Source organism: Aythya marila (assembly GCF_965140915.1).
Source record: "Aythya marila genome assembly, contig: HAP1_HAP1_SCAFFOLD_172, whole genome shotgun sequence".
Lineage (NCBI taxonomy): Eukaryota > Metazoa > Chordata > Aves > Anseriformes > Anatidae > Aythya > Aythya marila.
In genome coordinates, this window is record NW_028136938.1 from 597,598 (window position 1) to 666,741 (window position 69,144).

The 69,144-nt window shown below is 44.9% G+C and overlaps 1 long non-coding RNA gene across 1 annotated transcript; it reads left to right on the forward strand.

Moving 5' to 3' along the window:
* The first annotated feature begins 49,515 nt into the window (after nt 1-49,515).
* On the forward strand, nt 49,516-51,109 carry LOC309891284. Its single transcript, XR_014319488.1, has 3 exons — nt 49,516-49,651; nt 49,875-49,951; nt 50,661-51,109. It is a non-coding gene; the product is annotated as an uncharacterized lncRNA (long non-coding RNA).
* Nucleotides 51,110-69,144: the final 18,035 nt, after the last annotated feature.

A 69,144-nucleotide genomic window follows, 5' to 3' on the forward strand; every position in this document is an offset into this window, starting at 1 on the left:
ACCTAAGGAGAGGAATTTAATCCAGAAGGCAGGAAAGAAGAGCAATGCCCCGAAAGAAGAAGCAAGTCTTGTCTCTCAGCCCTTTGGTGTCCCAAGCAGCAGTTGCCATGGCCAAGCTTTCCCAGCCCAGCTGCTGCCAGCATCTCCCCAGCTTGCCATTGCCACCTTCCTGGGTGAGGCGCGCGCGCATTTGCCATTGGCGCTGTTGCCATCCCTGTGAGTGGCAAGCCCATCCCCTAGCTCCAGCACGAGAGAGGGGAGAGGGCAAGCGAGAGGGGCAAGGGCTGAGGAGCGTGGCTGAAGCTGGAGCAGGTGCCTGCAGAGGTCTCTGTGCCTGCCTGGGTGCTGCGGGGGCCGTCGAGGAGAAGCCCGAGGTCGGTCACGGGTAGCTGGAGCCTGGCACTGTCGGCGGGGCGCTGGGCATGCTGCTGGGGCTGCTGGAGGTGGGCTGCGGCTGCACACAGGCCAGCTGGCACGCTGGCCCCAGCGCCTTGGCCCTGGCCCCCAGCGGCTGCAAAGTCTCGCTGGGGGTCTTTGTCCCCGGCTGCTGGCGCTGCAGCGTCCTGGCCCCGCTGGCCTGGGGACAGAGCCTGTCCTGGGGCCGCACGGCACGGGGCTCCCCACTCGGAGTCTCCGGCAGCAGCCGCGCTCTGCGGGGAGGTGGCGCCGCTGCTCCTTGCCCCCCTGCAGCCCCCGGGCTTCGCGCTCTCTTGCTGGGTGCCGTGGTGCTGTTGATCGCCAGCTGCTGCCCGCTGCTGCCTGCTTCCCTGCTGCTGCCAGCCACCGTGCTGCTGCCACCCGTCTTCCCCTGGCACGGTCTCTTGCGGCCTTGGCCAGCCTGGCCCAGCAGCGTCTTCCTCTCCTTGCCGGGGGGGTTCTCTGTCGTCGGCCTCCTGTGCTGGCAGCTCTGCGCTGTCCCGGGGGTGCTGCTGGGCGCAGGGCGCTTGGCCCCCCGCTTGGTGCCGGTGGACGCAGGGGCAGGCGGGGGGCTCTTGAGGGGACCCAGGGGGCGCATGGTCAGTGCGGCCCTTGGGGTTGGGGCGTTTCTTGGGGGAACTCGGGGGGGATTTGGGCTGGGGTCTACTAAGGGCACTGCGACCCTTGGGGTTGGGGCGTTTCTTGGGAGAACTCGGGGGGGATTTGGGCTGGGGTTTACTAAGGGCACTGGGGACCTTGGGGTTGGGGCGGGTCTTGAGGGAACGCTGGGGGGTTGGGGCAGGGGTCTACTAAGGGCACTGAGGAGCTGGGTGTCAGGGAGGCTCCTGGGGGGACTCAGGGGTGGACTGTGTAGGGGGCTCCTAAGTGCACTGGGCAGGGGACTGGCTGCAGGGCTGAGCGGGGGGCTCACTGCTGGCACGACGGGGGACTGCAGCGACAGCCCACCCTCAAGCTTCTCGGGGCGCAGCCCAGGGGTTGAGGGGACCTCACCGAGGGCTCCTGTGGCTTCCAGTCCCTGCGTGCTCGGCTCCTCGATGTCCTCGCAGAGGTCGGGCAGCTGCGAGAGGAAGCGGCTGAGGGCAGGACTGCTGGGCAAATCGGGGAAGGCGTCCTGGGGCTCCACGGCATCGAGCCAGCTGAGCAGCTCCTCCATGCCGGGGATGGGGATGTCCAGGTCGGCCAGGAGCTCGTCCTGCATGTGCTGCAGCTGCTGGCTGTCCCCTGCCAGCTCTGGAAAGGCCTCGGCAAAGGCATCAGGGCCCAGCTCGGGCAGCTGCGGGGGCTCCTCAGGCACCTGCGGGGCTGTCGCCGCTGAGGACGAAGCAAGAAAATCCCCCAAGACGGGCGATGTCAGCTTTCCCATGGCCCCTGGGTGTGGGGCGCCCAGCGGCCGGCTGTGCCAGCCCCAAACTCACCGTCAGGCGTCGCCGTCTGGGTGCTGGCGGTCCTTGGAGCCTGGGCAGGCTTGGGGGCAGTGGGGCCGGGCAGCGGGGGCCCCTGGTCCTCGCTGAGCCCCACGGCGTGCAAGCAGGGCTCCGGCAGCTGCCCCCGGCTGCTGCTCAGGGTGCGGGGCGTGGGGAGCGCCTGCCCCCGCAGCGGAGGCCCCGGGACGAGGGGTGGCGGGGGGTTGCGCTGGGCGGGGGCCTGCAACAGGCAGGTGCCTGCGGGGTGCAGGAGCTCCCCATGGAGCACGGCCCTGGGCCCCAGCCCCAGCGCATGGTGGGGTACCAGTGTCCCCGTCACCATGGGCTGTCCCCACTGATGGACGGGGGCACAGGGAGGAGCGGTGTGGGGGAGCTGCCCCCCGGCGGGGAGCTGCACCAGCTGCAGCTGGTGCCCCACGGCGGGGAGCTGCCCCACAGCAGGGAGCTGCCCCCCGGCGGGGAGCTGCCCAAGCTGCAGGTGGTGCCCCTGGGCTGGGAGGTGCCCCCCAGGTGGCAGCTGCACCCCGGCGCGGAGCTGCAGCACCTGCCCCTGGACCCCCGGCACCACGTGCCAGACGGTGGCCTGGGGCAGCGCGGAGGGGAGGGTGGGTACCTGCGGGGGCTGCAAGGGCAGCGCCGTCGCTCCGGGGAGGGAGGGCAGCAGCCAGGCAGCCACCGTTGGCGGCACTGCTGGGACGACGAAGGGGGAGTTTTGCGTCTGCGCAAGCCGCGGAAGCCGTCTGGGGAAACCCTCTGTGGGAAAAAGGCCGCTGGGCTGAGCTCTGGGGCGCTGGGCTCGCCAGCAGGGCCGCAGCCCCGGGAGGAGCGGGAGCCGGCTGCTGGACCTGCCATGGTGGCTGGAGAGTGGGGCGGTTGCTTGGGGAACCCGGGCAACGGGGGTTCCGTCCCAGCGGCTCACCAGCCCCTCGCCGACATCTTGGGGAGGACTGCAGGCTTTGGACCCAAGCAGGCTGCCCAGCGCAAGACTTGGCCATGTTCATTAGAACATTACTAGCCTCTAAGCCTCATGGCATCACCTTCCATCTTGACTGCTGAACCTCCTTGCTCCCTACTATCTTCTTTGCCAAGATACAGCTGTCCGTCCACATTTACTTTTCCTACTTGGCTGGACTGAATTTAAGAAGGGAGCTTGCAACTCTTCCTCTTGTTTGCCACTTCATCATCAAACCAAATGAAAACCATTTGCCTTTAACCTCTTTATTTCAGGCCTTCTTTCCTAGTGGCCATTCAAAACTGGGAAAAAAATAGTCTACCAAGTGGGTTTTTTTTTTGATTTGATAATAAATCTGCAGACTGTTAAGTCATCAAGCACTTCAAGACTGTTTGAAATAATCTCGAGATTAATATAAAAGGAATTCCTCACACACGCTGCGGCCGCTTACCTTTAGTATAGTCGTTGGATGCGATGGAGCAGTATTTCTTGCTTTCGCCTGCACTGGAAGTCTTCCCTTCCTTGTAAGGTTGTTTACTGCTCTCACTTCTGCATTACTGACATGAAGAGCCATCTGGAGGATGGCATTCTTCCTTCTTCTCCCGCGTTATCTTCTGGAAACGAGGATCTAAGTGTTCCAAGGAGCCTTTCGCTTTCCTGGTGTTTCTCCTTTTTCTTCTTTTTCTTCTCCTTTTTCTTCTTTTTCTTACGCTTGCGATTGGCATTGTCAAAGCGGAGCGCACAGAAACACAAATCATGAAGTCTGAAAGAAACATGCAAGTTAAAAAGGGAAAAAAAGATGTGGCACTTGTTGCCTATATGAAACCTGATTTATTTTACCACAGGTGATGATTTGCAGCATGTCAGCTATTTTGTGGTGCTTTGTGCACACGCAACTTACTTTAGATGCAGCAAACTTAAGCCGTCAGATTGAAGGACCATAGGTCCTGGTTTGTACACAGATCATTAACAACGGCTAGCTCTGGAATACGTGCAAGCAGAAAAAATCTTTTAACCTAATCTGGAATGGTGTACGGATGTGATTCGAACTATGTGGTCCAAAGCTAGTGCTCTGACACAATTCAGCAAGAGCTTTCCTGTCTTCACTGATCAACCTAACAACATGATCCCCAGCCAGCTGGTGCTATCTAAATAACTTAGAAACCACCAGGAAAAAAAAAAAAAAAAAAAAAAAAAAAAAAAAAAAAAAAAAAAGGAAGACATGAGAAGCACCCAGAAAAGAATTAGGATAAAAAATGCGGAGTATGCTGGAATCCTTGCTTACTTGGAATCCTTCTCTCCATCTTTATCCTTAGACTTCTTTTTCTTCCAGAACTTGTGATATTTTTGCATTTTTTTCACCACCTACAAGCTCCTTTTCTATCTTTCTGTCTTTCCTTTCTATTTCACTTTCACTACCTTCTGCACGGGTATATTTTCTTTTTCTGTTTCCTTCTGTTTCAGTTTTCTGGCGACAGTTCTCCAAATGAGCTGACACAGGTGGAAGCGCATGTCTTTCACGAGAATGTCTTCTGGAATGTTGCTGAGGTACCGAGCAACGATGCAAGTCTGCTCGGGGTGTGCCAAAGCGACGTACATCTTCCTCTCTCAAGAGGGAACCGTGAGGCCATCCGCTTTTGTAATGATAATGCTTATGTGACCTGCTGTAGTAAGTTGCAGTCAATCTGTCAAAGGCTGAATCGCCGTGAGAGAACTTTCTCTCTCTACTGTCTCCTGTCGCATGAGGTGAATAGTAATCCTTGTAATAGCCACATCTTTCCCATCTCCGTGCTTCGTCTCGATAGTATCTTTCTCTGCTCCAACTTCTTTCCCCTTTGGATCGGTAGTACCTATTGCTACCTTGTTCTGATCTTCCTCCGCTGCCAGATCTGTACTTTGAATATTTGACTGCTCTTCTGCCATTCTCAGGGCTGTTTCTTTCACGAGGGAAAGATCTGTACCTGCTTCCCTCCCAGTACTCCTGCTTGTGACTCTTTTGCTCAACAAATTCCACGCTCTGAGAACACCTCCTCTTGCTGGAAGGACCTGCTTTTTGACTCTCCTTCTCTTCACTAGGAGCATGTTCCCTCTTGCTTCGGTAATGCTCTTTCTCAGTGGTTTTAGTCTTGTCCTTTGTATCTTGGCGTCTATCTGCAATAGCTAAGGAAGAAAGATTGTTAGAGCTACATTCAGTGTCAGACTTGAGAGAGGAAGTTTGCCGCAATTTCTCACCAGGCTCACAAGACTCTTTGCCGGACAAAACATTTTCTTTTGAAATGAGGTCACGTTCTTTTGATCTTCTTGGTTTCTCCTTGTCTCCATGGTCATCACATTGGTACTGGGCGAGGTATTCATCATTCCCAGGAGATTTCGGAGGTTCCGCAACACTGCATAAAATAAAAACCCATTTCTCACTTCTGCTGAAGGACGTGAATATTAAGAGTAAAACCTTCCAAAGGCAAACAAACAAACAAAAACCTCCGGACTACAGGAACGCTCGCAAAGATATGCCATTTAGAAACCTCTCCTGTGATTAGGACACCTTCTTCAGCTCCCAGAGAAAGTGCTTTTTCCCCTCTTGCTTCTGAAGCCATTGCACTAAAAAAGCAAACGCATCTGTCTCCTTCCACCTGCTGCTCTGAGGAAAAAGGCATAGGGGCGAGCGGGGAACAGCCAGTGTTTCTCCAGACAGTGGAGAAAAATGGAAAAACATTCTATAAAGGAACACAAGTTCTCCTTGAGGCACCAACCTGCATCAGAGTGATATGCTCAGTGCTGATCATTAGTTCTGTTCGTGACACTGGACACACAGTATGGAATTGTACTAATTTAAATCCTTCCATTAAATACTATTAGTAGACAGATAAAACTGTAACGAACTTCCATAAAGTCTTGTCTTAATCAGACTGTGCTCATTTTACCTCATTTCCTCTGACAAGCTGTTCAGCTGGCTGGCTCTGAAGGACTCCGTGATGACTTCTCGATTGACTGAAGGCATAGCTCCAGGCATCTGCAATTAAAACGCACAAGTCAGCAGACAAAAAAATACTATTTGTAGTAGTACTGAGGACTAGTCTTGTCAGAATGTCTCCATTAAATGGTAAGCAAGACCGCTGTCAGTTGTATGCATTATCTACACTTCAAAGATAACCCCAACTCACCCCCCAAAATCTACTTTATGAAACTTAGGAATTTTTATCTCAGCTGAGCTTAAGTTGACAAGTTCTAATGTAAGCTCAGGTCTGCAAATTCTAAGGGGATAATACCACAAAGTCTTACGATCACATGTGTGCTGTGTTTTCTCAGTATTTCACCTGAATTAGGAACACAATAAACACTCCCGAATACATCGTAGGTGAGAAATTCTCGATGGAGCAAATCTATGTTTCAAGCAATCCATTTGTTTTAGAAAAGAACATCTCAGAAGGTTTAACAGGTTCAACTCGGCAAGTGGAATCATCAAGTTTCAGTCCGTTTTCTTTAGATTCAGTAACTAACCTAATAGCACCATTTAGTGAATCTGTTTTTGGCAGCTCATGCTGGGATCTTCCTTTGTCAGCATTCTGACAGGAAGAATTGGAATGCTGCAATGTACGGACTACCTTTCCAACCAAAATTCCATTAGAGGACATTGCATTGCATTTCAAATTCCTTTGAAATAAGCCCTTTGACTCCTCCTCAGATTTTCCTGAAGATTCTGCACCATAAGGGACTGTGTTATCAGAGCTGAGTTTAGGATTTTCATTCACTGTTGGCTCCACAAAAATTTCATCAGAAACTTTTTTGTTTGTTTGCATTTGCTTCATTTGCATTACCGAATTTGTAATTGTGGATGAAGGAACAGCCTGGTAGAGATCTTCATCCTCCACAGCACTGCTAAGACAGTCAGGCTGTGACACAGTCTGACGAGCAGGCAATTTATTGTGAATACTGATGGTGATCTTCTGTTTTCTTGACGTATCAGTCATTGAAGGCCTGGTAATTGCCTGGTTTTGAACACAGGCCATTGGTGGTGCTGAAGATGGCCTTTTTAGGGTGACACCAGTGGTCTTTGTGTCCTCTTTTATGGATCCATTTCCATTTAAACGGCTTGAATTCTGTATTTAAAAAGAAGAAATTGCAAGATGGATTAACGCAAACACTGCATGTAACATTTTGAAACACAAAACTCTCCTACTGAGTGTTTCTACAAATGGTCTTAACACCTAAAAAGAAAAACACACTGCCCTTTAAGGATAAATGCAAGTCCAATAAGCGTATTCAATTCCTGCTTTTGGTTTACTGCAGATTGGTATCAAATTAACATCATCTTTGAAAAACAGCCAAGCAACTTAACATTACCTGCTGCTATTCCCAAATATATTTATTTTCCCCTTTAAACATACCCTGAAAAGCCTGAAGTAATCGTTCTGGTGCTCAGGAATAAGACATTTAGTTTTCCCTGTCTTAGCTAAAGTGACGAGGATAGGAAAAACAAGTCCTCTTTTAAATGATTTGAGGATTAGTACACTCTGCTTAAATAGTCAAAGAGCGTAGCTCTCTGTGCTTTAGAAAGCTGTCTTGGAGGTATAAAGTAATGGAGTCGCATGGCTGCACAATTTAGCAGTAACCACTGTTTGAATGACTCTGGCTGTAGCATGAGGGCTGTGAAGAAAGCTGCAGCGTGGGAAGGAAAACAAAACTAAGATGCCGAAAACCAAACAAAAAACCCCACACCAAACCCCAAACCCACTAGCAGTTTGGTGCCGTTATCTGCCCTCCCGCTTCCCTGAATTACCTTAATCATATGAGGAAGAAGTCGTGGTCCCAGAAATCCAGCCTGCTTACTATTAGCCCCCTGCTGACCAGGAGGGAATGAACAGGGATAAGATGGTGCTGGCAAGTAAAACGCACGTTCTCCAAGTGTCAAATCATAGCGCCTTCAGAAAAGAGCAGTGATCGTAGTTTAGTTTTTCTTTCAGCCTACTCTTGGATTAAATCCCATCCTATCATTTTAGAGGAACAGCTCATATGATATGGAAGCCTTCTCTACAGAAGGCTTCGCCAAGACTACAGACTGAAAAGTAGAGAACAGTCTTCCTACTAAGACTATCACTTGCACAGCAATAATTCATTCTTACACCACAGATGACCTTCATTTCTCTCCTTCTCTAAAGTAGCCAGCTACAGATAACACATAGATAGCAATTTACACAAGTGCTGCAGTTTAAGGCCAAGCAACAAAAGATAATAAACGACACAGAGAATTTCAGGTTAGACAGAACTGAATTAGACAAATAATAATCTTCTCCCGGGATAGCAAGAAAAACACTTGCAAAACAGAAAAATATCAATAACAGGAAAGTAAATCTCTTCTGAACACATTTTAAGATTTGTTATTACCTGATATAAAAAAGTATGTAAGCTTGCTGACCAAGAACTCTTTTAATGTCAGTACGCACTACTTTAGCATCATTCATCTGGTACCAAAGTCCATTACCAGCCTGCAAATAAAGACAATGATTTCTTTAGGTGAATTGCACGTTTTCCAATTGAAATCACGGATAGGAACAAAATACACACATGTCAAATAAAAATATAATGAAATCTTTTTCCCTAGAAACAGTAGCTGCTAGTCATGCTTTAATTGGTTTGCCAGCACAACCTTTACCCGGTTAGAAATGCTGTTGACTTCTACCTTTACATAGCATATATAGTGTCCTGAGTGACAGCTGACACCGTGATGTACCAGCACCGCGTATAAGGCATAGAGCAGTGGTTCTCCCATTGACTGCGACATGTAGGCTCTCAGGTCCAAATACTCCGGATATTTCACCTCCTAAAGAGACATCAAGAAGATAGAAAAATTATCCCAGAGTACTTCGTGGACTAGCCAGAGAAAAACACTTCCAAAAAACACAGACTAGAATTGATTTCTAGAATATATTTCTCGAATATATTTCTTGATTCACTACAAATAAGTCTTCCCATAAACAACGGTTAAGACTAGAAGTTGCAGAGAACTGTTTCCTGATGAATCAGCCTTCTCAGAGGAAAGCATATGCTTCTTGTCAAGCGGGAACTTTATTGATATTAAGAGAAAGAATAAGCCATAGTCGTTAGTCTACAATTATTGTCTGAAAATATTAACAACTTTCAGCTTTGGGGGATGTCCCATTACACAATGATATAGTTGCATTACAGTGGTAAATATACCTTGTTGATCTTTCCACCTGTGAAATCTGCAAATCTTTTCAGTGATATTGTGAGAACCTTGGAAGAACGGTGTATGGTAAATCTCTTGGACGCAGGAACCATCTTTTTACACCTTAAAAACAAGCAGAGGTAAGTGTTTGAAGGCATCTTCTTTTTTCGCCCCCAAAACAAACTCCTTTTAATGTCTCACGCATGCCTATGCTATTTGAATGATATTTACTTGCATAACAGGTTGGTCTTTTTTCTTTTCATAAACCCATGCACTGCGTGTCAGGTTTGTTAATACACAGAAGAAGGTAAATTTTCCCAACAACTCAGAGCATAGCGGGAACTGGAATCTCTCACAAAAGGGTATGACCAGGTTGGATGGCAAGGTACCATTTCTTGGTCTACAAAAGTGGCCATTTGAACTCCAATCCTGGATACATTCTTTCAGCTTTCAAGGGAAATACAAATACTGAAAGCGGAACGAGAGAGCCTTGGTCCCCAGGGCTAGAAATTGCAAATAATCTCCAACATAGGTCGACTATCAACATCAAGAATACAACAGAAACACATGGTCATTCTACAGGAGGGAGACATTTAACAGTAGGAAGTCTTCATGTACTGAGCTTGTCTGGAAAGACACTGAAACCATCTGCCATCCTTTGAAACAAAATAGTTCAGTTTGACACATTGCCCGCTCCAAGGTAGGACCTACGGCGTAAGCAGTGAAAATTAGCCACTAGCCCAGAGAACAACGGAAACTGGGCAGTTTACATCAAGAAAAGTACTGTCGAGAGCTAATAAATAGAAAGAACAAAAGTAGCTCTTTTTGAATTCTGATGGCAAAATACAAGCCAGAGAATTGCAAACCCATAGGGAATGCCTATGAACAAGACTTCCCCCCTCCAAAGAAACAAAAATCCAAGTCTTTTATAAACTTCCACAAAACTTGTAAGTAGATCCAAAGTTTAGAGGTAGTCCAACAGAGTCATGCAACATAGAAAACTGACATCTAGGATTAAGACCTAATTCGTCAAAATCTTACTCGCTACATTTATAGTAATTCTCTCCATCCAGCTCTTCAGGTTTCACAAAGAGTTCCAGAGCTCTGCTAACAGACGAAACCGCCTAGAGCAGCGAGAAAGAAGAGCGTAAAGTCACCGTAATTCAGAATTCCAGAGACATACTAGTAGTTTATAAGAGAATCTTACTAACATACTCAAGCGATCTACTAGGAGCACTGTGAAGAAGGAGGCAGAAAGAGCATGCTCAGCATTGACCTCACCTGGAAGGCATTTGACTTTGGAACAAATACTTTTCCAGTAGCCTAGACAGCATCTATAGTGTGCTTTGTCATCAATACTGGGGACAAATTCATCAGTCTAACAATTAGATGTATATTGAGGTAGAACAACAAAGAAGTAGGACAGCATTATAATTTTTGCAGAAAGAGAATTCTTTCCCCTTAAACCCAATGCAAATGTGGAGACTATTTACATGGGTTCCACGGAAGGACAAAGTCCAATCCACTTCCTTAGCACCACCAAGCTCTTACGTTTTAACATTATATGTGGTTTGGTTTTTTAAGTTAAACAAGTTTAATTTAGCAAGTTATGCATGTACTTAAACATCATGAATTATATTTAGAAAACACCTTACCTTTATATCCAAAGTGATATCAAGAAATGCCTCATACGTATCCGAAACTGCTTTGCAATTCAAGCACTTCACTGGAAACAAAATATAAATGCTTAACATTATGTGAAGGAGACTAACTGTCCAAATTCAAGTTGTTGACAGATACTACTTTAGACAAACTACAGACTGCTTTACTACCGACAAAAGACACAGATCAGTTCTAAGGACAGGAGTATTTTTTCAAGTACCTCTCGATCTTAGAAATCCTCCAAATATTTGATGAATGATGGTGGTAGCTTGAGAAGATCTGTCCAATCTGGAAATAAATTATAATCAGACCTCAGAAGATTTAAGGCACAGAGTTAACTCTTCAGAGTTTGATGAAAACCAAGGATGATGTAGACTTTTGTTGCTGATAGTAAATAAGGCACTAAAAGGTGCTAGAGATCATTTCTGAGAGTAAATAAAGGACTAGAAGGTGCTAGAGAATGTATGAAAGTGAACTTGTTTATGCTTACTCGGTGCTTCCGTTCAAGCACGCTTCCTGCATAGCATCAACAGTATAGCGCAAGAACTCGTGTGCGTCTTCTTGACTGCCAAAACGGAAATGTTGTCCTATTCCTAAATAAGAAGATGATAGTATTGACCTCATTTAAAAATGAAATCATTCTTGTATTTCTAAAATCTCTCTTCATTGGAGTGTTAAAACCACTTAGACACATCAAATAATTATTTGAAGATTACAAGCTATCGAAAAGAAACACATCTGAAGCCACTTACGACTGAGATTACTGATAACATGCGTAGGCTCGATGGCATCAACAGTGCAACGCAGGGCCTGGTTAATGTGAGTCTCCATCGTGCACATCATGCAAAAATCTTGTTCACGACCTGAAGAGTGAAAGAACAAAGCATCCCAGTCCAGCGAAATATCCAGAACTACAAACATCTAAGTACAATTTAAACTATAGATACAATATCCACTCTCCTTGCTACATTCTATTCTCCCAAGATGCCAATGTCCCAACAGTCTTGTAACATTTCATTTCACACAACTTGACAGAAGAAAAATATCCACTAAGCCTGTATTCAAATGCATTTTGTGAAGAGAAATCTAAAAGACTACTGCAAAGTCGCAGTTGTAAAGGCTGACAGGAATGTGAACTCCACAGGCTGCAAAATGTATTACTCTCTAAAATTACTACCAAATGCATTACTGTCCAATGCACTTCATTATTCCCATGAAGCAATAAATGATCCTTTAATAAACAAACAAACAAACAAACAAACAACTAACTAACTAAATAAATAAAACATGGTGCATTAATTGCACTCCATATGCTATTCGGAGCCCACTGCTAATACAGTGCTCAAAGCCAGCTGCTACAGGTAAAATCAGGCAAATAAGCTTATCTCACAGAATCACTGCTGTTCTTTCACCTTCAGAGCTATCCAACAGATTCAAAATACTGTTAGGAAGTACTCACATGACTGGCTGTGCTCAAGAGAAAGCATGTAATTGGCAAGTGGGGGTGTGTAGGTCAAACACTGCAGAGTAGCATTAAGAAAACGTGTTGCCAAGATTGTACAGGCCAACTCCAACACTTTGTGTTTCTCGCCAATCCATACAAATCTTCTCAGGTGGAAAAAGAATGCTCTGTGGCGGAGCAATTCCATCATTAACGACTGCAAGAAAGTTAAATTTAAAAAGAGATCTTGTTTGTTTGTTTCGAAGAAAGGTATTTAAAAAAATACTATTCTGCAGGAGCACCTAGAGGAGCTAGCTACAATCCAAACCAGAAAAACTTATTGCAGACAGCTTTAATACCACCAAATTCAAATTGGCTGGTCAACACAATGTTTTGGGGAAAAAAAAAAAAAACAAAAACAACTTTAGTCAACCATTTTAATTTTTCTAAGGCAAGGCTAACTGCCATTCTGTTTGTAGCACCTAATGCCAAGTTCCTCTCCATCTATAATCTTTAACCTGATTAACTCAACTACTGTTTTTTTCCTTATTATAACTTAAACCACAAACTTAGACTTGAAATTATACGGTAAAAACGTAAAAACTAGGAACTAGGAATGACGGTACCCCTACAGATACCAGATCTTTTCCTGAGCAATGTTATCCTTCAAAAAACCTGTGAAAAATGGAAGCTGTGAATAGCAACAATCAAACACTTTTCTCTGCAAAACAGAAAAGACATGGAGGAATCTGTGCATTACAAAAAGCTCCCCGTATTTCTCTGTTGACTGTAAATATATCAAAATTAATTTCTGTAACATCAGTCACTTCAGTTGCCTTAGGGGATTCGCTTTTGAAGTCTTTCTTCACAGTAGTCCCCTTCTCTATCAGTGCAACAAGTAAGAACTGCATTTTCTACTTTTGCTTTGAAGACAATGGAGGCAGGATAGAACGCACACTTACTTAGATCTCTTGGGGCAAAAGCCTTAGATTTTTCAGATGATCTACAGTAAATAGCACCTCCACGTCCTTGGGCCACAGAGACTTGGCTTGAATCTTCTGCAGGCACTATCCGGCCCCAGTTGGCGGTGCGTGACATCAGTATTTTAGGACTTGGTTTCTTGGATTTGCCAGACCGCCTTGAAGAGGGCTTTTTAGGCTTTGAAGATTTGGGCTTCTTAGCTACGGTCATTGTTCACATCTGCGACAGAGACAGAAGTTCTGGTTGACGTAAGACTATCAAGAAGCACTCCAAGAAGAAAAGAGTAACAGAAGTCCTGTCACTTAATCTCAAAGAAACAGCCTTAAGAACTAAATCGCTGGTATGAATGATTTAAAAAGAATCCCCAAACTAAACACACAAAGTGAAAATTTCCATCTAAACTCTATCAGTATTACTTTTCGCTTCTGCAGAACTAGTGGCTGATGCCATTTCTTTCCCTTCCGTAGGATTTTAATCCATTACAACTCTGGAGTCTTTTTAATATAAAAATGTAGAAGACATTCTCTGAGGGGAATCAGTTATTTATTGATTTCCGGAGTTGCGCAATTATCTGTTAATTAGTACCTATGATCTAATAGATAATTGTTGCAATTATCTATTGCTGGCATTAGTAACGGAACACTATTACTTCACTGCCTGCGTTTTTCTGTTTCGTCTGCACAAAGGTACCCAGAACTCACTGCTACTTTTCTTCTGTCTTTCCAGGGCTCGCCCTCTACCTCACTGTCTACTGCACCAGTCATGAGGGGTTTGTTGTGATTCTATAATGAGCCTAGCTTTTAAATACACCTTTCATGGGCGTCACTTGGTGATAGCAAGTTAATCTGTGAGGGCTCCTCAGTCTACATCATGCGGTCGCTTTTTCCAGGTGAAAAAGCGGAGCTGTAAGTGGCAGTACACCAAAGCCCTGGCATGCTGAGATCCAAGAGGAGAGATGTTTGGCCCTCCTTTTCACTCCTGGGAACCATATACCTCAAAACCCACAGAGGATGGGCTATATCTCAGAGAAATCTTCGGAAAGGAGAGCATGAAGAGCATGTTTGCAAATTTATTTCTCCCTGGGCTTCTTCTGCTTCTCCAAGAAAGACGAGTTTGAATATAACTTTGGCAGCAGTACTTCTGGTGTTTTACTCCTACCACATTTAAAACTCCTACGACAAACTGAAAAGTTAGACTAAAAAGCAGCTCTTTCCGTTCTCCTTTCTAAAGTTGCACGCTTTCCTCATGCAAAACAACAGGGGAATGTAAGCTAGAAACGGAAATGCTGAATGTAAAACAAAACAAAACAAACCTCAGCCCTCCAGGACAAAAGCCAATAACTGCTACAAAGTCCTTTTTAAAATGCTGATTAGGTTTCAAGGTGATACCGCTTTAAATAAGCGTAGTTGTGTGTCCATAGGCAGAAGCTGAATAATGACAGGATGAACTTCTATACTTCATGTTTTGTTACTGTCTTACTGTAGCACACAGGGACTTGTTACCTTTAGGGAAACCACTAACCTCATGGAGGGTTTAAAACATAAGCTAGTTTGTTATACCAAAATGACGGAGAGAACAAAGCATAAAGTGCTTTCAGATTTCTAGCACGCCTTGATTGCTGTCCATTAAACTTCAGACACGTTAAACAAAACACAGTAAATAAGAAAACTCCTAGTCCCACAGCTGGCAAATTGTGTGCAGAGGTTGTAATTAGAACTTTTTTGCCTTGACGTTTTACATTTAAAATTGATTTTAAATCCATTCTATACACACTTTCCATTCCTGAAAAAACAATACGCAAACCTGACAAATGCATTTACATGAGAAATGAAGTCGTCCTTGTCCGATTGGAAGACTAAGGTGACAGCTCCTGGGCTCAGGGATAAGCTCCGATCTTCACCAGTGACAGCTCCTTTTTTAGGATTGAAAGGGAAAATGTTTCAGCAACACATTGGAAACATACTTAAGGGACAAGAACAAAATCAAGACTGCAGTGAGAAGGAGAACAGAAAAACAATACTGGGGGGAAAGGAAAGGAAAGGAAAGGAAAGGAAAGGAAAGGAAAGGAAAGGAAAGGAAAGGAAAGGAAAGGAAAGGAAAGGAAAGGAAAGGAAAGGAAAGGAAAGGAAAGGAAAGGAAAGGAAAGGAAAGGAAAGGAAAAAAGAAAAAAAGGGAAGGGAAGGGAAGGGAAGGGAAGGGAAGGGAAGGGAAGGGAAGGGAAGGGAAGGGAAGGGAAGGGAAAAATAAAAAAAGAAAAAAGAAAAAAAGAAAAAAAGAAAAAAGAAAAAAAGAAAAAAAAGAAAAAAAAGAAAAAAAGGGAAGGGAAGGGAAGCAAAGCGAAGCGAAGACCTTGATCTTTATACTGACCAATGAGATAAGCCTTACACATTTTTAAGTTTATTTTTGACAACTGATTGAGGTGTTACCAGGTATTAAGTACGATTCAAGAGCAAATATTAACACTAGAAAGAAGAAATCCGATCCACCACCACTGTTTCAAAATACATCCATTTCTCATTTGGAGATGACGTCTCTCTGGCAAGATAGTAGAAAAACTGTAAATACCGATAGAGCTTCCTCTCCCGATGTTCCATATACATACCGATGCTGTTCCTACACCTACGCTCTGAGCATAAATTTATGTTGACATGAGTGACAAGAGAGGGTGTTACTCCTCTCTTTGTTTGCCTTGAGAGACACACCTCTTGTCCATTGAAAAGTAAATTCAAGATTCCAGATCACTTAAGACAGTTGCTAACCCCCCATTCAGAGTTCTGCAGCAGCACTCTTCAGATGTGTTTAGCAGTCTCTTTAGAAAATGTTATCACTTAGGACCTGCTTCTCAGTAGGTCCACGTTTGGCCTCCGCTTAGCAGAGAGTCAATCCCAGCTTAAGCTTTCGTACAAGAGCCCCTTCACGAAACGGAGTTGAACCCTGACATAACTGAGTTGAACATTTAACCTTGAAGCTTCCTTAAAGAAGAAAGCAGCACCCAGGCCAGGAAATAGAAATTAATCGTCACTTTACCCTGAAACGCAGTGGGCTATTCTGTGCTGGCAGGATTGCTGCCGGGCTGGCCGACAAGGCGGCGGGCAGCTCCCCGGGGCCACAGGGCCTGGCACAGGGAGCCGCCGGGGGTCTCCAAGGTCCGGGAACAGCGGCAACAGCGGCAACAGCAGGGACAGAGGGGACAGCAGCGACAGCAGCAGCCACCTCAGCCGGGGCCGTCTCCACAACCGCCACAACGGCCTCGGAACGCCGCCGAACTCGGAGCTCCAGCGTGACGCCTTTTGAACCTGGCCGCGCTGCTCATGGCTAAAACCAGAGCGTTTCCTCCGGCGTGTGTTTACTGTCGGTGCCGGATCGGCCCTCACCCCGAGCTCTCCCTGCCGGGAGGGCTTTGGGGTTGGGGTTTCCCTCCCGCCGCACCGCGCGCAAGGGGTCCGCGCTGGGGAGCAGCATCACACCCACGGTGAGAGACCGAGGGCACGACATGAAAAAGCCCCGACACGAAAAAGCCCCGACACGAAAAAGCCACGACACGCGGCCGAGGCGGCAGGGAGACGGCTCTGAGGGAGCTGCCACTTCGCCCCGCTGTCCTCCCCTCCCGGGCCGCCCCGCCGAGCCCCGTGCGCCTCAGGTGCTGCGCTGAGGGGGTGGCTGGCTACTGAGACAGCTGCCCAGGGCACTGCTCATGGCACCGAGCCTGACGGAGGTCAACAAGTGTTGAACAATGCTCTCAGACATCGGGTCTCACTTTGGGGTGGTCCTGTGTGGAGCCACGAGTTGGACTTGGTGATTATTGGGAGTCCTTTCCACCTTGGGATGTTCTCTGATTCTAGGTCAGCAATCCAGTAGCTGATGAGAAGTGTGGAGTCATTCAAAGGGAAGAGAGAGCACAACACTTCTCGTTTGCAGAAGCGGCTATTTGGTAACCAAACCGACGATTCCTTTGCTTCTAGAGCAACTAACAGCAGGGATCCGCTTTACAATAGAGGGAAAAGAGTCGTTGGCATGTCATGTGAAGTAAGCTTCAAATCCCAGAGGATGATTTTGTTGGAACTTTATTCAGCTGAAAACACAGAAGCCTTGCTTCTGCTTGTGTTAGTTACAGCTCCAGTTTACTTTGGTTGGGAGGGAAGGCATTCCAGGCTAATGTGCTGTACCTGTTCCTTCAGCTCATTGTCCATAAACGGAGGAGCAAACGAAATCAGTTTAATCTCCATAAAATGCAGCAGACAAAGCGGAGTAGAGGGCGATCTAGCACTTAATTTTTCCTGTAAGCAGGAAACCCAGAACTCAACAACACTTTTCAAATCTTGTCCTGCAGTAAATGACCAGCTGAGTGAAGCTTGCATTTAGAGGATGTGCTCCTACAGTAGACGGAAATAGCTTTTCCTCTTCACAAGTGCAACTGAGTGGTGGACTGGCAGCTACGTGGTTAACTAGTTGTGCCAAAGGGGTTGTGTTGAATGCACAGAAAAATATGCAGGAATAAATAAACAGCAGAGGGTTGTCTGTAGGCATGACACCGAGTACAGATGTTGTCTGCAGGTTCGTGCAGAGTGCACCGCGCCAATAAGCACCCAGAGTCGGAATGCACACGAAGGTCTTTTAATTATATAATTACTTATAGAACTCTGCAGAGTCAGGTACTTGGCCATCTTTCGCAAAGCAAGCACACCTCTGACTCGAATCACCGTCATTTATACACAGGAAACTTGTGAAAACTCTCTCTTTGGCTCCTTTGGATTGGTTATTACAGCTCACCTAACTTATCTCCACTGAGCTTGTGCATTACAGAGGAATACCGGGGGGGAGGGGGAACAGGAGAGGGGGGACACACACCGAATCCCACATTAGCATAGATTAGCATTTTGACAGGTGTGATTTTTAATGTGCTAATGACCCTTAATGAGAAAAGGGTTACTATAGGTCAGTCTGGAGCTGGTGTTCTCCTTCCTGTTTTTTCCCTTTTAGCCCTTCTCTTCCTTGCTTCTGCTAGCTCAAGGCTACCTGTCTCTCTCCTTCTTTATTTTCTCAGCTAAAAGACTGCACAAGCTACAGGCCTCCCTATTTGCTTCAACATTTCCTTGGTTTTGTTTTTTTTTTTTTTTTTTTTCCCATCTCTGGGACGACACAGGTGTGGTTTGATATTTGCCAGTATAGCTAAAACTCACGCCAGTCTGCTCACGCACAATAAGTAGTAAGATTTAAGGACTGGTTTCATCGGCTTCTTCCATACTAACATCCTTCTTATGTTTTAGATATGCTGTAGTTAAATCAACACTAAGTTACTACTTGTGGAGTAATCGCCTTAAGCGACTAGGCATCATAAGCACACCTCCATCCCAAAAGCTACCCGCCTCCAAGGTGCAACCACCCCTCACTGAGCACGCCCTCGGAATTTCTCAGAGCCTGTACCTTTAAACGCAAGTGAGATCATTTCTACCAAGCACAACCAAGATATGCATGACTAGAGTCACTCAAGCTCCACCTTAAAGATAGAAAATAATATCAATTGCTTTAAGAGAAAGGGGATGTTAGGGAAGATACTATCAGGAAGGATTCCTTCTGACATCACTCGACAGGCTGAGCCTCTCACTCCCCCACCCCCACTCCATTGGGACGCCGTGGGGTAAGATCTGAACGCTTGCTTATACCAGGCGTCTCTGTGGAATCTGAGAAATCTCTAGAGTTTTGATGCTTTTTAATGTCTTAATACCTAGGCTGTGTACCTGTGCATTTCATGCATGCTAGCTTGCTTTTGCAGACAGTGAATTTATCACTGACAATCCAAAGAACCTGTGTACCTGTCGCCGTAAGAAATTGCACTTAATTGCATTCTTCCTAGCTGTGAGAGTTCTCCTTGAATGCGACTAGAGCGAGGCCGTACTGCGTTGTTGGTGAATCCGTGACCGTGATAGTTCAGCACCCTGAATCCGACGGGACCCATGACGGTCAATCGGCTACACCCCTTAACGCGACACTACTAGACGAAGAAGATGACAGGGCTTGCATGCACTGCATTAGGCTTTGCATGTGAAAACACCCCCAAATAATTTCACATGCGTTTAACGTTTTTAAAGGGAAAAAAACAGGAAGGTGTAGTCTCTCTGTAAGCTACAGCCCTACATAGTTAAGGCATCAGCATTCATTCCTTTGCTTGATAGCAAAGTATGAACATACAGAAGAGTTAAATATTTTCTTTGCATTCTTAAAGGCGATTTTTCAGACTTGGGCTTCAGTTGTTGGAATTGAAGAAATCAGTAGACATCCTTACTTTTACGTTAAGACCAAAATCTTTATCTAAGATTGTGTTATCTAACGCAACTAAACTCCCACCCCCACATGGTTTTTTTGTAACTTCGCAATGATCTTGCTGCAGTCCCACTCTGATGGTCTTTCAGTAACATGCAAACTGCCGTGGCAGATTCTGTTACAGTGCTTTTCTATTGACAGTGTGCATAACACTCAAGGTAAAGCCCCTCATTTCGCAGTGGGGACATAAAGTGTTTCTTTGGACCCTGCTGCTTCTGTTAGTACTCATTTTTTCACAAACTTGTTGAACCTGAGCCGTGCCTACTGAGCCAACGAATGCTTTGATGACACAGTATTTTGTCAAAGCAGTTTTGCTTCTTGGAGCTACAGAAGCAGCTCTGGCTACGTGATAGCGAATTGTGCTGCATTGGCAAAACCAGACTTAGCTACAGACTTACAACACTTGCTAACTCGATCTATTTCAAATCTCATTTTAACTTTAAAGGACAATCAGTTTTGTGGCTCCTGTCTTACTAATTTGCCTTGTTTTGCATGGAAGGGCAGCCTGTGAATGTTTTGCTTTATTGCATGCTTCAAAAAAAGGCTGAGGAAGAGACTGGAGGAACCTTTTCTATTCTATGGACTTTCCCCCGAGAGTGTGGAATTGCAGGCTACTTGGATGAATGTTCGAATATGAGTAAGGGAGCAGACCTCAGCCAAAGGAGGTGGAATCCTTGCTTAATAGTAAGTATCAGTGTGGGGACATCTTTGCTTAACGGGAGCCATTTAAACTCTTCATAGAAACAAAATAAGCTGGACATCTTATGTTTGGAAAGCAGTATGGTTACACAGCGGCTAACATAATGACTTGAGTCTTCTGCTCTGCAACTTCAGGTTTTGTTTTCAAGCAGTGCATACATCAGTTTAAGCTTTGGACAAGGAGATTTGCAATGCAAACAGTGATAAACCAGAATCAGCGGCGCTGACGAGTGTAATGGTGAAATGCAGCAAATCAAGTATTCCTGGAGAAGAGTGAGATTACAAAACTAGTAAGCCATGAAGCACTTTTGTTGTTGTTGTTGTTGTTGTTTTTTAAATCAATTCTTATATGCTGAAATAGCACCTTCAAGAAAATCTGTTTATCTAGCCAGGTAACGGTGTCTCCCTGTAAACAGGAAGGAAATGCCAGGAGCAGCCATACCTCTTTGCTGTCAAAATAAAGAGCAAGTCGAGGCCAACATCATGCCATAGTGCAAAGGCTTGCTAAGAAAGATCATTCTAAGAGGTCTGCAAGAAAAGATGACTTACTTTGTCATAAGTTTGTCAAATAGAATGGACGAGTTAGTAGTCGAGTACCGACTGTGTCCGACTCTACAGCTGCGGCGCAGCTCCAAGTCCCTGTTTTCTCCGTGGACTCGTCTCACAGTTTTTGCACCAGCCCTACTCCTCAGTGTTCTGGTGACTGAAACGCAGAAACAAAGGATTTTGAAACAGTGAAGATGGGATTCTCCTTATTTCACCGTTGCTCTTGTAAAATGGAAACAGACAAACAAAAAAGGCACCCTGAAGTGGATTGAGTTTTCTTTACATTTCAGGTCAGAAGTTGGTGTCACAACCACTGCATTCCACTTCTTTATCGCTCTGCACGTTTAAACTGTCTACTTAAAACTGGGACCTGTAGGGAAATTTTTAAAGAGACTGAAAGCTAGGCAGACAAAAACAAACGTGCAACTTTTGTTCCATGCAGGAGGGAAATCTACTCCACTTATTTCTGTCTTGGAAAAGTGAGAACAATCAACACCTTTCTCTAAGGTGTTTTCACTCCATTCATGTCAAACTGTATCTAACAGTGCTCAAAACAAACACTAGGACATTGCAAGCCTCTTCCTAAGAGGTGTATGTTTGATTACTCTGTTTATGCATGCAGCACTTCCATTTCCTGCATTAGGATCTAACAGCTCAAGGAGGGAAGAATCGTTTCAAGAGAAACACCCAAACACCACATAACTCAAACTCGTGCTTTTTAGAAAAAAGCCTGCCCATTGTTTGCCATACAGCACCCTTTGGCACAGGTTGGTTGCTTGCACTGTCATTAAAAGAGCCAAGAGGACAAGGGGAAGGGAAGAGCTACACCACTGTGCTGCTAGGATCACAGCTAAGGTTTACTTTTGTGCTTGCCAGCTATAAAACTAAGTTTGAACTTATCAAGTATCGATTTACTTTGCACAATTAGAACAGTTTGCTTTGTGCCTACCAAGCTGCAATTCACACTGCTCCCTCCCCAAGGAATTCATAAAATCTCCTATTTGCACCTACCTCTCTTCACAGAAAAGTCACTGAGGAGTGAATTCAGCTGACTACAGAAGGCTTTGGGGCCAAATGAAAGCCATGGAGTGACCAAGTGCCATCCTCTTCAGTAACCAGCGTAAATAGGTATCCCGGGGACTTACAGCCACTTACCTGTGCTATATTCTTTTTTTCGTTCCAATTTTGGCTTTCTCAACTGCCTACATTAAGAGAGAGGACAGGGCAGAGAAGGGAGAAAAGACTTGTTGTATTAGACCCATCAAGGATGGGAAATTTCACCATGTTTACAAGCCAGTGCTCCATGGTATACAAAGAGAAGCCTGTAGGCCTCACGCAGGATCCACATCCCAAGTCTGTTGCGTGCCATATACACGCGGTTCTGTATGTACCCACATTTCCTAGCTTGCTCATGTTGAATTCTCAAAATTATGAGCAATAGCACCCAAGTGGAAAAGATACATGTCCTGGTTTCAGTTAGGACAGAGTTAGTTCTCCTCCTAGTAGCAGGTAGGTTGCTATGTTTTGGCTGAGGATGTGTGAAAGGATGTTTAGAAGAGTGCTGATACCACCCCGATGTTTCAATTGCTGCAGAGCAGTACTTACAACAAGCCAAGGACCTTTCGGTGTCTCACTGTCCTACTGGCGATCAGAATCGGCGCACAGCAACAGCTGCGAGGGGACAGACTCAGGATGGCCGACCCCAACTGGCCAAAGAATTCTATGCCTTATGGCAACACGCTGCACCATGGATAGGGCGGGGCAGCCGGGCTGCTAGGGGTTACGCTGGGCACTGGTCAGCGGGTAGTGAGCAACTGCATTGTACATCACTTGTTTTGTACACATTACTAGTAGCAGTACTATCATCATCATCATCATCATTATTATTTTCCTGTCTTAATAAACTGCCTTTATCTCAACTCGCGGGCTTCACTGTCCCGTTTCTCTCCCCCATCCCAGAGAGGGAGGTGGGAGGGTTGCAGAAGGGCTGTGTGGTGTTTAGCTGCCGGCCGGGTTAAACCACAACAACACCTCAAAGGGGTTGGGGAAAAAAACAGGTTTGTTTTAGAAAAGCAGAAGACTTTCACTGAGAAGAGGGATTCTAGTTTTAAGGTACTGGTACGCCATCAGCATGCTCATAGGCCTCTGCTGATTTTAGCCGGAGGTTTATCAGGCCACAACTCACTGCACATGCTTTCTCTCTTGCTTTTCAATCTACAAATCGAACAGAGATTGAACATATAGAAACACAGTACCTTGAAAAGCGTCTTCTCTTGACATTTCCCCTCAGTATCGCCATACTTTCTTCAAAGCTGGAGACTGAACACCACAGGATGCTTTTGCTCATTGATCTTCAACGGTGTCCGTTGAAACATTCAATACTGGGAGAAGAATAATCCTAGGGAAAGAAGGAAACAAGAATATATTTATGTGAACCACGTAGATTCAGATAAAGAAATTCTGCCTCACACAAGTTTAATTGACCCTCCTGACTTGGTAGTGGGGCAACTAATGGCAGGCAGACAATGAAACGCTGCTGTGCTCAAGAAAAACCTGGAGAGAAAAAAAAAAAAAAAAAAAAAAAAAAAAGCTTTCAAAACTAAAGCTTCCCTCTCCCCACCGTTTTCTTGTGGATAACTTAAGCTTAATATCCTTGGAAAAAAGATATTGCAGCAAAACCTTTCACATAAACTTAGTGTTTCGTGAAAAACTACAACAACAAAACATTAAATTCAATTGGAATTTTTTTCAATAAATTCAATTGGAATTTAAATTCAAAACTTTAAATTCAGTTGAATTTAAATTAAAAAAAATAAACTAATTAATTTAAATTAAAAAAATTTAAATTCAATTGACTGTTCAGAGGAACAGTCAAGCTTGACATTATACATCCTAGAATTAAAATCTAGTTTGAGTTTTTCTCCCATCTCCAGACCTTGCTAAAGATGCTTATTAGGAGCTCTGTCAAAAAAAGTGTAAGGTTTGTTATATCAAAGCTTCGAACCCTTCTTACTGCCCTTGACCTTCTTCACATTGCTGCTCCTACAAGGGTGAGTACTATCATTTTTAGTACGGGAGGGAAGCTGTCATATCCTTGAGTGGGGGGTCGTTCTGTTTACAAAATGAAGTTCCAGTAAGAGTACATCAAATGAACCAACTTTCTTTGAACTTTAATTCATCACTATATTGAATGAATGACCTCTGGATTTCTCTCTCCCATTTGGAAGTCAATTTGAAAACAAACTACCTCTGCCATAAAGAGCCAGGCATCAGAGACACCTGTTGCGCCTCAAGAACAGAGAAGGTATGAACGACAAGAGCAGCTGAATAAAATGCAACTTGCCATTAGAAATGGGTGTACTGGCATCTACAGGTGCCGCTGGCATCTCCTCATTTTCATTACTCTCTTCATCTGGTTTCTCGTCTTCAGTAGCAGGGTTCTGCTGTGGTGACTTGGAGTTGTCGCATGGAGCACACGCTGCAGAGGTGCGACCTTGCAAGAAAGAATAGATACCAAAGATCTTCGTCGTGCATTTTCAGTTACAAATGCAGAGACAAGTCTTCAAATCCTTAGCGTTAAAGCACGTACCTCTTTTCTCACGAGATTCTTTAATTTGTTCACAAAGTCGTCCAAACTCTGTATCCGTTTCGTTCCTCACCATTGAATATGCAGTGTCTTGCAAAACATAGGCGCTGTGACGATCTGAAATTTTACACGCTTTAACTGAATGTTGTCTACCAACCAATGAAACTGTTTTGATCACAGAAAAAAATTGCTTTCTTCATAGGTTGGTTTCGAAATCTTATCTCAGTGAATATTTTCAGCATAACAACATCGAAGTTAATTAAAACAAAAGCACTAGTTCCTTGGGAACACTTATATCACAATTCCATGCCCAAGTAGCAAAATAGTAAAATATTTACAGTCTGGACGTCCAAAATCATCTAATCCATCCGAAGTCTATTGTCCGCACACAGCATTTATCCATCTATATGTTTGACAGATTTTTTAAACTAGGGCTAAAAAGCACATCCTCACCTGTAGATCTTTGATCCGGGTAGTACTCTAAGGCATTGTTACAGATTAGATCGATGTCCTTCAGCTAGTCTCCTGCAGCAAGGTACTGGCACGAGTCAATTTGAGTCAGAACTGTTGAAAGATCCATCGGCTCTTTAATCCTTGTGGCATAGTCAGGTACCTGCAGATCAAATACAAGCATTCAGAGGTTTTCTTAACCTTGCACACTGTCTACCAAAATTATTCTGAAGACTTTAAATAAACGACTTCCTAAAAACTCTGAACATTTGCGATGCATCAGAAGACGCTGAAAATAACCAGTTTGCTTCTCAAAAATGGAAGGGCTCTTTCATTTTTCATTAGAGCGGCCACGAGAGGACAACAAGAAGTAGGGAGGTCAGAAGCACGTGCATGGTAGAGAAGAAACACTGAGGGTGGGAGATTCATTTCACTTTGCTTCAGAAAATCACAACAGTGAAAGCTGAGCAAGCCATCCGGCATTCTCTTTGTTGTCGACATTGAGGAAAAGGTGCATGAATTGCACCTGTGAAGTACCTATTGCAGGCATCTACTTTAGAATGAGATAACTGGGCCCTGAGGTGCTCATTTCTTCCCTCAGACCAGAAGAGGAGCCTAATGACCAGTTCAGATGAGGACATATGTATCTGTCTAGATTTTTCACAGCTCAAGAACCTAGGAAAAAAGGGGAAGAAAAGCCAGTGGAGGCCCACATGAAGACAACTTTGCTGATCCACAGGTATATTCAAGTTACATCTGTCTTTGAAATATACGCCCCTAGTTTAGGCTTATCTCATAAATTAAGGAGAAAAAGGCATCTAAGCAGCCAATTGGAGGAAAAAGAAAACACACTGCACTTATGGTTGATTCCTATTGAGGAGTTCCAGATGAAACAGAGAACAGGATCTCAAAACTTATTTTTACAAACTGCTGCTCTTATTCCTGTTCCCACAGGAACTGACAGTTCAATAAAGGGCTTCAGACTTCACTCAAGTAGTCCTGTAAATACTGTTTGTCATTATAAGGAAAGATCTCTGTGCTTTTCAGTGCTGTGACACGCCTACGTATCAAAGCCTTTTCACGAGCAAACTGTGTTGGCATTTGGACTGGCTTTTTAGAATGAAACCAGGGCTTTCAGCAAATAATCCCATAAGAGACATTTGAGAGTCAGCAGAAGTAAAAGCACTGCCTCTGCTTCTTGCAAAATCCTAACAGTGCAGCCCTAAAAACAAAGTTGAACCTTCCCCAAAACGCTGAGAAGTACGAACACTGAGAAGTTACAGACACACACGGATCAGCACTACTTTACCTTCTGTGGGTCAACGGGCTTTGCAAATTCCCTGAAACGTCTGTCAGTGGCAAGTCTGTGAGTAACGTCCCTCAAGAAAATTCTAAGGTCACGCAAGGTATCCTCCTCTTCCTCCTCCAGCATCCCTACTTCTTCCTCTTGTGGCTTCTGAGGCTCAGCTGGTGGTGCTACAGGCACGACTTCCAATGTCAACTTCAATTCATCAGGAAAAATTAGCCAATTTACAGTACTCAGATAGAAGCATATGACAAATTACTGACAGAAAATGACCACCAAAGCAAAGCCCAAAGAGCTAGTAACTTTGATAGGAAAGTTTTAGATGTACTTCTCATATCCTCCTCACCTCTTTTCTTTACAGGAGGCTTAGCCACTTCATTTAGAATTAGGTCCTCAAAAAAAGGCTGCTCTCTCTGCCCTACCAGGCAACTCAATATTGCACACTTCTCCAAATTCCGTATTAAATCATTTTTGCATCTAAAGCAGAAGGAGGAGAGACATTTCAGATTTAAGGCCACAAAAAACTCATCTTCTATTCCAAAAAGACGAGTACCTTTTCAAATTAAGAATAACCTGAAGAACACAAACTGAAAAAAGTTATCTTCCTGGCCTTAAAACGCTACATTTTCACAGGCTGGCACAGCAAATTCAAATATCACCTTTAAGAATCACCTGTAGAATTAAAGCTTGCTGAAGGGATTGTACGCTACACTGGTAAAGTAATGGCTTTCACCACATCCAACAGCGCCTCCTTTGTATTTACTTGCCTTGCTGCAGCCTTTACTTAGAACCTTTATGGCTATAGAGGGAAGAGACAGGCTTCAGCAGACAAGTGAGGGCTTTTTGCTGAGTTTTTATTTCTCTACCAAAAGGTGTCTGAAGTAGCTAGTACCTCTACGTCTTCCTCCATTTTCAAGTTCTAGTATTAAAAGGTAGGTGAGGAATTTCACTACTTATTTTAGAAGGAATTTACAGCCTGTACAAAAACTTCTGTGGGAACTCAAGCACTTTCAAAGCAGTTGATAATAAACACGTCTAGGTAAGACCCGTTCTCTTCCCCCAATGACTGAGACCAAATCATCAGAATGACAACAGCGTGGTCCTGTTTTGGGCACCTTCCCTTAATGTAAACTCTCAGAAGTCAATGAAGTTCTGCACCTACTTTTACTACAGTTTATTTAGGAATACAACTAGAATTCGATTCCAAAGTTACTTTAGCAGAAATTGGAACTCAGCTTTCCAGCTTGGAAAGCTTTGGCCTATATGAAGAAAGAAAATGATTTATTTATTTATTTTTTAATCAAAGTGTTTCAATTCTCTACTAAATTGCATTATTAGCAGTTTACCCAACATAGCATGGAATGGCAGACTGTCAGAAGAAATCTCTTCAGTAAAAACATCCTCTTGTCATTTCAAGCACTGCATATTCTTGACTGAACCACTTTGTAGCCACCAGAATTATTGTATTAATTTATTATTTGCATGTGTGAGAAGGGGGTGAAAGTCACTTGCTTGACTCAGAAAAAGCCTTAAGCAGATGCTTTCACAGTATTTTTTTCTCTAAGCAAATTTTAAGTGATTTGTTAGGGTGCCTGAGTAATAACAGCATGCATTTAAGAAAGCACAGCATTTTGATGCTGAAAGCATTCATAAATTACAAGACACTGAAGAAATAGTAAGGAAGGTATTGACAAATACCTCTTCTGGGAGATCTGAGTGACGTACATCAGACGGAGCAAGCAGCAAAACTGGCAAAAATGCTGGAATGTTACGTAGTAGAGTTAGAAAAGTAAGTTTCAAGGCAGGTCCAGCGTTGTCCCACCATAAATGGATATCTGGGACATAAATTGTGCTTGGTGCTGTCTTCTGAGCATTTCGGATCAGCTAGTGAAAAGGAAAGCTTGCGTAAGAAAACTAAAACACGTACAAGAACCTCTTAATACATAGCTACATAGCCATCTGACTGCCCCATGAAATGAAACTACGTGAACAGAGTGGCAAGCATCCTTTCACATAAGGAATTTCTCTGTGCACCCTTTCAGATTATCAGTATTCGGAGAACTCTAGTCAGAAGATGGGAAGGATATATTCAGGCAGTGGCTAGACACCGTAGCTATATGGCCACAGCCACAATCATCGCATAACAAAGAAAGGAAATGTCCCGCTTAAGGGACACATCAGTATTCAGTCGTGTAACATGTCTGTCCTTACTTGTATGGCTCTCAAACGTTTCCACTAAAGGTAAAAATATTTTAAGGTAGTGATGCCAAACAAGAAAATGGATTTCCTGCCTAAAAGTAAAAACACCAAATCTGTTCATTTTTTCTAGTTAAAACCACATCACCGTGCAAATGAAGTGTTTTCTGAATGTTAATGCTTTTATTGCACATACTGCAACAGCACAAGTTGTGTATGTCCGTGCGAAAACAAAATAAACAGAAGCCCCAAACCTTGGTTGCCTTACTAATATAATTTAGAAGAAGCCTACAAAAAGTAGCCGACATGCAGTCTGATACAGAGCCATCTACTGGGAGCACACAGTCTTAGGAGGCAATGAGAACTACTTTCTGGATCCCAGTGACATGAGCAGCATTTCTTTCCACAAAGAGATGTTCATTAGCAACACCGCCCAGCTTCCTGAGCTGCTAGCAACAGCCTCACTGTAAAATTGGGTATGGAAAATGTCGACATGTACAACATCCAGATTGTTTGTGGTGCTGTCTAAAAGAAAAGGGGATTTTCAGACAGAAGCAAACATCCCAGCACATTAAAACAAGGCCACCTCCATTACCAATGAATTTTGCTCACCTTACTTGCAACTCGATTGATCCTTTACATACAGTCAGTGAATCCGATGAGAAGAAAAAGAAAAAAAGGTACCTGTCCGCAGATTTCTTCTGGCGATGCAACGTTTGTAAGCAGAACAGAAAGGTCCAGGGTGTGAACGGGAAACTTCTCCAAAGCGTGCAACACCACGGGTGCCACCTAAGAAACCTGGCCGTACCCTTCTTTTCCTACTATTAGCAGACGGGGCTGGCATGATGTTGGTTCGCAGAAAGCACTCCTAGAACAAGAGTTAAGAAAACAAGCTTATAAATGAGGTGCTGAATAGACACACAGATGTTCCAAGTAATTTTCCTATAGACTTTCTTTTCCCTCCCCAAATAATCCAAATGGCAGCGCTACATTAAATACATGTAAGATTTCCAGTTAAGTTATTCACTCATTCCAATTGTTTCATCTTCTTCCCTTGTGTTTCCTATTCTTTACTAAACCAAGACTGCAAATTAATATCCCTGCAATCTTGCTTTACTTTATTATAAATTTATTATTTATTATATATTTATTATTTACTTTATTTTAAATTTATTTTTATTTAAAATTAAATTGGTGAGGAGCATTTGTTTCCCCACTACAATCAGGCTGTACCTTTGCTGGCTTAAATCAAAGATGCTAGAGACTTAGCCTTGCTCTAAAGCACAGAAAATCTTCTGGACAGCACAGCAATAGAAACGGAGAAAAATAACTGATCCAGCTGTGACAACATGATCTAACTTTCCAACTGTGGGCTTGCATGACTTCCATACTAAAATATCACAAGATTAACACAACTTGGTGGCTTAACAAATAAAGACACCATTCAATTTTTTCTCAAGGTGTTTTAACAAGCCATTTCTCAGTTTTCTTTCTGCTACATAATTCACTACTGGTTTAACAATCCTGGAAAACAGAAGGGCAAAAGGTGGCAACACAAACCCATAAAGTTGGGGTATTTTTAGCTAAAAGGACAGACTGCACATTTATGTGGTCTTGAGTCTTTCAAAGAATGCCATGGATTAAGTCAACGTGTTCTGGTAGTCTACGGATCACTTTGGCTTACGAAGAGAAGCCTGGGCTTTTCAATTTGGTCATTCAGAGCAACTTCATTACAACTTTAGTCCCTCCACCCTTTCTTCTTGTGAATACCAAGCACCCCTTCAACACACAAACTTGATGTTGCCCCTTCGTCTACCACCCCTCGCACTTTTAACAGCTGGAACTGTTTACAAAGACTCAGCAGACCTGAGAATTTAAACATAACAGGGATCTATCTTTCTTTACCGGCTGAAACAGAGGCATTTTTTCTCTGGTCCGTTAGGCATTCCATTTTTTAATTCATCTCCAGAAACCAAGCATGCATCATCGTCACTGTCAAACATATCATCTTGTAAAATAGGATTGAAATGCTCTGAAAGGCAAAAGAGGTTTGTTAACTTTCCTGAATAGCCTTTGTCTCTTTCTCTTCCATTAATACAGCTTCTAAATCAGTGCCAAAACCCTTTCTTCATTTGAGAGCACACACTGAAATCTACTTCCTAGAGTTCAGCCCACCACAGATCTAAGGAGATGGCACAAGGCCCTACAAAGCTGTACTAAGTCCCACTGATGTGTACGTGTAAGGTATGCTACTCTTGGTGATTTTTTTCTCCCCCTTAGAATAAAGGAGATTACAAACACTTTCTGCAGTTGCTTAATAGCTAAAAAAGAAACAAACAAGACCATTTCTTTCTGGAGGAGGTTCCCACAATGAAAGCATGGGGATAAAGGATGTGATGGCCACAGAATTCCATTCATCTAGTAAATATCAATGCTAATTGATCTCACGTGTATAGTACGATCCACAAACATTTAAATTAGGAGACTGGTTAAAAATGATGATAGCTAAAACAATATTCAGCTTAGACCAGTTATACTTGTATCCTGGTCCTGACATTCTTCAGAAAGGAATTAGAAACATTGACCTAGAAATGCTTCCCCTCCAAAGGTCTGAGTTTTGATTTTTTAAAGAAAAATAGGTGCCTTATACTTCAAACCTCAAGTCAACCTCTACAAACGCTAATTATCTTAGCTGCCCTCAGAAGCAGCATGCTTCAGTAAAGAACGCATCGTCCTTTACTGTGTATTGAGTCATTCAGAGCTTCCATTTGGCATTTCAGTTTTGAATCCACAATAAAACCTATGTGTTGTATTCCAGACTTGCCCAAAAAAAAAGACATGCACATGCAAATAATAAAATTCTACCACCATTATGTCTGAAAGCTATAAGTTGATTGCACAAACCACAAGTTTTTGCTTTAGCAAAATTATAAAGAAGTGGATGCTGTGGTTATACCTTGCTGTCGGTCCTCCTTTAGTGCAAGCTGTGCATGCGGGAAGATCTTCTGCACAACTTGTAAAATATTCTCTACTGATCTTTGAAAAAGTGGCTTGAAAATGGGTGAGAGTGCTTGTACGGGTGAAGCCTTGATCCTGTTTGAAGCTGGAACAACCTTCTTCATAGCCATGAAAAAGTCCTTTGCTTTTATTTTAATAGAATTAACGTCTAGTAGCAACTTCTCCCTACTTGCATAAATCTGAGGATAGCATCGGCGTAGAGAGCACAGCGCAGCTTCAGTACAGAGGGATTTGATATCTGCACCACAGTCTCCTAACAAACAAAAATCAAACGTTACATCAGTCAAGGCCCAGGTTTAAAACATGCAACATTTAAAGAATTTGTAATGCCAAAACCAAACAGCATAACAGGGAATTCTACGTGCTACCGCTCTGCAAGGATGTTTCATGTTGCTCACTGCCTGATATCCTGCACTTATGCAGCTGAAGCAGACTCCTCATCAAAAACTATACTCTTGAGGAAGATGCCCCAGAACCATTTAATGTTCTCAGACAACAAGAGGAACGACAACAAAGAGTAAATAGATGAAAGGATCTCACACAGATTGCTATGAAGGCGTGCCAGCTGCCTCGTTGACTAGTTGTGCAACAAGGCACAAGAGCATGGGTACTGCCTGGTACAAGCTAAGGTTCTTTACAACTTGGTCACAAGCAAGAATCCGTTTCTGTTTCAGTCTTACCAATGCATTTCTCAGCTAGTTCATCAAGCAACATGTCCGGTGGCTGAGGGGTCCAGTCACGAGTATGAATCTTGACAATTTCTTTTCTAGCCTGGAAGCAAAATCATTGCATTTTAGCTTGTCCCAAGTTTTCCTTAAAAATACCAACAAGAAACAAACAAACCAAAAGGCAAACAAACAAACAACAAAAAACAAAACAGTCCTCCCTCAAAACCCCTCATCTACTAATACGCTTTTCTTACTTGCTCAACTTTCAAGTATTTTACAGTTATTTAATATACACTCTGCATTGTCAACCAGGAAATTGAATAGTTCTTATTTGTTATACTGAACTTTTTCTAGGAACCTACAGTGAAAGAAAAGGCATTTATAGCTTCAATAACAAGTTTCCAAACTACGAGACCTAAGGACCCAGAGGAAAATACTGTAATGAAAAATTTATCCAGAAACATTTCTTTGCTGTCCAAAAAACTTCTCTAAAACTTAGCAAGCTTTCATTGGGACAGTCTCATTACTTCATCACATTTGCTTTCCAGTCAGTAAATTCACAGAAAGCACTTCTGGCACAATGCTTCCAATTGCTACAATTACTATAAAGAAGAAAAGAATTATGACTCAAACTACTACCACCGAGCAGGGGCACAATCAAATGCAAACACGTCCCCTATTCATTCATAAGGGAAGGATTGAGACCAAAAACACAACTTCATGATGAAAACACCCAAGTGGACTAAATAATTAAGCAAACAGGTACAACTTTGGGAATGAAAGGTTTGATTATAGAACTAACTACTTGGTGGTATCATCCTGACCATATATATCCAGTACCAGATTTGCCCTCCATGGAACAACGCAGTGTCTCCACGTATCACTCTTTTGTTCAAGTTGTCAATTATTTTTTTTTTCCTATAAAGTTGGACTTTGCCATGGTAGCACTAACGTTGAATTTAAGTTCTCACCTCTTAATTTGGCAAGTTGAAGAGGAAGTGTCTGCCAAAGCGTCCTGGTCTTCGTAAAGCAGGATCTATAGAATCCAGTCTGTTAGTAGCTCCGATTACCACGATGTCCCCTCTGTTATCTATGCCGTCCAGAAGGGTCAGAAGAGTTGAAACAATGGAACAAATAGAAAAATATAAGTTTTACTTACTGGTTCAGTAAATTTTGTTACATTCCACATGACTTTCTTGATGCCGGAATAACCTTCTTCCTAGTGGTCATTCAAAACTGAGAAAAAAATAGTCTACCAAGTTGGGGTTTTTTTGATTTGATAATAAATCTGCAGACTGTTAAGTCATCAAGCACTTCAAGACTGTTTGAAATAATCTCTACGTTAATATAAAAGGAGTACCGCACACTTCTGCTCAGGAAGAAAATCACGGAAAATGTCAACTTTGATTTTAGATGTTGAATTTGTTGCAGTGAGATCTTCCTCATCGCACGATTCTATTTGGATTTAAACCATATTATCTATGGAGAGACCAAGATTAGGACAAGAACAGCACAGAGTTCAGCATGAAGCCAATCAGGAGCTCAAGTTTGTATTCTTTGTATTCAACTTTATCCTTCTCTTGCTGGAAGGACCTGCTTTTTGACTCTCCTTCTCTTCACTAGGAGCATGTTAGTCTTGCTTTGGTAATGCTCTTTCTCAGTGGTTTTAGTCTTGTCCTTTGTATCTTGGCATCTCTCTGTAACAGCTGAGGAGGAAAGGTTTTTAGAGCTACATTCAGTGTCAGACTCGAGAGAGGAAGTATGCCGCAATTTCTCACCAGGCTCACAAGACTCTTTGCCATACAAAACGGTTTCTTTTGAAATGAGGCCACGTTCTTTTGATCTTCTTGGTTTCTCCTTGTCTCCACCATCATCACATTGGTACTGGGCGAGGTATTCATCGTTCCCAGGAGATTTCGGAGGGTCCACGACACTGCACAAAATAAAATCACATTTCTCACTTCTGCTGAAGGACGTGAATATTAAGAGTAAAACCTTCCAACGTCAAACAAACAAACAAAAACCTCCGGACTACAGGAACCCTCGCAAAGATATGCCATTTAGAAACCTCTCCTGTGATTAGGACACCTTCTTCAGCTCCCAGAGAAAGTGCTTTTTCCCCTCTTGCTTCTGAAGCCATTGCACTAAAAAAGCAAACGCATCTGTCTCCCTCCACATGCTGCTCTGAATAAGAGCCAGAATATTCAAAGCCACTCTATTTGTTCTCCCCACATAGCCGAAAAAACACCAGTTGAAAGAGTTTTCTACCTCTCTCCACGAATTTACATTCACATATCCTATGACTGCAAAAATAGAAGGCGGGGCTCAGGAGGAACAGCCAGTGCTGGAAATGAAAAAAAGCAGCCTGTTTCTTCAGAGTCTTAAGCCTATGCTACTAGGAACAAAACAAAACAAAACAAAACAAAACAAGAGGAGAGGAGAACAACAGCGGGAAATTTACCTATTCTCCAGGTGTTCAATTGCAAAGCCTCCTCTGGAGGATCAACAGTTGTGAATTCAGTGTGCTTAGGAGAAATCAGATCTACATCTGAACCACAACTATTTCAGTAGTATCACGAACTTCTGTTACTCTGAAGAAGCAGTCAGCACCGTTTCTATGTTAGGAAAGAGCTGAACAGAGTCTGTTATTCACATCAAGTAGTCAGGCAGGTTTCTTTAGGAAGGCAGGGTTTCACTAGAACATTACTAGCCTGTAAGCCTCATGGCATCACCTTCCATCTTGACTGCTGAACCTCCTTGCTCCCTACTATCTTCTTTGCCAAGATACAGCTGTCCACATTTACTTTTCCTACTTGGCTGGACTGAATTTAAGAAGATCTTGCATCTAAGAAAGGGAACAAAAGCTGCTGCCCAGCAGCGTCTGGCTCAGGGAGGAGTGAGAAAGCTCTGTGCAGCCCCCAAGGTCCGTGCAGCAGGAGGCAGGAGGTGCTCCAGGCTCACAGCAGCAGTTCCCCTGCGGCCTGTGCAGGGAGAGGCCCCTGGTGGAGCAGGCTGTGCCCCTGGTGGAGCAGGCTGTCCCCCTGCAGCCCATGGGTCCCCCGTGGAGCAGATCTCCACGCTGCAGCCCCCCTGCGGGTGGAGGAGCCCCCGGTGGAGCAGGTGGCTGTGGCCTGGAGGAGGCCGCGGCCTGTGGAGAGCCCCCGCAGGAGCAGGCCCCGGGCTGGACTGGAACAGGCTGTGCTGAGCCTGCTTTGCCCGTGACGCTCCTTGTGGAGTGATCTCCCTGTCCTTCTGGCAGCCCTTGAGCCCTTGCCAGCCTCTTTTCTCCCCTTGGCGTTGGAGGAGGGGCAGGGAGAGAGCGCTTGTGCTGGAGCTCAGCTGCCCAGCTGAGGAAAACCACCACGGCTCTGTCTTGCCGCTGCTGCAGCACGCTGGTAGCAGCCAGCACCGTCTGTTCTTCGAGCCTCAGCAAGCCCACAGCATCTTCCCAGAAGGGATCCCTTTCCTTCACGCTTGACAGGCGCCGCCTCCAGAGGCTGAGGGCTTGTGCCCTGTTTGCAAGCGCTTTCTCAGTGCCCCCTTCCCCAGAGAAGGATCCCAGCTGCTTGGCTTCACTGCCCTCTGCTGCCAGGCTCCCGCAGCTGCTATCCCAGCAGCGCAGCGAACATGCGGATAGAAGGCTGCATCATCGTGAGTATCCGCACGTCCCCATGTTACATCTTTCATTTTCCCTCATTCACAATCGTGTTTTTTGGTCAAGAAAAGTTATCACAAGGAAAAAAAGAATTGTACTTCTCTAATAAGTAGTCTTTGTTGTCCGGCCAGTATCAGTAAAAATCCCTGCTCGCCGGTAACTAGAGCCCTTCATAGACCAGCGGGGGGCAGGGGAAAGGCCTCCTGCCCGGCCGGGCTCCCCTTTGCTGCCCTGAGGGGGAGCAGGCCGTGTCGCGGGCCCTGTGGGTCGGGGTGCCCTTAGGGGAGGGGGGGGGGTGAAGGGCGCAGGGCCTGGAGGCAGGGCTGGGGGCTGGGGTGTTCCCTCCCCCTGTATCAGCCCCTTCTGGGCCCTGTGAGACGCGGAGCTGCTGCCCGGGGTTAGGCCCAAGGTCTCCTGTCAGGCCCGGGGCCACCCTTCCCCTCGCCCTGCCCTTCCCTCCCGCTCCTGAGCCCTTCGTCAGGCCTTGCTGGGCCCTCTGTCCGGCTGTCTGTCCGTCCATCCGAACCTCTGGCCATCTGTCCCACCACCCTGCCCCGTCCCTGCCCTCTCCCTAAGGAAGCAAAGAGTCCCCGGTCTGCCTTCATGGGGGGGGGCGGGGGGGGAGGGAGAGGGGAGGTTCTGCTGAGAAAAAAATGAAAGATTTCCCCCTTAACGGGCGCCTTGCGAGTTCTTTCGAGTTCCAACCTTCTGCCTTCCTTCCGTAGCAGTGCCTCTAAGGGGTGCGCTGTAAGGCAGCCCTCATCTGGCGCGTTGCTCCTCCGTTCCCCCAAGGAACTGCCTTCAGGATCTGACTAACTCTGGATGCACCCGGTTGTCGCCTTAATTTCTCCTTTAGCTTGCTGAAAACAAGCCGGTTGGGTGACCTTTTGCGTTTCTCGCTTAAAATTTGGATCGAGGAGGTCTGTGTTTCCTTACGCTGATGTCCACGCTGAAGGTGCAGAAGGGTTCCGTGCTGTTGCTTGGGTCAGCCTTGTTGCCAGGTTTGGAATGTTTAGCCTACCGGTGCTTCGGTGCTGTTGGGCTGCACTCAGAGTGTGAGCTCTGGGCGTTATTTCTCAAATACTGCGTTATTTGAGCGTACAGACCCGAGATATTCTGCGGAGAGGTGATTTAAGGCACGTCAGAACCACCGCTGCGGCGTGTGCCAGCGTCGGACGCCCGTTCGAGTGATCGGGCGGAGCAGGTGAATTGAATTTGGTGCTGGGTGGCGAGGTGATGTTGGGGGAAGAGCTAGGCTAAGGAGAGCTTCCTCTTGCTCTGCCCCTTCCCATCTCAAATGGCCGCTTCCTGGGGAGATGGGTTCGTTGGGAGGTTAACTACAACGTTACAGTGAGGATGAGGAATCACCTTTAGTCCCGTAGGTATTTGCTGCCAGGCCGCAGCGTTGATTTCAGAAATTGTATTTAAAAAAGGGAAAAGAAAGGAAAGATGTATTCTTTAACATACTCTCTTTTCTCGGAGAGTAGATGGAGGAGCTTCAGCCGTGCCCTTCCTCCGGAAACGATTCCCAGTGTCTGCTCAGACACTGAGGAGGAAAATGGAGGAGAGCCACCCGATAGAAATAAAGGAAAGAAGGGGTCATGGATTAAGGGAAAAGCACTACTTAAAAAATTGGTGCTCTCTAAAAACGGGTTAAGGGTTTGGGACCTGCAGGTGCTGCCTACACCTGTGTGCGTTGCAGTCGTGCCTGTTGCCACTGAGCAAAACGGGGAGAGCTGCTTTGTCGAACGCGGCGTGTTAAAGCACGTGCCACTGCCTGGAAGAAAAGCACGGACTTCCCTCGTGTGGGCCTTCTTCCCTAGCGATCTGTGGTTTACCTGATGGTTTCCCATAAGCTGAGAATGTTTAAAAAAAAAACAAAAATCAAAAACCAACACCAACGTTGAGAGTGGTGAAGCAGATCCTCACGTGGGGACTCAGAATCAGCGGTGACATCACCATGCGAAGCATTGTGTGTGCTTCGGGTTGGGGCTGCTGCGAGCCTCGCAGTGGGGAGGGAGAGCGGATCCGGGGTGCCTCTGTGTCAGCCCTCTGCCCTGGTGGCTTTGTGAGCACTGAGAGTTTGACTCCTGTGTTCCCAGCTTTCGCTTCCGCACCTGCGGTGTGGCAGAGCCAGCGAGCTGCTTGCTCAGCTGGAGGAGGAAGAGGAGTGACCTCAACATTGCCGAGGTAAAGCACAATTATTGAAAAGATTTGGCAAAGATGTGGGTTGTACCAGCGCGGCTGCTGCAGCTGCAGCAGATCCTGGAGCATTGGAGAAGATAGAGAGGGTTTTCTTCATGAAAAGAATGCTGTTAAAAGTGTTTTCATGCCAGAAATTAGGATAAACGCCTCTGTTGTTTGACATCCTCTATTGAGCTGGCACATTGGCATTACAGCGTACCTGGCACGCTGTTTGTATTAAAAAAAAAAGGTATTTTATTCAGGGCAGGCCAGAAACCTGCCTTGGCACTTGCACATCGCAGCAATGCTTACAGACCCTGCATCCTGGCTGCCAGGCCAGGATCTAAATCCGATGGTGCTGTTGGTAAACTGAAGCTCAGGAAGCGCTTCTGGGTTTTTTTGTCCTTCCGTGTGAATTTTTACCCTGTGAAGATGGTGTATTAAGCTATTTTCGTAACAACAAATAGGTTTAAAAGCAGTTTCAGTTTAACATCTACACGCTTGGGTGTTATTAACAGAGCTTTGTATACTGAGCTGGTGCTTGGTAGGAGAAAAAACATCAATCTTACCTGGGAAACCTGGACCCCCTCAGCTACATACTGCTATGAGGAAACTCAGATGTAAGAACACACTTAAATAACACCTCACCAGAGCTGTTGTGCTCCTGACCACCAAAGGCACCTTTTTCCAACACCGTCGTACTGGAAGTTGATGCAGCTGGTTCCATCCGTAACGTGTGACTGTACAGTGCTGTAAAAGAACTATTTTTTCACAGCTTTGGAGAAAGTGAAGCAGAGAAAACCACGCATAACCACTGATACCTGGACCCCAAACTGCCACAGGCTGACGGTGATGCCCACTGGATATCTCCTGATACCCTGCTGCCTTCTGACTGCTCCAGCAGAAGTCCTGTTTTAATTAGCCAGCAGGTCCCTCTGAGGGAGGGACTTTGCTAAAACTCCTGCCGTAGGAAGTATCCTACGGGAGCCAAGTTGCTAAACTGATGTGTGGTTTTCCCTTAACCCCCTCACCCCTGACTTTCCAGCTCCTGACAGCACTGCCCACGTGTGCAGTGTCACCGTGTGCCAACTAGGTGCCAGCTGCCATGGTTTATATATTGTAAAATTAGTGATTTGGGACTCGTGAGCACTGAGGAGAGGCTAGCAATTGCTTAAGAGCTTTCCTTGTGTCGCTCTGGGGCAGGGAGATGGGTGAAACATCTTAGGCTTGAAAGTGATTCCCTGCAGAGTGACGTGCTCAGATCTGCACAACAGATCTGTCGTTTTGGTCACCTTATTAGATCCCTGCTTGAGAGGTTGCTTGCAAGAATCGATTCCTCTTCACCTTGATGTGTCAAGCTAAAGACAAATCTGTGCCGAAGCACTGTTTGATCAGACGAGTGCCTCAGTTCAGGATTGTTCTTTGACAGCTACAGAAACAGCAGGACGATCAGCGCCTTCAGGAACAGATGAATTTGATCTTGAGGCTGTCGTAAAACAGGTCCCTGAAGTCTGAAGACTCTTCAAATAGTTTGGGCCAGCAAGGAGCAGCTGTACGTGGCGGCTGCGGTAACTCGGGGCTCCGAGTCTCAGAGAGCGTGGTGAAAGGTGACCCCCAGCTGGCTGCTGGAGGAAGCTGAGGCAGCGTTCAGCTCTAACCTTTGCCTTCTTGGCTGGCATCTTTGCACTCCTGCTGTCAGTGGGTGTTGAGTGTCCTTCCCGGCAGCCTCAGAACGTGCCCTCAGATGTAGGCAGCATTTAGCAGCTAGAATTCCCTCAAATAGAAAGAGTACAAATGATGCGTTTTCTGCTTTTGCTTTGGAACTCTTAGCTTGAGGTTTTCCTGCAGGCCATGAGGTTTCTTGCAGCAGCAGGGATGAGTTGTGTTAGCAAGAGGCTGTTCTGTGCTTCGACTGTGGGAAGATGAATGGTTACGTGTGCACCGTTAAATATAACTTGACACCTAGCACAGCGCACTTGCAGCCTGTGGGGTGCTTTAACAAGCAGGTAAATCAGCAGAGGCTGTTTTGCAGCCGGGGTGATGCTGGGTGATTAAAAAGCAGGGGCAGAACAAGGAGTTTCTAGTGTTTGTTCTTGCTTGTCATCCGACTCTCCACTTCCACTGTTCTTTAAAAAAAACAAAAACAAACAAACAAACAAATAAAAAAAAAAACAAGCAAGGGGTAAGCATCTTAATATCTTTATTATAAATGGAAGGCACAAAAGAGGCCAGCAACAGAGACTGTCCAAGAGAAATGCTTTGTGCTTTATAAACAAACAAGGAAGTACCCTTAGGTGGGTGTGATAATCCTCCTCTAATGCGTTTTTGGGGTGCAAAAATAGATTTGTTCCTTTCTTGCTCTTCTCTGCAGGACAAAGGCAGAATAGGCACTGCAAAGTTAGACCAGGGAGGTCAGTTTGTTCCGTACTGAGAAAGACAAGCCTGTAAAACAAACTAGACAGATTTTCTTTGTACTATTCATCTTCCTTCAGCAAAGGCAAAGCTTATGACACTTGTTGGTGTGTATTTCCAGACCCCCAGCTACTGGCACTGTAGCGCATCTCTAATTCTTTGGTACAAAAGGTTCAAAATCTCTTAATGCAAAAATTTTACCAGCACCCTGGAGCAAAAAAAAAGAAATCTAAAACCCTTACCAACTTCTATTACAGACCTGCTGAGTGCACCAGAGTTACTCATTTTTATTCAGGCTTTCAGGGGCAACTTCAGTTGGTTTAGCGCTTGGATTGCTATGTTGGCAGATGTCAGTTTAAAAAAAAAAAAAGCTTTTGAGGTCCTTTTTAAAATGAGACTGCTTTTTTGGAATTTGGAATACTGCAAGGTATCGTTGGTTTTGCTTTCTTCCCATTCCTTAGACCAGATCCATTCAGATTCTGAACAGCGTTCCCGGTGTGTTCAGGAAAATGGAAGGCAACAAGCAAAATGATGAGCTCCTTGGGCAGTCAAAAGAGCTAAATCTGGAGAGTGTTTTGAGTCAAACTTCCATGCTAAGGAGCACCAGTAATTGTTAGAAGTAGCTGCAGAGGAACCTGCATGGCACTGGGTGTGTTTCTGAAGGTGCTAAAGGTCCGAAGTGACGATTCCTATCCATACTAAAGAAGAGAAGGAAACCTTGCACTTAACTACTGTTTTTATTCCCTTTGTCCAGCAGTCAAAAGCAGTAACTAATATGAGAACCCAACTTTTCCTCTCTTTATTTTAGATTTGGGAAAATTCCCTGCCAAAACAATATTTCCTGGAAAATTCACTAGTGTTTGTGTGAGTAAAAGCTTCCAACCTTTTATTATTAATTTGTAAGAACTATTTCATCCACTTTTGTCCAGAAGAGTCAGAAATAACTTGCACAGAAATGTGCAGCGTTTTAATGAAAGGATTCAGAATCACTCTGAATTGAACTTTATCTGGTCTGGTTGCAGGTTTTGTGACATTTAGTGTCTTTAAAAAAAAAAAAAAATCAAAATTTCTGACTTCATATCAGAAAAAAAGAAAAAAAAATGCTTGTGGCGAAATAAAATCTGTTGCAGCTCTGCTCATCGAAAACTCATTGGCTGTTAAATTGGACCTAAGTCGTCTTCTCTAACCTTTCATGATCCTGCAGCAATGGCTGATGATGGATATATGGATTAGGGAACAGCACGTGATGGCAAACCTGTGGTATTTGCTACTGTACTGGGTCTGGCTGGAATGTTTACTTTCCCTGCAGCAGCCCATACAGTGCCGTACTCTGTACTTGTAGCTGGAACAGCAGTGTTATCACCCCAGTGTTGTGTCTACTGCTGAGCAGCAGTGGCACAGCATTGGGCCTTTCTCTAACCCTCCTAGGGGGTGGGCAAAAAGGTGAGGAGAGAAACATCACTAGGGCAGCTGACCTAAACCAATCAAAGGGATATTCCATACCATGTGATGTCCCACTCAGCAATAAAAGGTGGAAACAGGAAGAAGAGGGGAGGGGTGGGCTCTCGTTGGGAAAACGTCGGTCCTCCTCTCGAACACCGGCTGCGTGCGTTGAGGCCTTGCTTCAAGGACGTGGTCAATCATGGCTCATTTGTGGGAAGTAGAGAGTAATTTCTTTCCTCTGCACTTCCATATAGCCTTCATTTATTTTGTTTGTTTGTTTTCCTCCCTTCTTTTTATTTTTCCTTTTCCCCTCCCTTTTCCCCTTTCCCTTTTTATTTCCCCTTAGTTAAATTGTTTAGTTCATGGTAGTCTTTATTTAATTATTATAATTTTTTCCCTTTAATTAAATTATCCTTATCTCAACCCGTGAGTTGTTCTTTGCTTTACTTCTCCCCCTCCTCATCTAAAGGAGGGGGAGTGAGAGAGCGGTTGTGGGGTTTAGCTGCCCAGCACGGTAAAACCACCACAGCTACAGCGCAGAAAGAAAAACCAAATTGCTTCCAAAAAATCAAAGTAATTCAAAATCCTTGGTATCATGCAGCCGTGCCACTGGCAAAGTGAGCATTCCCCTGCCTCTCAAAGCTTGCTGTACCCTTGATCTGCTGTCTTGCTGCTGTTAATTGATTGCAACTCTACATGTCTGATCAGGGCTACGAGTTGTTCTCGATATGGAGATCATACAACATATACTGTGCACGCTTGTGTGTATAGATATGTTTATCCTGTATGCATGTACATCCGTATGCATATTTGTGTGCTGGCCCCCAGATCCCTCATGTTACAAAGCATCGGCCTCGAAGGCATACTCATCAAGATCTTTTGCAGAGCCTCCATTTTTTTCTAGTTCCCTCAAAATGAGAGAATTTTTACGCGCTCTCTGTGTCGAAAAGGCAAAAATTCTGATTTTCAGTGTCGCTCTCGCTAACTTTCTCTCACTCCCTCCTCGTGTGTGTATAAACACAGATGTGTGTATGCGTATGCACATTTGTGGATTTAGATGCACTGGTATGTTTTTTGCTGTACAGGTAATAAAGACGGGGAAAGGTTTTTGTGTTTTCTTAATAGGTGAAGAAATCTTGAAGACCAGAGATTGGAACATGCTGAATTTTAAATTAAAAAAAAAAAAAAAAAAAAAGTTAAATTGTCCGGCTGTGGAAGATGGAGCCTCATTTTTGCAGCCACTTTGAATCACGAGTTCATCTCTAAATGCGCTGTTTTTTTTTTTTTTTTGTTTGTTTTGTTTTGGTTTTTGTTTTTTATTTTTTTGAAGAGCTAACTAACCGTGGCTGCATCCAGTCTGAGAGAGCATTCAAATGGACTTGCTTCCTCTCTTAGTTATAAGCTGTTTAAAAGCGCATCCTTTGTTTGAATTGTGGATGAGAGGTTCCCTTGGCAAAGTGAGGAGGAAAATTCTTCCTACCCCTTTATTATTAATTCATGGATTCAGTCTTGGTTCGGCCTACAGGAGCAGTTAACTGGAAGCCTTTGAAGATCGATAACTTTGCTGAGGTTGTCCAGGTAGGTGAAATCGAAGACCCACAGGGCCTGGAACGTGCTGTTTAATGCGTCCTTACTGTGTTCTAGAGAAGTTATTTGTAGCCATAGTTGATTATTGACTTGCATGTATCATCAGGTGGTTTTTTAAGGAGTGACTCCGTTTTCAGGCTTCCAGATGTGCTCCAAGTCATATTATTGAGGATGTGGAAGAGAACGCTTGCTGACAAAGCTCCTGGCAGCTTTACAGAACTTTAATATTTAGTTAGTTCATGTAACAGCTGATTTCAAGGCTTTGCTCTCTTTGAGAGACTGATAACTTGATTTGATTAACTGAAGAAAGCTGGAAAAATGTTTGTTCCTCATTATTTTTCACTTGTTACTTTCTTTCGGGTTACTTTTAAAAAGAAGATTTCACTGATCACAAGCCAGTAGAAGACTTTCAGCCCAGGCAAGGGTGAAGACAGCTCTCTCCAAGAGCAGAGGAAGTCCCTGTGGAGAGAACCCGAGCTTGTTAGCAGAACTCGTCGGCATGTCTAAACAAGGAGACGATTGCTACTTCTATTTCTATTCTACCTGTAGCAAGGTATGGCTGGCTTTCCTTTGCTTTGCTTTTTTTCCCCCTTTTTTTCAGGAAGGAGTAGATTAGGAGGAGGAAGCACACTGGTCTTTGGTTAACTTGAGAACCAGATAGATTGTGAATTCAGTTGTAGCACCATTAGGCAGCAGCATGGCCATTTTTGAGGCTGTACTCTATTTTCCTTGTTGGTTTCCTTTTGGTTCCAGGGAGACAAATGTGCCTACCGCCACTGCGAAGCTGCTCTGGGCAATGAGACGGTCTGCAAGCTGTGGCAGGAGGGTCGTTGTTTCAGGAATGTCTGCCGATTCAGACACATGGAAATTGACGTGAGTGCCTAACAATGTGTTCTCAAAATAAATCCACAAAAGCATTTTTCAGTGCCGTAGGTGTACTGATTGTGCTTTTGCAGGATAGATTTGTTTGCTTCAAAATCATACTGGTTTCTGTTACCAAGAGAGGGGGTGGGAGGAAGCAGAGGGAAATAAAATCAATGCCTTAGGTATGTCTTAGCAAGATATTTGTTTATTTTTTTTTATTAGATGCTGACAGTTTTCTCAAGAGATGCAGAATAGCTGTTAAATAGACTGCTAAAACGTGCTGGAGCAGGGGGGTAATAAACAGGCTGTTCTATCCTCATGGGAGCAGGCTTGATAATGAACTATCAGGTGTCTTCTGACCCACAGTCCTTCAGATAACGCTGTTGTAGCTGCCTGGGGTAGGAAGTGGGGAAAGTTAAAGGTGCAGCAGAACTAAGTCTCCAAGAAGTAGTTCTAGACAGGGTTAACCTAGGCAATTTCAGATGTTCTTTTTCCCTCTGAATAATCCTAGTATAATCCTAGGTGTATTAGTTTAAGCCACCCTCAAGTGATGTCTGAGAGTGCCTGTCTTCTCAAACTGAGTGATGACCAAACTAAATGTGCATAGTGGTTACAGCTTATGCAAACTTTGTGAATATGCCCAGAAATACTACACTTAACTGAGAAACTGACCTTTGGAATGCTGTTTCAGCACTGTGTTGTGACAGCTGTCACGATCTGGAGCTGTGCATCTCTTTGCAAGCCTCAGGTGCATGTTATCACGAGCTTTTCTTTCTTTCTGTCTTCAGAAAAAGCGCAGTGAGATTCCTTGCTACTGGGAGAACCAGCCGGGAGGCTGTCAGAAAGCCAACTGTGCTTTTCATCATGCAAAGGGACGTTACATCGATGGACAATTCTTACCACCAAGCAAGAGTGAGTTTAGGTCCTTTTTCTTTAAGCGCTGAAGAATTAATTTTGAGTATTACTTAGTGGGTGCCAATCCTGTAGGGGGCGTCAGGTAACTGTTCATTTGTGAGGGCAGGAAAAGGTCTGCAGTCATAGGTGTACTGCACCGAGTGTACTGCTGGTGTTTGTTTTCTGCTTTCGTGCTCAGCTTCTCTTTGCTTTGTGTGATGTTTGCCTTGCAGTTTGCTTCCTGTTGTTTCCTCTTTTGCTGGGTGGTAGGGAGATGTGTTGTTGTTGGAAGGGAAATCATTGTTCACGGTGTAAGCAGTGATGGGATGGGCAAAAGGAGATGCTGAATTCGTTGTCTGTGCGGGTTATCTGCCTTTGCTACCATCTCTTTGCATTGTGGTCAAAGTTTTAAACTGCCATATTAGCGATGATCCTCCTCTTCCTCTAGCTACACTGCCAAGTCCGCCTGAGTGCGCGGACGATGATCTGAAAGTGGCTCAGATGTCACTGCAGCAAAACAAACTTTCTGTCCAGTCAAATCCCTCTCCACAGCTAAGGGGGTGACGAAAGTGGAAAACTCTGAAAATGTCCCAAGCCCTACACACCCTCCAGTTGTAATCAATGCTGCAGATGATGATGAAGATGATGATGGTGAGCATGTTTTGTTTCTTGAAGGAATTTGTGCTGTAAATGAATGTGTTAAATCTTTGGTTCTTGAAGGAATTTGTGCTGTAAATGAGTGTATAAATCACAGATGACCTGAGGTCTGACTAGCGATAGGGCAGGCAGTCTGGCCAGGTCACTGGTGGCTTTGTCTGGCAGTCAGTGGACAGAAGCTGAAACGTTGGAGGAAAGCTTAGAACCACTCCTGGCTTTAGCTGGTCTTTTGTGTAAAGTTCTATGTGAAACTAGGAAGGAAATTTCTTTTTTCTGTCTGAAGAGCAATGTGTTGTGTAGTAGTTAAAGCTGCAGAGAGAATCTAGAGTCCTAGATGTTTTGTCCTAGTGTATTCTACTTAGGAGTTCATCAGGTCAGTGTAGCTGTTTAAAAACAAACAAACAAACAAACAAACAAACAAAACAAAACAGCAACAAAGTTTTTTATATGAACCATGGGCTGAAGTGTCACTGCATGAGCTACGTAATCATGACCAACCTGGTCTATGCATAACTGAATCGATTTTTCCCCTTCAGACCAACTTTCTGAGGAAGGAGAAGAAACTAAAACTCCCGTCCAGCATCCAGCTGCGGAAGGCAAAAATGGATTACGGGTGATTTCCACTCGGAAAGGCAGTTCTATTACTACTAAACAAGGTATGCCAGCACCTTAGTAGGATAAATCAGAAGAACTTGACAGTTAAGTCAAAAGCAGCGTGGTGTAAAAACACAACAAAATGTAGGGGTGCTGAATGGAGTCGGTTATTTCCATGATCTCATTTCTGCCATTAATACCATCATGTGCCCATTGGGTCAGAAAGGTGAACTCCTTTTCTTTACTTTTGGAGAACAAAACAGGGCCACAGCATGGAGTTTAAATGGCTGCACGTGCAGCCTTGCAACCACTGCTGATAAGCCATATCTAACGATAGAGGGATCTAATATTGTGTAAATGGATTAAAATTAAAACTACATTTTGAACCCTGAAGGATGAAAGGAGGGGCAAAATGCCATTGGTTCTATGGCTCTTTCACTTGTGAGGAGTGTTGACAGGCTTTATTCGAAATACTTCAGAAAGTTCCTGAGCGCTAAGAAGCCTGAGGACCTGTGGTCCTCAGTGAGTGCCTCTAAGCCTGTCTCATGAACTGTTTCCTGTTTTCAGAGGGCAATCTGAATTTTGGAATAAAAACACTTGAGGAAATCAAATGGCAGAAGATGAAGGAAAAAAATAAGAGACACGGTGGTGAGTTAATATTGCCTACTTTCTTATCCTGTTCACGGCAGGTGATGGTGACTGGGAGCTGCTTGAGGGACAGACTTCCATTTTTAGCTGGGGGCATAAAGCAACCTGATTCTCAGCCAGCTGGTATTCTAAATGGGAGTCCAAAGGGCAACCAGAGGCAAATTAGTCACCTCTCTTCTTTACATGCTCTGCTTGCTGTATTTTTGACAGTAACAAATCATTTAAAGTTTTTTGTTCTTTGTGATAGTTTTTTATGTTGGGTAAGCTTCCTTATGTTTTGGTTGCTCTGAACAGAAGGTTCTTCAAGATCTTCTCTTCGTCCCGTTGATTCTATGATTTTTCCTGCTCCAGAAGAGGAAAATGTCCGGACAGTGGTGAGAACTGTGACAGTGTCTTCCAAGAAAGGTAATAATGAATGCTTTTGTTTTGATTTCATTACTCCTAAACTGGAGGGTTAAGCAATAATTAAAACAATTCACCCATGTTAGCCTTCTGGTGCTGCCTTCTGTTCAAAACGTGCTTTTATGCTTAAAGTCCCTGGTTGTACTGGAAAGATTTGGTGCTCAGGTTAAGTGCAGTGGCAGGAGAAAAAAAAAAGTGTCAGTATGCCAATAGGGGGGTAACTGAAAAACAGAAGAGTAACGAGAAGAGCGAGCTGTAGAAGCCAGTGCTATATAAGAAGCAATTTCTGAAGCATTAAAGAGGCGTACAGTGGCAGGTGTGGACACAGTATGACAGGAGTTTGTGTATAAATTGTTTAGAGCTGTGCAAATCCCTTTTAAAGGGAAAAAAGTGTGGAAGTACTTTTACTTGTAGACATTCACCTTAGAAAGGAATATTTCTCAGCATTTGCACCTAAGAATATTCTGCTTGCTTATGCAGCTTTGTTCTGCACAAAGTATAGGTGTCAAGCAGACTCAGATTCACTCTCTACTATCTCAGCTGGAATTTGAAGCAAGCACTGAGACTATTAATATTTTTTTTCCATGTTAATTATAGTTAAAATATGAGTTTGTGTGGTCTAGCTGTCAAAACAGTGTCTGACTAGGGTTTTTTGGACATGGGCTAACAGGATAATATTTCTGTTGGCTACTGGTTTCTGTGAAATAGAAAAAAAAATTCCCTTTTGTTTTAGGGGAGGAACCTGTGGTTCGAGTAGATCTTGCTGATAGACAAGGAAAACGGAAAGCCTCCGCGGGTGAGAACTTTTTACGAGCTGTTACGTAGGTGCTGCCTTCTATATATGACTGCATTAAAGAGTATTTGTGATGTATGAAGGGAAAATACATTGCAGTGGAGATCTGTGTTGACGGCAGAAATGGAAAAAAAAAAAAAAATCATTTAGCAGCTGAAAGGCAATTCTATGAAAATATGCTTGAAAAAGAGAAGCTTATTGTTGACTGTTCTCAAACCTTCCTGCAAAGAAAAGTTCTTACAATATTCCTTGTTTTCTCTGAAGATGATGTAGGCAGCCTTCCAGTGAAGCGCAGCCTTGCTGAAAGGCTGGGGAAGAAGGTAGAGGCTCCGGGAAATGCTGACAAAGCACCCAAGAGAGAGACAGGTACTAAACGGGCATCTGGATTGGATTCCTGGGTTTCGTATTTAGTCTTTCTGTTTGTCCTTTTCCAGTGATGTTTCTTTTTGCATGTTGGCTGAGGTCGTAATCACTGGGATTCAAAGTTACCTTTCCTGTCTTGTTTTGAAATGTGAACCTGAAGTTGACATTATGCAGCCTCCCTAATTCGTTCTTTTTCTGTTTTGCAGTTCGAGTTCCCAAGTCTCTGAAGGACAGGCTGGGATTACCTCCTAAACAGACCAGTACTGAGAGAGGTAACAGCTAGATCTTAAATATGCTTTCTCCTCCGTCCTTTCCACGAACTTGGACTGCTTTCATACATCCCTACAAACTAATTTAAACGAAAACAAAGAACTGACGCCTCTTGGTTGAGTGCTGAAGCTCTTCTGACAGCCACTATCAGAACTCTGGCTCTAGGTGTGTGTTTATTTTCTACTTGTGCCTTGTCGAGGTTTTTAGCTGCTTCTGTGAACCGTTACGTACAATTAGAATAGAACCACTGCCAGGAGCAGGAATTTGAAATGCAGTCTGAAAAAGTAATAAAGTAAAGCAGCATTTCTGTGTAGCAGTTCTCTCTGGATAGGGCTGGTCTTCAAAATACAAGTGGCTCAGAGGAGGAGGAGAATGTTGTTCTAAGGATATTGTTCTAAGATGCATTATTGGGAACGCTCAAGATGAGTTTTCCTTAGTGCTCTGACAAATTTTGGAGACTTAAAATATTGCTGGACTCTCTTTAAATGTTGGTGCTTCTCCTCATTTCTTGATGATGACAGGGAAGGCTGCTAAGCCGATGGGAGAGATCCATGTGAAAACACTGGAGGAAATCCGTCGTGAGAAAGCTCTTCAGAGACGCGAACCTCAAGCCAAAGCCGAGGCTGAAGGGCACGGTAAAACTGAAGATTCCAGCGCAGGGGCAAGAGCTGCTCGTGCAGGTCGCATGCAAACTTTCTCTGAAGCCTTGTCTGAAAAAAAGAATAATCGCTTGGTAGAAGAGAAGAAAAAAGCAGGAGAATGCCACAGCAAGAGCAAAATTCAGGGTGAGTCCAAGAAGCAGCTCGCTCTGTCCGGGCCCAGCAAAGGGCAGGCGAAGGAGCCGGCAGGAAAAGTCAAGCCAGAAGGAGAAGTGCGTGTTAAAACCTTGGAAGAAATAAAGCGTGAGAAAGCTCTGCAGATGCAGCAGAGTGAAGGAGATGTGCCAGCTCCCTCAGCACAACCCAGACCTGCCCCAGCAGAGCAGAAATCTTTATGGAGCACAAAACTAACAGGTAATAAGATGCTTTAATGCCTGCCCCAGTGAGGTGCTTCCCATATTGAGCAAGTTCAGTTTGCTCAGGATCTGCTTCATGGATAAATGCTGAATGGCTTGCACATTGTAGCCTTTCTCTCTCTCTCTCATGGGACACAAGGAAATAAATGCACAAAGGAAACAAGTACCCAGCTTTCTTTATTTCTGCCGTTGACAACACTTTTTTTTGTCTTTTTTTAAAGCACCTGAAAAAGAAGAAAAGAAGGCAGTGGAATTGAACCGGCCTTTTCCTAAACTTTCCTCTGGACCTGATGTACAGGTGAGTCCTCTGTGAAGACACACATACATTCGTACAATTTCTGATAATTCTGACAAGTTTTGTTACTCACCGTGTGCCACCCTCTTGAGTGTGTTCTTACCCTTCAGCAGCTGGTAGGAGCTGCAGTGCAGTCTAAATCCTATCGCCAGCAGCATTTCCAGACAACTCTGTAATCCTCAAACTTGGAATCAGTCTGTTTATACCACAGCAAGAAAGAAACCCTGTTAGCACCAGCTGAAATCTACACAGTTAACGTGGAGGGAATTCTTTTTGTTCTTACTGACTTGATCTGTCAGACATGAAGGATTTAATACAGAAGGCCAGAGTTCTGTGTTCAAGGAAATCAATCTGTCAGTGGATACTGTATAGGGGAACTTGTATGACTTTCTGCTGCTTAAAAAGAATGTGATAAATAGATGTACAGCAGAACACCCTAGCTGTTTAAAGAAGCTTGCCATAGTGGATATTGCAGATATGTGAGACTGCGTCCATAGTAAAGCATGGCTCTTGTTACAGGCAGAATTTTATGGGAAAACAAACAAACAAACAAACAAACAAAAAAACCAACAGTAACCTGAACGAGATTAATATGCTGTTCCACATCAAGACCATTTTGGAGGGATTGCTGATCAGATTTTCTTAACGAAATCTCCACGGATTTTATTTATTTTTTTTGTCCTATTCATGCACTACTTTTCTTTCCTTCTAGCCCACTCAGCAGAGTGGAACTCGTAAATGTCCAGAGAAGAGCTTTGAAGAGAGACGGTGGGAGAAGTGGCAACAGAGAGAACAACAAGAGAAGCTTCGGCAGGAGGAAGCTGCTGTCAAATCTACTGCTGGCTTCTTTAATACTGAACCAGCAGGGAAAGTGGCAGCTCAATTTCAGGGCCAGGAAGCTAAAAGTAAGTGTTGAAGGTTAAGAGTTACTTAGGTTGTCTTCTGAAATACAGACAGAAGATGACAATTCTCATGCTGTAACTCTGGCTGGGTGCATTTTGCCACGCAGTGCTACGAAGCGAAGGGTGTACTTTCTTTTTCTTAGTTTGCTTCTTTTCCTGCCAGCCAGATGTTAGGTAAGGAACGGGAGACTAGAAAATGACACTACAAATGTGGACTTTGTAGAACAACTTAACTGTGGGACATCACTGCAAGGGAGAGGAAGCTGGTACAAGAGTTGCATACACTCTTGTCCTACTATAACTGCTGCTTTTTCCTTTCCTAGCGGGAGCAGGACTTTAAATATAAAAGCTGTCTATATTTGTGAACCTAGCTTGCACTTAGGATTGCTATGTGTCTGAGGTTTCCCTTGTCCTGGATTATTATTTACTGTAGCTCTTCGGTTTCTTTGTTCCTTTGTATGGCTTGTTGGTAGACAGAGTTTACTATGTGGAAAAGATTCCTGAGAATCCAGGCAATGGCGGTGTAATTGTGCTGGCCAAATGCATTTAAGTGTGTAGAAGGACTGTGGAAATGATTAAGAGAACCTGGATTTTTCCTGAGGCAGAGCAAGACCGTATCAGTTCTCTCTTCCTTTTACTCTAGCCAACTTTATGACATCTGCGAAGCCTTCGCGTGGGAAAGTCACTTTCCCCAAGAAGAAGGCACTGAAACGTAAGGCACCTGGGAGTTACCCGTCTGCCATAGCAGCTGTGGAACTACAGACTGCCTTTGATGCTGACATGATGGGACCTCCAGCCAGAAAAGCAGCCATGGTAAGGCCAGGGGCTAATGCAGCGATGGATCCCTTGTTAAATTTCTACCCTCCTCTATTTGAAAAGGTGGAAAACTCAAACGTTCTGCAGGCCTTCTGTTTCCTTAGAAATCCAGTAGCTGTCTCCAGGATGCTTGTAGAACCCTTCTGTATTTATGAGATGAATGGCACTCTTTAACCGGTACTCTGATGCTGTGATTTCTCTGGTGTGGGGGATTTTGTCCATTAATGCCATGTTCTTAAAAGACACCAGATCGTGAGTAACCTCCAGGTGAATGTGAACTTTCTTCAGGAGCACCTTGGTTTTGTATTTTGGCCACGGCTCCGCAATGCCAGAGGAGAAGCAGTGTGGAGGAAAAAGCTATTAAGGAATCTTTTACCCATGTGTCATAAATACTGTTTTGCTGCTTTCTAGGGTGTTTCAGACGTGCCGGAGCACGTCCCAGCCATCAGACTTGAAGAAAATCCCCAAAACAGGTGACAACCCCAACTTGTTCTTTTTCTTAATCAGTGTATATCCCCAGGGAAACATAAGTTCTGTCACATGTGGGAAAAAATGAGGGTTCTGAGATAATTGAAGCCAAAATCCATCAAAGGAATAAGTCACCTGAAACCACTTTCTAGCAGCTAGCAGGATTGCTTAATTAGGCTTTCTTGAAATGCTGCAAGTCAGCACAGCTTTCCGGTGACTTCTTGGGTTGTCTGAATACCTGAACGAGGATGAGGTGAAGTTCTACTTCCTCGTGAGGTGATAGATGATGAGTAGTGTCCTCTGCCTTTTGGTCCTCAAGAATGCCACCTCAACTCCAGGTGCCCTGGCTTCACAGATAAACCCCCAGACTGAAAAATGTACCTGGTAACACATCGGGCTCTAAATGTAGCCCTGGGTTGATTGATAACAATCCCTGTGTAAGATTGAAGCATAGGAGGGCTTGCCTACAGTTTTAAGAGCCGGTTTGCAGGAAAAGGATTTCCCGTTAAGAAATGGCATATCCTGATTGTTCTTTCTTGCTCTCCCAAGACCTGAAGTGCGTCTTGGAAGCCCTGAAAGATTTGAGGAGCAGATGGAGATAGATCTCGAGACCTCGACCTCAGCTTCTTCCCAGCCAGAAGAGGCACGGACACGCTGGCTGAGTTCCACAGGGAACGTGCCCTTATCTGCGGATGAAGATTTTGAGAAGCTACTTTGGGAAATCTCAGGAGGCAGACTGGAAGCCGAAATCGACTTAGACCCAGGGAAGGACGAGGATGACCTCCTCCTTGAACTCTCCGAGATGATTGACAGTTGAACTGCGTAGTCCTAGGGTATAATTAAAAAAAAAAAAAAATTAAAACTGTTCTTCTTGTTGGATACCCCGAGGTGATCCTTTTTCTAACTGAGGCTTTGCAATGAGACTTAAAGCACAGTCCGAAGTGGTAGAAATTGGCAGGATCTGCCCTCAGTTGTCCTAAATTTCCCTGCTGGTCAGAGTTAAGGTCTTGTGCATCCATTCTGTAACTATAGGTGGTTACCTTCGATATCGAGAGGACAAAGCACTTCTTTTGGCACAGAAAGATCTCCATTGGCACGCCATGGTGGCTGCAAATCGATCTTCTGATGGAGCGATGCTCTGAAGGCTTAAATGTAAAGCTTCTTCCTTCCTCCGCCCTTGGCACAACTCGATGTTGGGCACATTGTGAAGCTTCGGTGTTCTGATTTCTCGGACAGTTGATAGCCAAATCCTGGAGTTACTATGTCAACTCTTGACTTTTACTCGTGTATGCCATTGTTTTGACTGTACCCGTGTCAGATGATGAAGCTGTAGGGGTGGGAGGGAGTAGAATCGTTGTTCCAGTGTGTTGTGGACCAAACTTGCTGCCAGGAATGGGGGTGGGGGTCAGCCCACCCAGCCTTCCTTTCAATTATCAGGGAGGATCAAATGGTGAAAAGCAGCAGCTCTGCCATGCGGCTCCACTACCCCCACTCCCTTCTCTTGTGCTATACCAAAGTTCCCCCAGGCTTTGGTTGGTGCTTTTTGCCTGTGTGAGGACTCCGGGGCGAGCAGTCGGGACTCTGCCGCAGTCACAGGGTCGATGAAGGGTTGTTTAAGTGCCTCTTGGTTTTAAAACTTGCTCCCCTGAGCTGCTGGCTCTGCTGCCTGCTACAGCAAATGTTCGGGTGCCATCAGCATCGCACTTGGGCGTGGGCACTGACCCTGCGGAGGACAGAGCTGAGATTCGGGTGTATTGTGTACCCTGCCACCAGCCATCGTTTTTTTTCCCCTAGCAGATCAATTTTGAATTATTTTCCGAACTTTTCGCGGCACGGTAGGCACTTCCCGCTATGATTTGTGAAGCTGTGGGGGCCCTCAGGCATTTGCTGCTGGCAGAGGAAAAGCGCTTGTCGAATTTGTTGTAAATACTTAATGTTTGGACAAAACCACGCGTCTCTGTGTGTGTGTGTGTGTGCTGTGACGCCCCGGCCCCACCAGGGAAAACCTCCGCCGACGAAACTGCTGCTGGAGCTCACGCAGGCCTTCATCGTGCCGAAGGACTTCACGGGGACTTCTGCCGGCTCAGAAATGGGGGAGAAAAAGCCAAATCAGGAGGAGGAGAGCTCAGAGACTGCGCCCACCTGCCCTCGCTTTCCCTTCACCCCAAGAAGCCCTGTTCTACCATCAGCCTTCGCCTCTTCTGGCTGCGGTGCTGGGAGCAGGAGCGGCGAGGCGGCAGCAGCCATGGCGTACCGCGGGCAGGGCCAGAAGGTGCAGAAGGTGATGGTGCAGCCCATCGTATCCTTCCTGCGGCTGGGGGGTGCCGGGGAGGTGGGTGGGGGGCGGCTCGGACCTCAGGGGGCTCGGCCGGGGCCTTGAGGCCTTGTCGCGGGGCCCTGAGGCCTCGCTGTGGGGTTTGGGGCCTTGTCCCGAGCCCGGAACTGTCGTCCCCGTGCTGAGCCCTTAACGCAGCGCCCCAGAACCTCATGTTCCGCTACCTGCAGAACGTGAGTACCGCGGGGAGGGGGCGGGGATGGGGATTTGGGGAGTGTGGGGGGAGTGGGGAGGGTCTGGGGATTCCCCTCGGTGAGTTTTCGGCTCCTGGCTGTGTCCCGGGACGGGTTTGTGGGGGATGGAGAGCTGTGCGGTGTGCTGGTGGGCACAAGGAGCCCGGCATTTCCCCCTCGTGTAGCCGGGCGTGCAGGGGTGTTCCCTTGTGACTGGAAACGTGTTCTTCACCAAACGTGTAGTATTCACCCGATGGTATAACGCTCAAATGTCAGATTGCACATTGGAACTGCCCCTGAGAGTTGCTCCTCGGAGCGTTTGGGAGCTGTCGTGGCTGTGGCTAGCAGGTATTTCTGAACACATGAGAGAACAAAAGTGCTCAGTGTTTGTGGCCCGACTTACTCTCCTCCTTCGTTCTGCAGAGGTCGAGGATCCAGGTGTGGCTCTATGAGCAGGTGAACATGCGGATAGAAGGCTGCATCATCGTGAGTATCCGCACGTCCCCATGTTACATCTTTCATTTTGCCTCATTCACAATCGTGTTTTTTGGTCAAGAAAAGTTATCACAAGGAAAAAGAGATTTGTACTTCTCTGCCTTTCCCCTCGCCCTGCCCTTCCCTCCCGCTCCTGAGCCCTTCGTCAGGCCTTGCTGGGCCCTCTGTCCGGCTGTCTGTCCGTCCATCCGAACCTCTGGGCATCTGTCCCACCACCCTGCCCCGTCCCTGCCCTCTCCCTAAGGAAGCAAAGAGTCCCCGGTCTGCCTTCATGGGGGGGGGCGGGGGGGGAGGGAGAGGGGAGGTTCTGCTGAGAAAAAAATGAAAGATTTCCCCCTTAACGGGCGCCTTGCGAGTTCTTTCGAGTTCCAACCTTCTGCCTTCCTTCCGTAGCAGTGCCTCTAAGGGGTGCGCTGTAAGGCAGCCCTCATCTGGCGCGTTGCTCCTCCGTTCCCCCAAGGAACTGCCTTCAGGATCTGACTAACTCTGGATGCACCCGGTTGTCGCCTTAATTTCTCCTTTAGCTTGCTGAAAACAAGCCGGTTGGGTGACCTTTTGCGTTTCTCGCTTAAAATTTGGATCGAGGAGGTCTGTGTTTCCTTACGCTGATGTCCACGCTGAAGGTGCAGAAGGGTTTCGTGCTGTTGCTTGGGTCAGCCTTGTTGCCAGGTTTGGAATGTTTAGCCTACCGGTGCTTCGGTGCTGTTGGGCTGCACTCAGAGTGTGAGCTCTGGGCGTTATTTCTCAAATACTGCGTTATTTGAGCATACAGACCCGAGATATTCTGCGGAGAGGTGATTTAAGGCACGTCAGAACCACCGCTGCGGCATGTGCCAGCGTCGGACGCCCGTTCGAGTGATCGGGCGGAGCAGGTGAGTTGAATTTGGTGCTGGGTGGCGAGGTGGTGTTGGGGGAAGAGCTAGGCTAAGGAGAGCTTCCTCTTGCTCTGCCCCTTCCCATCTCAAATGGCCGCTTCCTGGGGAGATGGGTTCGTTGGGAGGTTAACTACAACGTTACAGTGAGGATGAGGAATCACCTTTAGTCCCGTAGGTATTTGCTGCCAGGCCACAGCGTTGATTTCAGAAATTGTATTTAAAAAAGGGAAAAGAAAGGAAAGATGTATTCTTTAACATACTCTCTTTTCTCGGAGAGTAGATGGAGGAGCTTCAGCCGTGCCCTTCCTCCGGAAACGATTCCCAGTGTCTGCTCAGACACTGAGGAGGAAAATGGAGGAGAGCCACCCGATAGAAATAAAGGAAAGAAGGGGTCATGGATTAAGGGAAAAGCACTACTTAAAAAATTGGTGCTCTCTAAAAACGGGTTAAGGGTTTGGGACCTGCAGGTGCTGCCTACACCTGTGTGCGTTGCAGTCGTGCCTGTTGCCACTGAGCAAAACGGGGAGAGCTGCTTTGTCGAACGCGGCGTGTTAAAGCACGTGCCACTGCCTGGAAGAAAAGCACGGACTTCCCTCGTGTGGGCCTTCTTCCCTAGCGATCTGTGGTTTACCTGATGGTTTCCCATAAGCTGAGAATGTTTAAAAGAAAAAAAAAAAAAAAAAACAAAAATCAAAAACCAACACCAACGTTGAGAGTGGTGAAGCAGATCCTCACGTGGGGACTCAGAATCAGCGGTGACATCACCATGCGAAGCATTGTGTGTGCTTCGGGTTGGGGCTGCTGCGAGCCTCGCAGCGGGGAGGGAGAGCGGATCCGGGGTGCCTCTGTGTCAGCCCTCTGCCCTGGTGGCTTTGTGAGCACTGAGAGTTTGACTCCTGTGTTCCCAGCTTTCGCTTCCGCACCTGCGGTGTGGCAGAGCCAGCGAGCTGCTTGCTCAGCTGGAGGAGGAAGAGGAGTGACCTCAACATTGCCGAGGTAAAGCACAATTATTGAAAAGATTTGGCAAAGATGTGGGTTGTACCAGCGCGGCTGCTGCAGCTGCAGCAGATCCTGGAGCATTGGAGAAGATAGAGAGGGTTTTCTTCATGAAAAGAATGCTGTTAAAAGTGTTTTCATGCCAGAAATTAGGATAAACGCCTCTGTTGTTTGACATCCTCTATTGAGCTGGCACATTGGCATTACAGCGTACCTGGCACGCTGTTTGTATTAAAAAAAAAAGGTATTTTATTCAGGGCAGGCCAGAAACCTGCCTTGGCACTTGCACATCGCAGCAATGCTTACAGACCCTGCATCCTGGCTGCCAGGCCAGGATCTAAATCCGATGGTGCTGTTGGTAAACTGAAGCTCAGGAAGCGCTTCTGGGTTTTTTTGTCCTTCCATGTGAATTTTTACCCTGTGAAGATGGTGTATTAAGCTATTTTCGTAACAACAAATAGGTTTAAAAGCAGTTTCAGTTTAACATCTACACGCTTGGGTGTTATTAACAGAGCTTTGTATACTGAGCTGGTGCTTGGTAGGAGAAAAAACATCAATCTTACCTGGGAAACCTGGACCCCCTCAGCTACATACTGCTATGAGGAAACTCAGATGTAAGAACACACTTAAATAACACCTCACCAGAGCTGTTGTGCTCCTGACCACCAAAGGCACCTTTTTCCAACACCGTCGTACTGGAAGTTGATGCAGCTGGTTCCATCCGTAACGTGTGACTGTACAGTGCTGTAAAAGAACTATTTTTTCACAGCTTTGGAGAAAGTGAAGCAGAGAAAACCACGCATAACCACTGATACCTGGACCCCAAACTGCCACAGGCTGACGGTGATGCCCACTGGATATCTCCTGATACCCTGCTGCCTTCTGACTGCTCCAGCAGAAGTCCCGTTTTAATTAGCCAGCAGGTCCCTCTGAGGGAGGGACTTTGCTAAAACTCCTGCCGTAGGAAGTATCCTACGGGAGCCAAGTTGCTAAACTGATGTGTGGTTTTCCCTTAACCCCCTCACCCCTGACTTTCCAGCTCCTGACAGCACTGCCCACGTGTGCAGTGTCACCGTGTGCCAACTAGGTGCCAGCTGCCATGGTTTATATATTGTAAAATTAGTGATTTGGGACTCGTGAGCACTGAGGAGAGGCTAGCAATTGCTTAAGAGCTTTCCTTGTGTCGCTCTGGGGCAGGGAGATGGGTGAAACATCTTAGGCTTGAAAGTGATTCCCTGCAGAGTGACGTGCTCAGATCTGCACAACAGATCTGTCGTTTTGGTCACCTTATTAGATCCCTGCTTGAGAGGTTGCTTGCAAGAATCGATTCCTCTTCACCTTGATGTGTCAAGCTAAAGACAAATCTGTGCCGAAGCACTGTTTGATCAGACGAGTGCCTCAGTTCAGGATTGTTCTTTGACAGCTACAGAAACAGCAGGACGATCAGCGCCTTCAGGAACAGATGAATTTGATCTTGAGGCTGTCGTAAAACAGGTCCCTGAAGTCTGAAGACTCTTCAAATAGTTTGGGCCAGCAAGGAGCAGCTGTACGTGGCGGCTGCGGTAACTCGGGGCTCCGAGTCTCAGAGAGCGTGGTGAAAGGTGACCCCCAGCTGGCTGCTGGAGGAAGCTGAGGCAGCGTTCAGCTCTAACCTTTGCCTTCTTGGCTGGCATCTTTGCACTCCTGCTGTCAGTGGGTGTTGAGTGTCCTTCCCGGCAGCCTCAGAACGTGCCCTCAGATGTAGGCAGCATTTAGCAGCTAGAATTCCCTCAAATAGAAAGAGTACAAATGATGCGTTTTCTGCTTTTGCTTTGGAACTCTTAGCTTGAGGTTTTCCTGCAGGCCTTAGGGTTTCTTGCAGCAGCAGGGATGAGTTGTGTTAGCAAGAGGCTGTTCTGTGCTTCGACTGTGGGAAGATGAATGGTTACGTGTGCACCGTTAAATATAACTTGACACCTAGCACAGCGCACTTGCAGCCTGTGGGGTGCTTTAACAAGCAGGTAAATCAGCAGAGGCTGTTTTGCAGCCGGGGTGATGCTGGGTGATTAAAAAGCAGGGGCAGAACAAGGAGTTTCTAGTGTTTGTTCTTGCTTGTCATCCGACTCTCCACTTCCACTGTTCTTTAAAAAAAACAAAAACAAACAAACAAACAAATAAAAAAAAAAAAACAAGCAAGGGGTAAGCATCTTAATATCTTTATTATAAATGGAAGGCACAAAAGAGGCCAGCAACAGAGACTGTCCAAGAGAAATGCTTTGTGCTTTATAAACAAACAAGGAAGTACCCTTAGGTGGGTGTGATAATCCTCCTCTAATGCGTTTTTGGGGTGCAAAAATAGATTTGTTCCTTTCTTGCTCTTCTCTGCAGGACAAAGGCAGAATAGGCAACTGCAAAGTTAGACCAGGGAGGTCAGTTTGTTCCATACTGAGAAAGACAAGTCTGTAAAACAAACTAGACAGACTTTCTTTGTACTATTTATCTTCCGTCAGCAAAGGCAAAGCTTATGACACTTGTTGGTGTGTGTATATATATTTATCCAGTGCTCTCAGAACAAAATTTTGATTTGAAGAGGGCACACAGATCTGATTTTTTTATTCTTTTCCAGTAAATAGTATAATAAGCACTGGTATATTTGTATAAAATCAGAGAAATACAAAACAAAAGACTGAATATTATGTGGTATGCATGACATTAAAAAAAAATGGTGGTTTCAAAGCAATATGTACCCTGGTGTGTTTGCCATATACTAGAGTCCAGCTTAAAGTGCACGTGATGTGTATTGCATTTTGATATTAATCTCTATGTACAATGTTTTGCATGTAATTTATATGGTTCTTGGGAGAAAAAAAAAAAAAAAAACAAACAACAACAAAAAAAGAAAACCCCCAGAAACCATAGATCCACCCAAAAACCACCGTAAACCTACCTGATGTTCTCCAAATTCCACAATTTACCCTTTTCCATCACGATGACCACGGAAAACCCAACGAAACCCAATGGAGACCCCAAAACACGTCAAAAACACCCCTAAGAAAAACGACATCACCCCCAAAACTGGAAGAAAATCCCCAAAAAGCACGGATCCAATCCGAAAACCACCCTAAACTTACGTGATGTTCTCCAAATCCCAAAGTCCACTCCCAACCACCATAAAATCCATTAGGATCTCAACGAAACACAACGGAAACCCCAAAACACGTCAAAAACACCCCAAAAGTAAACTGGATCAGAAGAAAAAACGTGATTTAACCCCCCAAAACCCTTAAACCTACCTGACGTTCTCCTAAATGTACAATCCACTCCCAACCACGAGAAAATCCAATGGAAACCCAACAAAACCCAACGGAGACCCCAAAACACGTCAATAACAGCACAAAAATAAACAGGATCACACCAAAAAGGAAAGAAAACCAAAAAAGCCATAGATCCACCCCAAAAGGCCCCCTAAGCTACCTGATGTTCTCCAAAACCCACAGTTTACCCTTTTTCAACATGATGACCAACAAGAACCACACTAAAACCCAACGGAGACGCCAAAACACGTCAAAAACACACCAAACAAGAACGGGATCACCACCAAAAATGAAAGAAAACCCCCAAAACCATAGATCAACCCAAAAACCACTCTAAACCTACCTGATCTTCTGCAAAACCCACAATTTAAACTTTTCCACCATGATGACCATGGAAAACCCAACAAAACCCAACAGAGACCCCAAAACACGTCAAAAACACCCCAAACAAGAACAGGATCACAAGCAAAAACGAAAGAAAACCCCCAAAACCATAGATCCACCTCAAAACCACAGTAAACCTACCTGATGTTCTCCAAAACCCACAATTTACACTTTTCCACCATGATGACCACGGAAAACCCAACGAAACACAACAAAGACCCCAAAACACATCAAAAACACCCCAAAAAAGAACCGGATCAGAAGAAAAAACACCAAAAACTATGAATTTCCCCCCAAAACCACCCTAAACTCACCTGATCTTTTCTAAAACCCACAATCTACTCCCATTTACCTTAACGACAAACGAGAACCCAATGAAACCCAACGGAGACCCCAAAACACGTCAAAAACACCATAAACAAGAACAGGATCATCCCAAAAAACAGAATAAAGGCCAAAATTCCATAGATCCACCCCAAAACCACCCCAAACCTACCTGATCTTCTCCAAAACCCACAATTGAACCTTTTCCACCATGATGACCAAGAAAAACCCAACGAAACACAACAGAGACCACAAAACACGTCTAAAACACCCCAAAAAAGAACGGGATCAGAAGAAAAAACACCAAAAACTATGAATTGCCCCCCAAAACCACACTAAACTGACATGATCTTCTCCAAAACCCACAATCCGCTCCCATTTACATTAACGTCAAACAAGAACCCAATGAAACCCAACAAAGACCACAAAACACGTCTAAAACACCCCAAAAAAGAAAGGGATCACCCCCAAAAAAACAGAAGAAAACCCCAAATACCAAGAATCCACCCCCAAAGTCCCCCCAAACCTACCTGATGTTCTCCAAAACCCGCAACTTACCCTTTTCCACCATGATGACAAGGGAAAACCAAAAGAAACCCAACGGAGAACTCAAAACACGTCAAAACCACCGCAAACACGAACAGGATCACCCAAAAACTGGAAGAAAATCCCCCAAAACCATAGACCCACCCCAAAACCACCCTAAGCCTACCTGATCTTCTCCAAAACCCACAATTTACACTTTTCCACCATGATGACCACGGAAAACCCAACAAAACCCAATGGAGACCCCAAAACACGTCAAAAACACCCCAAACAAGAACGGGATCACCCCCAAAACTGGAAGAAAATCCCCCAAAAGCACGGATCCAACCCCCAAACCACCCTAAACTCACCTGATCTTCTGCAAAACCCACCATCCACTCCCATTTAACTTAACGACCAACGAGAACCAAACGAAACCCAACGGAGACCCCAAAACACGTCAAAAACACCCTAAACAAGAACAGGATCATCCCAAAAAACAGAATAAAGGCCCAAATTCCATAGATCCACCCCAAAACCACCCTAAACCTACCTGATCTTCTCCAAAACCCACAATTGACCCTTTTCCAACATGATGACCAAGGAAAACCCAACGAAACACAACAGAGACCCCAAAACACGTCAAAAACACCCCAGAAAGGAAGAGGATCACCCCCAAAAACGAAAAAAAACACCCCAAAACCATAGATCCACCCCAAAAACACCCTAAACCTACCTGATCTTTTCCAAAACCCACAATTTACCCTTTTCCACCATGATGACCACGGAAAACCAAACGAAACCCAACGGAGACCCCAAAACACGTCTAAAACACCCCAAAAAAGAACGGGATCAGAAGAAAAAACACCAAAAACTATGAATTGCCCCCCAAAACCACACTAAACTCACATGATCTTCTCCAAAACCCACAATCCGCTCCCATTTACCTTAACGTCAAACAAGAACCCAATGAAACCCAACAAAGACCGCAAAACACGTCAAAAACACCCCAAAAAAGAAAGGGATCACCCCAAAACAACAGAAGTAAACCCCAAATACCAAGAATCCACCCCCAAAGTCCCCCCAAACCTACCTGATGTTCTCCAAAACCCGCAACTTACCCTTTTCCACCATGATGACCAGGGAAAACCAAACGAAACCCAACGGAGACCCCAAAACATGTCAAAATAACCGCAAACACGAATGGGATCACTCAAAAACTGGAAGAAAATCTCCCAAAACCATAGATCCACCCCAAAACCATCCTAAACCTACCTGATGTTCTCCAAAACCCACCATTTATGCATTTCCACCATGATGACCACGGAAAACCCAACAAAACCCAATGGAGACCCCAAAACACGTCAAAAACACCCCAAACAAGAAAGGGATCACCCCAAAACAACAGAAGTAAACCCCAAATACCAAGAATCCACCCCCAAAGTCCCCCCAAACCTACCTGATGTTCTCCAAAACCCGCAACTTACCCTTTTCCACCATGATGACCAGGGAAAACCAAACAAAACCCAACGGAGACCCCAAAACATGTCAAAATAACCGCAAACAAGAACAGGATCACATCCAAAAACGAAAGAAAACCCCCAAAGCCATAGATCCACCCCAAAACCACCCTAAACCTACCTGATCTTCTCCAAAACCCACAATTTACCCTTTTCCACCATGATGACCAAGGAAAACCCAACAAAACACAACAGAGACCCCAAAACACGTCAAAAACACCCCAGAAAGGAACAGGATCACCCCCCAAAACGAAATAAAACCCCCAAAACCATAGATCCACCCCAAAACCACCCTAAACCTACCTGATGTTCTCCAAAACCCACAATTTACCCTTTTCCACCAGGATGACCACGGAAAACCCAACGAAACCCAACGGAGACCCCAAAACACGTCTAAAACACCCCAAAAAAGAACGGGATCAGAAGAAAAAACACCAAAAGCTATGAATTGCCCCCCAAAACCACACTAAACTCACATGATCTTCTCCAAAACCCACAATCCGCTCCCATTTACCTTAACGTCAAACGAGAACCCAATGAAACCCAACAAAGACCGCAAAACACGTCAAAAACATCCCAAAAAAGAAAGGGATCACCCCAAAAAAAGAAAAGAAAACCCCAAATACCAAGAATCCACCCCCAAAGGTCCCCCCAAACCTACCTGATGTTCTCCAAAACCCGCAACTTACCCTTTTCCACCATGATGACCACGGAAAACCAAACGAAACCCAACGGAGACCCCAAAACACGTCAAAAACACCCCAAACAAGAACGGGATCACCCCCAAAACTGGAAGAAAATCCCCCAAAACCATAGATCCACCCCAAAAATCACCCTATACCTACCTGATGTTCTCCAAAACCCGCAACTTACCCTTTTCCACCATGATGACCACGGAAAACCAAACGAAACACAACGGAGACCCCAAAACACGTCAAAACCACCGCAAACACAAATGGGATCACCCAGAAACTGGAAGAAAGCCCGTCAAAACCATAGATCCACCTCAAAACCACCCTAATCCTACCTGATGTTCTGCAAAACCCACAATTTACCCTTTTCCACCATGATGACCACGGAACACCCAACGAAACGCAACGGAGACAGGAAAACACGTCTAAAACACCCCAAAAAAGAACGGGATCAGAAGAAAAAACACAAAAACTATGAATTGCCCCCCAAAATCACACTAAACTCACCTGATCTTCTCCAAAACCCACAATCCACACCCATTTAAATTAACGACCAACGAGAAGCCAAGGAAACCCAACGGAGACCCCAAAACACGTCAAAAAACACCCCAAACAAGAACGGGATCACCCCCAAATCTGGAAGAAAACCCCTCAAAACTATAGATGCACCTCAAAACCACCCTAAACCTACCTGATGTTCTCCAAAACCCACAATTTACCCTTTTCCACCATGATGACCATGGAAAACCAAACAAAACCCAACGGAGACCCCAAAACACGTCAAAATCACCACAAACATGAATGCGATCACCCAAAAACTGGAAGAAAATCCCCAAAACCATAGATCCACCCCAAAACCATCCTAAACATACCTGATGTTCTCCAAAACCCACTATTTATGCATTTCCACCATGATGACCACGGAAAACCCAACAAAACCCAATGGAGACCCCAAAACACGTCAAAAACACCCCAAACAAGAACGGGATCACCGCCAAAACTGGAAGAAAATCCCCAAAAAGTACGGATCCAACCCCCAAACCACTCTAAACTCACCTGATCTTGGGCAAAACCCACCATCCACTCCCATTTAACTTAACGACCAACGAGAACCCAACGAAACCAAACGGAGACCCCAAAACACGTCAAAAACAACGCAACAAGAACAGGATCACACCCAAAAACGAAAGAAAACCCCCAAAGCCATAGATCCACCCCCAAACCACCCTAAACCTACCTGATCTTCTCCAAAACCCACAATTTACACTTTTCCACCATGATGACCATGGAAAACCCAACGAAACCCAACGGAGACCCCAAAACACGTCAAAAAACACCGCAAAGAAGAACAGGATCAACCCAAAAAACAGAATAAAGGCCCAAATTCCATAGATCCACCCCAAAACCACCCTAAAGCACCCTGATCTTCTCCAAAACGCACAATTTACCCTTTTCCACCACGATGACCATGGAAAACCAAACGAAACCCAACGGAGACCCCAAAAAACGTCAAAAACACCCCAAACAAGAACGGGATCACCCCCAAAACTAGAAGAAAATCCCCCAACACCATAGATCCACCCCAAAACCACCCTAAACCTACCTGATCTTCTCCAAAACCCACAATTTACCCTTTTCCACCATGATGACCATGGAAAACCAAACGAAATCCAACGGAGACCCCAAAACACGTCAAAAACACCCCAAACAAAAACGGGATCACCCCCAAAACTAGAAGAAAATCTCCAAAAAGCACGGATCCAACCCCCAAACCACTCTAAACTCACCTGATCTTCCTGCAAAACCCACAATCCACACCCATTTAAATTAACGACCAACGAGAACCCAACGAAACCCAACGGAGACCCCAAAACACGTCAAAAACACCGCAAACAAGAACAGGATCACACCCAAAAACGAAAGAAAACCCCCAAAACCATAGATCCACCCCAAAACCACCCTAAACCTACCTGATGTTCTCCAAAAACACACAATTGACCCTTTTCCAACATGATGACCATGGAAAACCCAACGAAACCCCAACAGAGCCCACATAACACGTCAAAAACACCCCGGAAAGGAACAGGATCAGCCCCAAAAACGAAAGAAAACCCCCAACACCATAGATCCACCCCAAAACCATCCTAAACCTACCTGATGTTCTCCAAAACCCACCATTTATGCATTTCCACCATGATGACCACGGAAACCCAACAAAACACAACGGAGACCCCAAAACACGTCAAAAACACCCCAAACAAGAACGGGATCACCGCCAAAACTGGAAGAAAATCCCCAAAAAGTACGGATCCAACCCCCAAACCACTCTAAACTCACCTGATCTTCTGCAAAACCCACCATCCACTCCCATTTAACTTAACGACCATCGAGAACCCAGCGAAACCAAACGGAGACCCCAAAACACGTCAAAAACACCGCAAACAAGAACAGGATCACCCAAAAAACAGAATAAAGGCCCGAATTCCATAGATCCACCCCAAAACCACCCTAAACCTACCTGATGTTCTCCAAAACCCACAATTTACCCTTTTCCACCATGATGACCACGGAAAACCCAACGAAACCCAACGGAGACTACAAAAAAAGTCAAAAACACCCCAAAAAAGAACGGGATCAGAAGAAAAAACACCAAAAACTATGCATTGCCCCCCAAAAAACACACTAAACTCACATGATCTTCTCCAAAACCCACAATCCGCTCCCATTTACCTTAACGTCAAACGAGAACCCAATGAAACCCAACAAAGACCACAAAACACGTCAAAAACACCCCAAAAAAGAAAGGGATCACCCCAAAAAAAAGCAGAAGAAAACCCCAAATACCAAGAATCCACCCCCAAAGTCCCCCCAAACCTACCTGATGTTCTCCAAAACCCGCAACTTACCCTTTTCCACCATGATGACCACGGAAAACCAAACGAAACCCAACGGAGACCCCAAAACACGTCTAAAACACCCCAAAAAAGAACGGGATCAGAAGAAAAAACACCAAAAACTATGAATTTCCCCCCCAAACCGCCGTAAACTAACCTGATCTTCTCCAAAACCCACAATCCGCCCCCATTTACGTTGACGACCAACTAGAACATAACGAAACCCAACAGAGACCGCAAAACACGCCAAAAACACCCAAAAAAGAACAGAATTAACCCAAAAAATAGAACAAAATGCCAAATACCACATATCCTCTCGAAAACCACCCTAAACCTACCTGATGTTCTCCAAAACCCACAACTTACTCTTTTCCACTAGGATGACCACGGAAAACCAAACGAAACCCAACGGAGACCACAAAACACGTCAAAAACACCCAAACAAGAAAGGGATCAACAACAAAACTGGAAGAAAATCCGCAAAACGATAGATCCAACCCAAAACCACCCTAAACCTACCTGATCTTCTCCAAAACCCACAATTTACACTTTTCCACCATGAAGACCATGGAAAACCCAACAAAAACCAATGGAGACCACAAAACACGTCAAAAACACCCCAAACAAGAACGGGATCACCCCCAAAACTGGAAGAAAATCCCCCAAAAAGTACGGATCCAACCCCCAAACCACTCTAAACTCACCTGATCTTCTGCAAAACCCACCATCCACTCCCATTTAACTTAACGACCAACGAGAACACAACGAAACCAAATGGAGACCCCAAAACACGTCAGAAACACCGCAAACAAGAACAGGATCACACCCAAAAACGAAAGAATACCCCCAAAGCCATAGATCCACCCCAAAACCACCCTAAACCTACCTGATGTTCTCCAAAAACCCACAATTGACCCTTTTCCACCATGATGACCATGGAAAACCCAACGAAACCCAATAGAGCCCCCAAAACACGTCATAAACACCCCAGAAAGGAACAGGATCACCCCCCAAAACGAAAGAAAACCCCCAACACCATAGATCCACCTCAAAACCATCCTAAACCTACCTGATGTTCTCCAAAACCCACAATTTACCCTTTTTCACCATGATGACCACAGAAAACCAAACGAAACCCAACGGAGACCCAAAAACATGTCAAAATAACCGCAAACACGAATGGGATCACCCAAAAACTGGAAGAAAATCTCACAAAACCATAGATCCACCCCAAAACCATCCTAAACCTACCTGATGTTCTCCAAAACCCACCATTTATGCATTTCCACCATGATGACCACGGAAAACCCAACAAAACCCAATGGAGACCCCAAAACACATCAAAAACACCCCAAACAAGAACGGGATCACCGCCAAAACTGGAAGAAAATCCCCAAAAAGTACGGATCCAACCCCCAAACCACTCTAAACTCACCTGATCTTGGGCAAAACCCACCATCCACTCCCATTTAACTTAACGACCAACGAGAACACAACGAAACCAAACGGAGACCCCAAAACACGTCAAAAACACCCCAAACAAGAACAGGATCACACCCAAAAACGAAAGAAAACCCCCAAAGCCATAGATCCACCTCAAAACCACCCTAAACCTACCTGATGTTCTCCAAAACCCACAATTTACTGTTTTCCACCATGATGACCAAGGAAAACCCAACAAAACCCAACGGAGACCCCAAAACACGTCAATAAGAGCACAAAAATAAACAGGATCACACCAAAAAGAAAAGAAAACGAAAAAAGCCATAGATCCACCCCAAAAGGCCCCTAAGCTACCTGATGTTCTCCAAAACCCACAGTTTACCCTTTTTCAACATGATGACCAACAAGAACCACACTAAAACCCAACGGAGACGCCAAAACACGTCAAAAACACACCAAACAAGAACGGGATCACCACCAAAAATGAAAGAAAACCCCCAAAACCATAGATCAACCCAAAAACCACTCTAAACCTACCTGATCTTCTGCAAAACCCACAATTTAAACTTTTCCACCATGATGACCATGGAAAACCCAACAAAACCCAACAGAGACCCCAAAACACGTCAAAAACACCCCAAACAAGAACAGGATCACAAGCAAAAACGAAAGAAAACCCCCAAAACCATAGATCCACCTCAAAACCACACTAAACCTACCTGATGTTCTCCAAAACCCAAAATTTACACTTTTCCACCATGATGACCACGGAAAACCCAACGAAACACAACAAAGACCCCAAAACACATCAAAAACACCCCAAAAAAGAACCGGATCAGAAGAAAAAACACCAAAAACTATGAATTTCCCCCCAAAACCACCCTAAACTCACCTGATCTTTTCTAAAACCCACAATCTACTCCCATTTACCTTAACGACAAACGAGAACCCAATGAAACCCAACGGAGACCCCAAAAAACGTCAAAAACACCATAAACAAGAACAGGATCATCCCAAAAAACAGAATAAAGGCCCAAATTCCATAGATCCACCCCAAAACC